The following is a 72,089-nucleotide window of genomic DNA, read 5'->3' on the forward strand; positions in this document are numbered from 1 at the left end:
TGGGGCTGCGCGCTGCGGCTCTGGAAGTGAAACTGAACTTCAATAAAGACTTTTATACTTAACAACGAAGCAGCGTTGGTCCTTTGTGAGCTGGGACCTAGGGCAGCCCTGACAGGCACGATCGGGGAAGGTGTAAACAGGAAGTCCGCCTCCCCTCCTTGTAAATAACTTAAAGCAAGGACCTGCTAACTAAGGTCGAGAGAACCCTTCTTTTTTTTCTTCTTTGGTAAAAGACTTTAATTTCACGGTTTGGCAGTATAAGAAATTTTACTGGAGGATAAAGAGCTAATTTTGGGAGCTGAAGTGCCACCCTCCCGGACCCGGGAGTGCTCCACGAGAGAGCCTGTTGATGAGGTACGGAAGAGTTTGACAGCTGACAAATTAGCTGTCAAGACGGAAAAAGAGAACTTTGTTTCTGTTGTTTCTGCTGGTTATATTTGCTACAACTTTGTTACAATTTGTTGAAAACAAGGAAGAGCTGATACAAACTAACTTGATTTTTGGATTTGAACTGGAATGAATACCAAGGAACCAAAATCCCTCTAGAGGGGGTTTGGGGACATTACAAGAATGGCTGGAGGAGGGAAAATTCAGGCTGAATTGGACAGAGCATTTGTTCTCTTGGGAAAGTTACAAGGCCAAATTGATGTTTTGGCAACAAATGTTACAACTCTGGACTCAACTGTAAACAATATCATTGAAGTTGATAAAGACTTGAATCAGGAAGTCTATTCAACTGTACAAAAAGAGAAACTTGAGAGTTTGGAGATTTTGGAGAAGCAGATATATGTTGGCACTGAAGAAAAGGAAGGAGGAGCTGTAATTTTGCAGATGACAAAGGAGAGCTTGAGGCCTGACATGATGGCAACAAAGGAAAATAAAAATTTGATGTGGAAAATCTGGCCTGAATTGGAGATTGAAAAATGGAGAGATCCCCTTATGTGGAGATCTGAAGACCTAAGGATTACAAATTTGCTTAAGGTGGAAGTTGGAGCTTTGGGGACATTTGGACTTGAAAGGAGTAAGAAACAAGATTCGGGCTCCACTTTTAAGTATGGAGGTCTGGCTGGATGAAACATGGATCCTGTAGGGCCAGAGCTTCTCCGAGATTTGGTGTTCAATATCAAGGACTATCAAAAAACCCGGCAGAGAGGAATTGAGAGAGAATTAAGAGCCTCGGATGTGAGATCTCCAGGCCAATAGTAGATTAAGACTGATGGACACTGGTCGGGGACTGAAACCGGGAAAGGGGGGGTGGAGTTTGGGAATCCAAAGGGTACATAATTATAATTTGTTCTGTTTTTATTTTGTTTTTGTTATGTGTATGAAAATTGGGAAATTCGTGGAAGGCAACCTGGGTCGACTTTAGAAAAAATGTTTTAAGAATGAGTATTGATGTATAAGTATTGATGTCTAAGTTTGGATAAGGTAAAATTGGTTTTTTAAAATGAACTAAATTAAATGAAAACAAGGTTAGCAAAAATAAATTGAGGAAATGGATGAAAGAGAAAAAGTAAAATAATAATATGTTAAATTAAGTATAGAAATAGGTTAAAAATTACGGATAAGGATTTGCTGAATTAACAATTTGAATTGGAATACAAGAAGGGGAGGTATGAGGAGGTCGGGGAAATATGTTATTGAAAAATAAGTATTGTGAACTTTATGTGTTTTTAACCTTTTTCTTTTTTCTTTTTGATTCATTTTTCTATTTGTATTAAATTTGAAAACTTTAATAAATATATATTTTTTTTTAAAAAAAAGAGAGCAGTACATGTGAAAAGGATCTAGGAGTCTTGGTTGACCACAAACTTGACATGAGCCAACAGTGTGACGCGGCAGCTGAAAAAGCCAATGTAATTCTGGGCTGCATCAATAGGAGTATAGCATCTAGATCAAGGGAAGTAATAGTGCCACTGTATTCTGCTCTGGTCAGACCTCACCTGGAGTACTGTGTCCAGTTCTGGGCACCACAGTTCAAGAAGGACACTGACAAACTGCAACGTGTCCAGAGGAGGGCAACCAAAATGGTCAAAGGCCTGGAAACGATGCCTTATGAGGAACGGTTAAGGGAGCTGGGCATGTTTAGCCCGGAGAAGAGGAGGTTAAGGGGTGATATGATAGCCATGTTCAAATATATAAAAGGATGTCATATAGAGGAGGGAGAAAGGTTGTTTTTTGCTGCTCCAGAGAAGCGGACACGGAGCAATGGATCCAAACTACAAGAAAGAAGATTCCACCTAAACATTAGGAAGAACTTCCTGACAGTAAGAGCTGTTCGACAGTGGAATTTGCTGCCAAGGAGTGTGGTGGAGTCTCCTTCTTTGGAGGTCTTTAAGCAGAGGCTTGACAACCATATGTCAGGAGTGCTCTGATGGTGTTTTCTGCTTGGCAGGGGGTTGGACTCGATGGCCCTTGTGGTCTATTCCAACTCTATGATTCTATGATTCTAGCTCAGTACTGTTCACACTAGCTGGCAGCAGCTCATCAGGGGTATGCTCCCCGGCCCTACCTGTAGACACCAGGGACTTAGACCTTTCACATGCAAGGCATGAGATCTATCCCTGAGCTGTGACTAAAATTCCTAGGATTCTTTGGGAGAAGCCATAATAGAACGGTGTAAAAGAGGGATCAGCAACCTTTTTCAGCCGTGGGCCAGTCCACCGTCTCTCAGTCCTTGTGGAGGCCCGGACTTTATTTTGGGGGGGGAATGAATGAATTCCTATGCCCCACAAATAACCCAGAGATGCATTTTAAATAAAAGGACACATTCTACTCATGTAAAAACACACTGATTCCTGGACCATTCGAGGGCAGGACTGAGAAGGTGATTGGGCCGCATCCAGCCCACGGGCCTTAGTTTGCGTAGGTGTAAAATGTATGATTTGGTGTGGTTCTGTCCTTATAGTCACTCCTTTCTTGTTACTCTTAGCGAGCAACATTTTGGGAAAAACTTTAGGGATATGTTTTTAAAATAATGTTACATTATGTTGACCATGCTTCAGGTTTTAGTTATTTCTCCTTTGTCTCTAAAAATGGGACTGCATTCAGAAAATTAGCATGTTTTTAAAAAAAGTAAATTGTAAATGTGAGGCATGGATCCATAGTGGATCCCTGATATGTGGATCGGGGATGGAAGGCTTTAACTTTTTAGCTCCACTGTAGTCCCAGTCTGGATCAGCATGCCCATGTAAGCTTTCCCCCCGCAATGTGGAGAGGAAGTCTGGATCAGGACCCCTTAAAGCCCCCCCCCCCGCCTCCACAGCAATTTGCTTTTTAAAAAATGCTGTTTACAAAATTGCAGAAATGGCATCTAGTTTGCCCATAAAAGTTAAATCTCTGAGTGGATAGTAGATGCGCTCTTCATTTTAACGCACCTGCATTAATGGTAACGTGCCAAATAAAGTGCACAGCTTGCGATTTCCAAGCAGGCAGCGATCTTCGGTGTGATAATAGGGGAGTGACAAAGTACACAACAGCGCACACCTATTTTCATCTGCCAAGCGTCAGGAAGGTTGGCAGGTTCCACAGAAACAAACAAAGCTTAGGACTTTGTGCAATTCTGCGAATCATTCCATCATAAAAGTGATAATTCTCGGATAAAGCTTCCTTCCTTTGCCTGTTGTTTCAAAACATACATTACCACATTTTGAACAGTTGGGCCATACCGTGAAATGCCCTTTTTTCTATTAAGATACAAAGGCACTTTAGGGAGGCGTTTTTATTTTTAGTCCTCTCTCTTTATCTGCGTGGCTTGTTCTGCATGAAACCACATTGCTTAGAATCAAGTATCTCATTTCTATACAAAGATAGCACTTTAATCTGTCCCTTTCATAATGTACCAGACTCAAGAAGCCCCTCTAGTCCAGCATTAAGAAGCCATTCAATTCATTTGGAATCTTAATGACAAAAAAAGAAGAAGGGAAAAAAATGAAAATGATGATTGCTTGTTTGTTAACAAAGGGATGCTGTGGTTAGCCACTGGAAAGACTATTAAGCATCATAAAATTGCCCTTGAAATTTGACACTTCAAATAGCTCATTTGATATGCTATGTATCCATTTGCAAGGAAGGAAAGGGGGGCGGGAAAGGAAAAAAAACAAACCCATGAAGCTATTGCCAATTACAGCATAGTGATTCATTAGATAGTTCGCTAAAATGATTTAAGAAAGAGATGAAATGGCTAGGCAAATCAAATCAATTAAAGATACAAGAGGACTGAAGTGAAAAGTGACCTCAGTCCAGTTGCAGCTAGCAACAATTAGTCTCTCCTAGGTAAATAGAACATTTCTAACCAAATAACAACCTGACTGATAAAGACCATATACCTCTGAAGAGGAGCGAGGATAGCAGTCTGATGCAGCCCTGAGAGTTGTAAAGAGTGACACCTTATCTCCTGTGACAGGCCAGCTATATTTTCAGCACTGGCTGATTGCAAAGAAGGAAGAGGGATAGCTAGCCAAAGTCTTGAATTCTAACTGGCCAATCATGGCCTTTGTGGGTAGCGGGGCACTTTGAGTCAGAGCTCAGTCGGCCATTGTGTTTGTTTGTTTGTTTGTTTTATTGTGTATTTTGTGTTCTCATTTTGTATTTATATGTGGTGAACCGCCTTGTGGTTGTTCAGATGAAGGGTGGTATATAAATGCAATTAATAAATAATAAACAAATAATTGCACACATCCATAAATTGCCATCAAGTTCCAGGACTTGGTTTTTAAGGAAAGTCATGCTGAATGGATCAACTTAGAGCACAGAAGCAGTGAGAAATAGAATGGGTCCTTAATGCTTTCTCCGTGTCTCCATTCCAAATCAGTCCCAACTTTCCCACTGGCAATGTTCAAAGCATATTTTGAGACTGAAATAAATACCGTAACCAGAGGTGTATTGGAAACACTGGAAGACATAAAGTATCTCAAGGAGGTATATTGGCCTGGCAATAATTGGTCTTCCATGTCACTATTATATGTGGCCTGTCAGAGAAGAAGGGCTTCACTGTTCTCCTAAGTCTGACAGTAGTTTAATGCTAAATCACGCTGACTTGACTGCCTTCCAAGCCAAAATTCCTAATTCACGGGAGTGTTCCCTGTTTTGAGATAACACAGCTGCAGTACATTGGAAGGCTCCCAAAATTAATTACGTTGCTTACCTGCTGGCCCAGATCATGAGACCCCCCCTGGTGTCAGGTATAGGTAATTTAGCAAACGCACCTCATAGAGATAAGCTTTAGCATTTGATCTGAGCTGAGCTTTGGCACAGAGTTGAAAGTTGGCAAGGGTGCTTTGGGGTCCATTGACCAGATTGAGGTCCTCTCTGCTGCTGTAGCTTTGGGGCTCCCAGGAGCTGTGTGAAGGTGTTGTATTACCTGCTTGCATGTTGGTATGTTATTACTATTCTTGTGAATAATTTGCATGCTATTTAAAACATTTTAAGACTTTTTCAACACTTGAAGTTTGCTTCCAAATCCCTGAAAAAGAACTCCTTTGCCCAGGGGTGTACGAAGGGCGGGGTGGAGGGGGAAGGCCACCCTGGGTATCACTCCGGGGTGTGTGACAAGATGGCCTGCTGCCTCCCCACAGCTGTAGAGCGCCCAAGGGCATGCACACAGTCAGTATGGGCGCCACTCGCATGGCATCCGTACAGGCTGCCACTCACACGCACCATCCATATAGGCGTCCATATGGAATGCCACACACGCACAGACGTCATGCGTGCATCGCCAGGCAGTTTGTCCCACCCCTCGACGTCCCGGCCCAGGTGTCGGAGAGGGTTTCTCCGCCACTGCCTTTGCCTTCTGGCTTTTAAGTTAATTTTCCAAACGTATCTGCCACATGTCTAGAATATTATCAATTCATCTGAGATGATACAAACTAAATTTGTCTTCAGGTGCTGCGCACTTGTTCTACTTGTACAGGGAAATATGTCACTTTCTAAACAGATTCAAACATGGAGCCACATTGATATCTCTGATCCTGTCACCGAAAGTGACAAAAGTTGGAGGATATATGAAATGTGTCTGTAATTAGCTGTTTCCTTCTTTGAGGGATCATCTCTCTGTTGCTAATTTTCTGCTTCTGAACAGATAAATAGGCATGCCCTTGTGGGGGTTTTTTTGGGGGGGAGGGGGGAATGAAAGTTGTTTTTCTAAGCAACTGTTAGGATACTGTTTTCACACCCTCATCATGCAAATTCAAAGAAAAAAAGATTCCAAAACAGTGAAAGGTGAAAAAACTGTAATATTTGATTTGAATTAGCTATTGTTTTGTTTCCCCAAGAGCTTGTGTGGTTGAAATGTTGGACTAAGGCCTGCAGACCAGAGTTATAATTCTCACTTCACCATAAGACTCACCACTTCTCAGTCAAACCTATCCCAATTGCTATAGGTTGCTTTAAATTTCATCATATTTAAGTTGCTTTATTTTCAGTCCCACCCCCTCCCCCAAAACATTTCATCTTATGTAACTATTTCAGCATGGATTCAGTTGCTGGAATAGCCAGGTTAGCATGCTAATGGCCTGCTAAATATGAACAAAGGAGAGAGGCTGTCCTTTGGGAACAAAGGGAGTGGCTCTGTGACAAAGAACAAATAGGTGGGTCCCCCTCCCTGGTTAGTTAGAAGAAAAAAAGGCCAGAGTTGGGAGCTGAGTGATGTGAGCTAAAAGCAGGATGCAAAAGTGCTGGGTTGAAAAGGCAGAGAGATTTCTGCTGGAAACCAAGGCTGTGGTTATGGGAGAAACAAGACCCCCTTGGGATCTTAATGCTGTGAAACCCTTCAACATAGGTTTGGGTTGTACAGTGTATATGTTTAAATAAACCATACACGACAAAGACACTACAGTCTCCTCTGTGCCTTATTCCAAAAGGAAACACGAACCCTAGGTAAGCACCTGGAAACCCTGAAATCTTGCACCTCTCAGAGATTGGAGTGGCGTGAAACCATATTAAGAAAAAAACCAAGCAATGGAAGGCAAATGGGACATCATTGCTTCTTTCCCTTTCACAGACTCCAATAAAACTTCCACAATTCTTTGATTAAAATTTATTAGCGATGCTGAGAAGCTGAACGAACCTGCTTTGTGCTGGAGCATGCATTGACCATTTTTGTGCCGCAGCACTCTAGTTGAAATGATGCTATATTAAATACTTTTGTATCTGTAGTGCTACAGAGAGATGGTGGCATGTTAAATATTTGCCTTTCAGTTCTCACAAAGTGAGGCATACAATTAGGTAATATGCATCTCTTAATAGACCAGCAGTGGGTGCTCAAGGTGACCTGGTGGCCCTGGGTAAATCATTATTGCTCAGGGGAGCAAGGTTATGCAGCTTGTTCAAGTGTGTATGTGTTTGTGCATGTAACTAGACATTAATCTTAAAAGGTATCCCCATTTTGCATCTTAGAATAAAATCAAACAAACAAGTTCAATTGACCCGAGACAAGAATTAGCAATTGAAATTTGAGTCCACTCAAGAAGCTGGTTGGAGGGTGGGAGGGTCAAGCCCTTGATGGAAGATCATAGGACTTGGATGAGGCCATGACATGGGAAGTGAAGCACAGAAGAGGTGCTGCTCGTAATTGAGTTCAACAAGCATGAAAAACACTGCTCAGCTGCCTCCGAGAAGAAGAAATCTGGAGATAAATAAGTGACAACTATTTTAATGGAAAAACAAATATGAAGGGAGAGGTCTGGCAGAGAAATCTGGAAGAGAAAGCATTAAGAGAAACACCCTGGTGATTATTGAAATTGGGATGTAACCATACTTTAGTAACAAGTTGTTGAATAGAGTTCATCATGTTAGGTCAAGCCACAAGGTCTCTTGGGATGGTTGGTGAGGAATTTCAAGGCTCAGATGCTCTTGGAATGGGCAATACAGTGGTACCTCGGGTTACATACGCTTCAGGTTACAGACTACGCTAACCCAGAAATATTACCTCGGGTTAAGAACTTTGCTTCAGGATGAGAACAGAAATCGTGCTCCAGTGGCATGGCAGCAGCAGGAGGCCCCATTAGCTAAAGTGGTGCTTCAGGTTAAGAACAGTTTCAAGTTAAGAACTGACCTCTGGAACGAATTAAGTACTTAACCCGAGGTACCAATGTACATAACTTTTGCTCTAATCTTTGGCATGATATTACACCTCTGCTGAGGGAACTGCACTGCTGCCAAAATGCTACCAGATACAGTTCAACGTTCTGCTCTTAGCATTTGAAGACCTAAACATCTTAGAACCAGGTTGCTACCCTGCCTAGCAACTGCATTCCTCAAACTGCTGAGAGGTCCTTGTGCCCTAGAGGTGCACATAGCTGGCACTGGAAACTGGGCTTTTGGTGTTTCAGCTTCAGCTGTCTAGAATTAAGTATCAGCCAAAATTAGACGAGCACAATGTTTATGCACCTACTGAAGACATTGTTTTATTATTATTCAAGAAGGCTTTACATGATGGATGACCCCATCACTTATGGAATATTGATTGCATATTTGCAGTTATGATTTTATTGTTTTTAGTTTTCTAAAAACGATTCTATTGTTTTTAGAAATCGGGTTCCATATTTTATCCTATTTTTATATTGTAGATGGCTTTGGTGGCCTCTGGCTGGGAAGCAGTTTAGAAATCTGTTAAATGAAATGAATCAATCACTCATAAGAGTGATCCAAATGTTGAAGACCAATCCCAGATTTAAAAATAATCCCCAAGGTGGCCATGCATTTTCACTTCAGCATACTGGAGAAGCAGAAGAAGAAGAAGAAGAAGAAGAAGAAGAAGAAGAAGAAGAAGAAGAAGAAGAAGAAGAAGAAGACTGGGAATGCAACATTATGAAACCCAGACTTTGTTGCTGTTTTTTTAATACAAAAAAAAAATATAAATACAAAGACTATATTAAAACAATAACTCATAATAAGCACAACAAATTAGTAATAGCAATTGAAAATATAAAACAGCAGGAGACAAGGAATTATGCATGAATAATGTTATGTAAATCAGTGCATCTTGATTTCATGTGTAGTTGTTAGTAGTTATGTACAGTGGAGATGGGCTAAATGTCATTATGAGGACATTTTTTTGCCTTATATACTCTAAACCCTGGGCCATCACTAATGTAGTAAGTGAAGATTTACACTGGACTTTCCATGTTTCATTAACTACAATGAGTATGAAAAGCACACTGTTCATACACTGTATTGTTAACATTATAATACACTGTATTATAAATACAGCAATGAAATGTTAAAGAAGCCATCTTTGCTGTGCTGCTACCAAGTCCTGAATTCCCACTCCATGTTTTAGGGTGTGTTTTCTAAGAGGAAGTATGCTGTTGGTTGTTCTTGTAGGAGGTAAATCTCTAAAACTGTAATTAGGGAAAGAGTTATGAATTATCAATGGCCCAAAAGCCCCTGTTGAAAATCCAGGCTGGTTTAATTATCCAGCCCATTGCATTCCAGCTCACAGCACCAAAGCTTTTAAATCTAAGACTATAAACCCTAGATAGGGAGTAAATATTTTTCCAGAGAACCACATTTATACAAATTGCTGTAAAATGTTTGATTACACGTTATAAATATATAGATATATAGATGCATAGATAGATCTAGGCCCTAAAAAATTAAGGATGTCAGTGGCACAACCATGTCTAATGGCTGTCCAGAGAAAATGTTCAAATTGCTTTTCCACCTGTGAATGCGCGTTCCAGCTGTTTTGGATCATATATAGCCCATATGAACACTCAGCACTGGGACTGCAGAAATGTATTTTGTGTTCTCATTTTGTATTTTTCATCTTACAAACCATCTTGGGATCTTCATACAAAGAGCGATATACAATTTATTTTATTTTATAATTTATATATTATATTATATTAAATTATAATTTATTATTAATTTATTATATTAAATTATAATTTTATAATTAAATTAAATTAAATGCTTTAAATTAAATTAAATTAAATGCTTTAATTAAATTAAATGCTTTTGAATTATGGTGCTGGATGAGACTCTTGAGAGTCCCATGGACTGCAAGAAGATCAAACCTATCCATTCTTAAGGAAATTAGCCCTGAGTGCTCACTGGAAGGACATATCCTGAAGCTGAGGCTCCAATACTTTGGCCACATCATGAGAAGAGAAGACTCCCTTGAAAAGACCCTGATGTTGGGTAAGATGGAGGGCACAAGGAGAAAGGGGCGACAGAGGACAAGATGTTTGGACAGTGTTCTCGAAGCTACAAACATGAGTCTGTCCAAACTGCGGGAGGCAGTGGAAGACAGGAGTGCCTGGCGTGCTCTGGTCCATGGGGTCACGAAGAGTCGGACACAACTAAATGACTAAACAACAATTAAATTAAATTAAATTAAATTAAATTAATTAAATTAATTAACTGATAAGTAAAGGACCAAAGAAAGCTAAATCTTGGCCTAGTAAAGTCAAGCAAGCAAAGTAAGCAGAAGTTGTTTCAACTCACATGTTCATCTTTGGCTAAAAATGGGAACTAGTCAAATGCATATGACTATTTGAATTCGCTTTGTTGTTGTTTTGAAGACTGGTGATAATATGTAATTCATGGCTCTATTGTAGCATTTTGACGCATATGACTATTTGCATTCGCATTGTTGTTGTTTAGAAGTCTGGTAATAATATGTAATTCATGGCTCTTTTATAGCGTTTTGACACATACATCTTACATTGGAATGAAGTTACATAACTAAAGGTAGGCGTTCGTTTTGTATTACAGTGGTACCTCAGGTTAAGTACTTAATTCGTTCCAGAGGTCCATACTTAACCTGAAACTGTTCTTAACCTGAAGCACCACTTTAGCTAATGGGGCCTCCTGCTGCCACCGCGCTGCTAGAGCACGATTTCTGTTCTCATCCTGAAGCAAAGTTCTTAACCTGAAGCACTATTTCTGGGTTAGCGGAGTCTGTAACCTGAAGCGTATGTAACCTGAGGTACCACCGTATTTCCAAACCTAAGGCAGAGACCTCTTCATCCACCCAGAAAAGCTTGCTGGGACAAAAGCTTGTTGAGACCAAAATGTCTTCGGTTGTTCTGGAAAAGTTGAGATAGTGGGTTACTGTTGTATCTCACCAGTGATGCTGTTTCACAAAACAAGGGAAGCTACACTACAAGTCCTCCTCCACCTTACTGGAAAGTGGGCTTCTGTCATTCTGCGGATTTTAGAGAGAAACTCTCCTTCAGAACACAGTGGCTTAGTGGGACTATAATGGATAAGGTGGCCTCTCAAGTAGCCTGGTCCTGAGCTGGATAGGGTCTTATATGTTGTACAAATAATCCCTCTAGCTTGCGAAACATCACATCCATTTTGCCTCTTTCATCCTCCTACATTTGGACAAAGCAAATAAAACACAAGGCATTAAAAACCACCCCTTTGACAATAAATGTTGGAAATGTAAGGAAAAGGAAGGTACATTTTTTCACCTCTGGTGGACGTGCCCGAAGATTAAGGCATTCTGGGAAATGATTTATAATGAACTGAAAAGGGTATTTAAATATACCTTTCCCAAGAAACCAGAGGCCTTTCTCTTGGGCATTGTCGGCCAAGGGGTGTTAAAGACAGATATAACTTTTTTTATGTATGCTACAACAGCAGCTAGAATACTCATTGCAAAGTACTGGAAGACACAGGATCTACCCACGCTGGAAGAATGGCAGATGAAGGACTACATGGGCTTGGCAGAAATGACGAGCAGAATCCGAAACCAGGGAAAAGAAGCGGCGGAAGAAGAATGGAAAAAGTTTAAGGACTATTTAAAGAAATATTACAAAATTAATGACAGTTAGAATGATGTTGGACTGAAGTAAAAGGTTACTATTAGTAATGGTTAAGACAAGGAGAATAAGGATGATTAGCTTAAATTTATAGCAAAATAAGGGAAGATTTGCTGAACAATTGATTAGAATTTGGAATACAGAAACGGGAGGCATGAGGAAGTCGAAGAAGAAAGGTTTAAGAAATTAGGACATGAAATGGTATTTGTTTCTTGTTTTGTTTCTGTCTTTTGTTTGTTTATGTATGTTTTGTTTGTATGAATATAAAAATTGTTTAATAAAAATATTATAAAAAAAAAACCACCCCTTTGGCATACAAATTAGTGTTCTAGCTTCATTTTGTGGAAGGGTAAAAGTGAAGGCAATATATAATTCCATTACATACATACATACATACATACATACGCACACACACACACACACTTGATGCAAGCTGTTTTCCTGACTGGTGACTTGGACGCTTTCGGCAAGATTTCTCACTTTCCATATTAAATAAAACAATAGATTCCTGTTCACAGACTTCTGATTTCCTGTTGCTAATTAGGCTTTAAAAACACCCTTTTTACAAGTGCAAATGGACTAAATCTATAACAAAAATGTCCTGGAGGTACAAATAGATTTTGTTCATTTCCTGTGAATAATCTCTTTCCGTCTTTGACATCCTGTAGTAGAGCTTAACTCCCTGCCCCCCACCAAAGCCATTCTCCCCTCACAAACGTTTTATCCTTACTCAGGTGCCATTTGAGACAGTAATGCACAGTTCAATCCCCTACAGTTTTCACTTTTTTTCTTTTCTTTTTGAAGTTGTAAATATCAATCAACTAGGTTTTGTATGCTCTGAAGCCCAGTGGAAAACCACTCACTTAGAGGCATCTATGTACCCAAAGAGTGGTAAAACTTCAAAACATCTATTGTGCTGTCTCCCTTGTGACATGCAAAACATGTTTTTTGTCTTGTCTTTACCTCATGCACACACATGTATGCACGCACACAAACACACACAAAATCTTTGTAATAAAGTATCATAAACAAGAGGAGCCCAAATGGCACTTGAGAACTGAACTATAGAATCAGCACCATTGTGGTCCATGCTTATTGTTAATATTAAGTATTATATATTGAATTTTTAGTGCTGTCATTTTTCTTAGAGAATATTTGTTGATAGGTGGCTATTTGCATTAATCAATCTTTTTTCCCCCTTGGCAGCTGCTGTTCATTTTTGTTTGACAATAAACCATAAGCAGGGGGTTGCCACCTTCCCGCACTTAGAAATATAGCCTATTAAGAAGGCTTGATAACTTCTCATTGAGATGATATTTTTCTGTCTACCGGGGGGGGGGGGGACACACAGTTTGTAGAGTTCAGCAAAATATGTGCCATTTGATTCTGCTGATTGTGTGACTAAACTTTGAGACCCGAAGGCTGGGTGATCCACCTGAAACACAGCTTAAAGCTCTCAAGACCACACAGTTCACCAGTTGAACAGCTGAGCTGTTTCAGATGCAATGAACAAAGGAAAAAGGGAATTATCAAAGTGTAGCCATGCCAGATTATATCAATAACAAAAGGCCATGATCCAAGCACCTCTAGAATTGGTGTGCATCAAAATTCCCAGCATCCTCCACCCCAGATCCCAATTCAACATGGCAGTATGTACACGAGAATAACAATTTATGCATAGAGCACCACTCTCAGCGCATGAACAGAGCCCATTGTCAAGTCTACTGTAATATGTTCATGCACACACACACACACCATTTGAGGCCTGTCCAACTTGTGACACACTAAGTCAAATGCATCTCACCAGCACTATGAACTGCCATATCTTGGTGGTGTGGGGTAGAAGAAGAAGAAGAAGAGATTGGATTTGATATCCCGCCTTTCACTCCCTTTAAGGAGTCTCAAAGCGGTTAACATTCTCCTTTCCCTTCCTCCCCCACAACAAACACTCTGTGAGGTGAGTGAGGCTGAGAGACTTCAAAGAAGTGTGACTGGCCCAAGGTCACCCAGCAGCTGCATGTGGAGGAGCGGAGACACAAACCCGGTTCCCCAGATTACGAGACTACCGCTCTTAACCACTACACCACACTGGCACTGGGGTGTTCAGCTTGCTGAATTGCAAGCTTTCCAGCACTTCGCCACATGCTTTGGCAGTAATTGCGTACTGCAGAGTCCAGATGCCAGGACTTCTAGAGATTTTTGGCTCAGTGAGGAGAAATCCTCCATTCATTTATGAAGGCTTATGAGTGTACTGAGGAACAATTGGATATTTGGCCTATGCACACATACAATTCTCCTTCCTTTGTACAAATGACTTAAAATGCTAAGTTTGGGGGCAATAACTGGTTTCTTCTCTCCAAAACCAAGTCAGTTATTACTAGGGATGGGGGAGAAATTCAATTCAGTTCACATTTAAAAGCAAATGTACCTATTCTGAACTTTTTGAAACAAGTGGCAAACCGAAACACAGGCATCCTCTGAAATTTGCGCTTCTCTGAATATTGCAGTACAATTCCCCAGCCAAGTAATGAATACAAAGTGAAACAAAACAACCCCCCCCCAAAAAAAAAGAACGCTGGAGTAAAATGTGCATAAAAATTGATACATTCATGAAAATAAATTATCAAAAATGATTTTATATTGGGGAATACTCTCCATATAAAAATGTTTATATTGGGAGAAATTTGCACTAAAATGCTGATGAATTTTCATGGGGATTCTTTAAAAAATAAAAAGTGCTTCACAAACTGATGTGGAAATGTGGAGAGTTAAATTTAAGATTGGAAAAATGAAAAACTGAGAAAAGTCGAAATTGACAGATCTGCCCATCCCTAGTTATAACCTAGAATGGGTCTTAAGGATTAATTTGAAAGAAAAGAGAGAGAGAGAGTTAGCACCAAGGAAGTCTTCTGGAAGCACATGGATTTGGTGGCAGAGGAGTGGTGTCATATTTGTAATATTTAAGAAATTTATAGATGAAAGAAGTAATGTATGAGCCTTAAATGTCAGCTATATGCACAACTAGAAGAGAATAAATGGCCAATGCAGGTGTGATTTATCGATTAACTTTGCACAGTTTGAAACAAGCGATTGACTATTTGCATTTCCAGTTTGTGGTAATAAAACTCTAACTTTTTCAATCTAAACATTCTTCTGGCATTAGTGTATGCCTGCTTCATCTACCATCCTACTGGAAATTAACTTGGGGAGGAGATGCAGGGGGAATCTTAAATAAACAATTTTGTTGCCTGTCAAAAATGTTCAGTCTTTCCAAACTACATATATTTCAAAGCTAACTATTTATATAAAGAGCTCAGCCCCACTGAATTTTTTTAAGGCTGCAGTCTTAATGCAAAACCAGATTTGCCTCACACTAAGTGGGGAATGGAAGTGAGGTGAGGCACTTGTCAATTGACAATAGCTCTTCTCAGTAGGGAAGAGGAGATAATAAAAAAACACCCCTATATAGACCCTGATCTAATTCCAAATATAGACTTGGTCAGCATAACACACATGCAACCTGGGACTATGTCTGGAGATCTCCATTCCACGAAACATTGCAGTCCAAAAGCAGACACATCCTATCAACATCTTAACAGTGCCAACTGGAGCCATATTGAATGAGTCATATTTAAATGTGTAGAGCAGGACTGGGGAACCTTTGGCATGTTAGAAGTTGCTAAACCCTGGCTATTTTCCATGCTAGGTAGGGATGGGAGGAGTTGCACCCCGAGGCCCCCAAACCCTTCCCCAAGTAAATACAGTGGTACCTCGGGATGCGAACAGTATCCGTTCCGGAGCCCCGTTCACATCCTGAATGGAATGTAAGGCATGACGGTGCATCTGTGTGTGCACAGGTCGTGTTTTGCCGCTGCCGTGCATGTGTGTGTCATCATTTTGAGCGTCTGTGCATGCGAGAGCAGCGAAACCCGGAAGTAACACGCTCCGTTACTTCCGGGTTGCCGTGGAGCACAACCCGAAAGTGCTCAACCTGAAGCACATTCAACCCGAGGTATGACTGTAACTTCACATTGACACATAATTTTGGTTTAAGTTAACGGGCAAAATTTAGGCCACTACTTTATTGATTACAGCAAAGTGAGTGGTATTGGCTTAGGCATTGGTAGCAGACTATAACTGACTCCTGCCTCTCTGGGTGGTAGTCTGAAAGGGTAAACACCAAACGAGGGAGCAACATTGATGAAGATCAACTGAAGCTCACCCCAGGATTCCTGTGGTCCTGGCATGGCCCTAGCCCCTCAAGTGGACTTCAGACGAGATCCAGGACTCCCAGATTCCTTTACTGGAATACCCTATTTTGTAGGGATCAGATGGGATTACCATGAGGAATTATAAAATATACATCAAGCCATCGTGTCCACAATGAAGACATTGTGTTGACTGGGTTTGATATATAGATGATAATTTCTGATTAAATCCCATAAGATTCTACATTCATGTCCTTTTCATGCCCTTTTGACTCTACTGCCCATTTCTCTCCCCTCACATGTCATGTACACAGCAGCTCAGCAGTTGCTTCGCCAGGCAGGCATCCTGGGCCATAAAGATTCTGGGCAAGCTTATTTGAAGTAGCTCTCTAATGTATATTAATCTTAGGATGTTAATCTTGGAGCCAGGAAACAGATCTCACATGAAGGGGATAGTGATCTGGTCTTTCTGGCCATCCTTCTTATCATGTTTATTTCTCACCTCTGGGGTTGCCAGATGCACCCCTTGTAGTTCTCAACATATTTACCCCAAAATATATGCATGCTAATTAGTGTTGTAGTGTAACTTTTCCCCCACGTGGGGTTTGATGAAATGCTCAGAGGAAATATGATTGGTTCTTACGAGCACTGTGTAAAAGATTCTTTTGCTAATAAAATGGCCTGGTGAGGGGTGTGGTTTACGCACTTTCTCCGAGAGCCTTGCTGGTCAAAGCCTCGTGTCTGATTTTTAATCAGGGTCCAATCCTTCCTTTACTTTGCGAACGCAACATATTTCTGGAGGGGCACTTCATTAAGCCAATGCCTAACTGCCAAACCTTACAAAGTTGTGATTGATTGCTAAGAGGGTATGCGAAAACCAAGTGGCTACTGCCAATTTGCCAAGTGGAAAAATTCCTACCCGGCCCCTGTTCCAAAACAGGTCACCAACCAATATCCGAAGCAAGGCCAAAGCAGCAAAACCTACAAATAGGGACGGGAGGGTGGGTATTCGGCAGCGCTAAGCAAGTGCCTCAGCCACATCGCACTGCCGCTTTTATAGGCCCCCACCAATCACGCCACCTGCACTGATTGGCTCAATTGGCCTGGTGTGATTGTGGGGCCATATAGACAAGGCCTGGGCCATGCCCAGCGCCTTCAACCTGGCTGAGGTTGTCTCAAGGGCTCGTGTACAACCAGGACCCTCGTTAAAGAGGATCCCATTTGTAGTTCGGCAACCTCTGGAGAGCCAGAGGACATCACCATCACCCTTTCTTAACAGCAAACTCAGTAGGTGACTGCTGAGAGGATTGTGGCTGTAATATGGCCACCGGGAAAGAAGAGGGAGGTATCAGCATGTTCTGGAGAAAGCCATGGTTTAGAGGAGTAAAAAATATTTAGAGGGGGGGACTCTAAGGGGAGAACCCCTCCTCCCAGGCCTATAAGTATTGAGCATGCTGAGTGGCAACAAAACACTGGGAGATATGGAAAAGCAGGAGAGGAGGAAGAATGGAACTCTAAACTGGAACATTCCATACGGCAACATTTTGTTGCAGCTACAAGTTGTTCAGCCTCTGCATGTGGTTCCTGAAGCAACAAAGGTGTGCACTGCTTTAGTTTCCATGCACATGTCATCCTAGCTGACTTGGCATTCAGGGGTACAATATCACAGACAGCAAACGGGCATGTTCAGTTTCGTGTGTTGCTAGGTCTGTAGCTTTCATAAGCAGCAGCCTATGTGCAATATGATATGGCCTCCAGAGTTTTGCTTAAGACATGGATGTGCAGAGAATGGCAATGGAGAGATAATTCCCTCCCATCCTGTATGTGTGTTTCGCTAGTGTGCCCTGATAACAACACCATTTATGATACAAGTTTGAACACTAAGGGCTCATTTAGAAAGGCACTACTGATGGCTGCATACAGCTATGATTGCCTTCAGACATTGTTCAGACATTATTAAAGCAGCAGTACCAGCTGAGTGAGCAGACAGAATTGCATTTGTCTAGTAGGACTTCCTGTGATGTTTACCTCTGACTGGGATACATAAACAAGTCCTCCTTTGAATGTCAACTGAATGCAGACGCGACTGCACACTTCGTAGACTGGTGCATCTCTGATAAGGCCCATGGCATGATCTCATCATGAAAACTTAATCAAGTCCAAGCCTTGGCATCTTTAAGAAACACCAGCAGCCTGATGTTTGGGAAAGTTGGAATGCTGCTCTGTGGCTCTCTCTGTATGTGCATTATTATATAGCCCCCTTTTCTGCCCCACAGAAAACAGTTGTCTGGGAAATGAAGGGTGGGCTGGTAAACAACATCTCTGAAAGAAGCTTCTTCTGAGATTTGATATCCTACTGGCAAGTCTCAATAGAACCTTTGTAGAAGCTTCCAGCACTGAAACCCACAATACTGCTGAAGACCGTCAGCAGCACATAATACACAATATTACGTGTATTGCAGCTCAAAGAGCAGTTCGAATCCTGTAAAAGGGAACTAACTGAAGACAGGAGGATCAAAAAGATTAAGGTAAAATGTATAAACAAGGTGGCAGTGGTTGTGGGATATTTAAAATGCAGTCAAACCAACAATTCATGTTTTGATAGATAGGCACATGATAGGCGCTGAAGCTCACAGAGTTTTCCTGTAAGTTTGCTAGAGAGGACTCTGTGAGAGAATCTCCCACTGTGCCCTACCAGGGGGGGATGGTGTAGCTATATATATTATATTACCTGCCTGGGCACATCTTTTTCATCACTTCCCACTGAGCCAGAGATGTGAATGCATCTCCAGTGCTCAGACTCCATTTTAAGCTGGACTAAAGTATGTCTTTGTAACTGAATTGCCATTTTAAGCCTGCCTGAACAAAGCTGATGTATCTGTTACTCTTCAACTAGTATTCTGAGTAAATTTATTTTTTTACCTTTTACAAGACTGTTTGTGTGATTGAAGGGGGAGGAAGGGGGGGAAATACCAGGAGAATCCAGTTTGCCTTAAAGCATCTTGGATTACTTAAACTGAAAGGCTAAAACTAGCCTATCTAGGCTTCCATTTTAATCTGCAAAGGGATGCACTCTGCTGAACCCACAAACGTGAGGGGGAAAGTGTAATATCTAATAAATATATTCTCTCCTAGCATCCAATCACATCCCTCCAAGTAGCAGAGGGTGGGAAGGAATCCAGCACTATTTGGTGTACAGTGGTATCTCCGGTTGCGCACGGGATCTGTTCTGGAGCTCCGGATGGATCCTGAAGAATTCACAACCGGAGGCGCCACTTCTGTGCATGCGCGCATGGCAAAACCCAGAAAAATACTTCCGTGTTTGTCACGTTCGCATCCTGAAGGATACGCAACCAGAGGTGTGTGTATCCAGAGGTACCACTGTATTTTATTTCCCAAAGCTTGCCCGTGTAAGATGTTAATCATCCTTCTAAACTGTGCAACGGAGCAGGTTGTTCCATGGGGAGGGAATTCAAAACTACAGGCACCACTGCTGAGAAGGCCCCCTCTCTTCTGCCTGCCAGTCTAACCTTGAACATGGTCAGCATTCAGATTCAAACCTTACCTTGCCATACGGAGAAGGTCATAAGAGGAAAGGCATTTGGGAAGGCCGAAGAGGGAAAACTCTGACCCACAACCTTAATTAGGCTTGACGGAGATACTAAGTTGGCTTCTGAGGCCATTCCCCGTGAAACATGCCCATGTGCCTCACACCTCATCTTAAGACTACAGGGGAGAGGAGGGAAGGGGCAAGTTTAATTGCACCTCTTAATGAGGGTGAAATAGGAGAGTGCAAAATATGGTCTGAAGCTCAACATAAAACCCCCCGAAGATCATGGCCACTGGGCCCATCACCTCCTGGCAAATAGAAGGGGAAGAAATGGAGGCAGTGAGAGATTTTACTTTCTTGGGCGCCATGATCACTGCAGATGGTGACAGCAGTCACAAAATTAAAAGACACCTGCAATGACAAACCTAGACAGCATCTTAAAAAGCAGAGACATCACCTTGCCGAGAAAGGTCCATATAGTTAAAGCTATGGTTTTCCCTGTAGAGATGTATGGAAGTGAGAGCTGGACCATGAAGAAGGCTGATCACTGAAGAATTGATGTTTTTGAATTATGGTGCTGGAGGAGACTCAGCACAAGGCACAAGGAGAAGGGGACGACAGAGGACTAGATGGTTGGACAGTGTTCTTGAAGCTACTAACATGAGTTTGACCAAACTGCTGGAGGCAGTGGAAGACAGGAGTGCCTGGTGTTCTCTGGTCCATGGGGTCACGAAGAGTCGGACATGACTAATTGACTAAACAACAACAGAAGAAGTCTGCTGACCATACCCACACTGTTTAGGAGTTTATACAGTTCATAACAGAGATGATTCAGTCATAAAGTAATAGATTATTTTTTACTTTTATGGATCATTGACAGGTAACACAGCTCTGTGTTTGCATGCCTGCATGTTTACTGTTCTCTCCTAATCTTTATCTTCATGACCAATGCTCTTGAATGTAAACACTTGTTTTTCTCTGCTCCATGCACTTCTGTTCCAGGACTTTGGAATCACATGGCGTGAGTCTCTGCAAAATAAAATGTTTTGCACAGATAAAGGTACCACTGCGGTCCTGCAATAATGAGTAGCAGGCTTCCAGGGAGCTTTGCCCAAACCTCTCCAAACTTGTAGAAATGGTCCAAATGAAAATTCTCACGGGGTGAGCCAAGGTTAAAATCTGGCAGAGATCAGAAGCGAAGAGAATTCCATTAACTCAGTCTGCGGGTCCGTTATCGCAAGCTGCCATTTGATCAGGCCTTGTCTCAGCTCTGGGAGGTTGGCAGTGGTACGAAAGGTTTTCACAAGTTGGAATGAGTTGTGAGTGCAACTACAAATTAATTTTTCCTTATGCAGAATTAGTCTGTCAATCACTTTCACAGAAGGTTAGGAAAATGCTCACAGTCCTCAACGCAAGAGTACTTCCTGGATTTCACTAGCTGCTAATGCAATACTTTGCCACTTTTATGATCTCGATAGGAGCAGTCTGATGCCCCTGAATATATATGATCATGTGGATTCAACTTTCTGGTAATGGTCATATAACAATTTACTTTTGATCATGTGCTTCCCAGGCCCCATCCAAAGACCGAGCAACTTCATTGAGTTTTCTTTCCCTCTCCCTGGTAGGAATCATATATCATAGAAATACAGTGGTACCTCGGGTTAAGTACTTAATTCATTCCGGAGGTCCGTTCTTAACCTGAAACTGTTCTTAACCTGAAGCACCACTTTAGCTAATGGGGCCTCCCACTGCTGCATGATTTCTGTTCTCATCCTCAAGCAAAGTTCTTAACCCGAGATACTATTTCTGGGTTAGCGGAGTCTGTAACCCGAAGCGTATGTAACCTGAAGCGTCTGTAACCTGAAGTGTATGTAACCCAAGGTACCACTGCATAGACTTAGAAGGGACCACGAGGGTCATCTAATCCAACCCCCTGCAATGCAGGAATCTTTCACCCAACATGGGGCTTGAACTCACCACCCTGAGATTAAGAGTCTCATGTTCTACCAACCTTGCAAATGAAGAAGTAGTGACTGAGTTTGCTTTTTTCCTTGCTCATCCCAGTCCTCATTCCTTTTGTGCCACATGTCTTTGAGTCTGTCAGCCAGAGGCAATGGATTACTTGAACTTACTGGTTGTTGCAAATCATCCTGGGAGACTTTTTCAGATGAATATTGGGATAAAAGCACACTATGCGAACAGACACGGTTAGCAGCAGCAATCACCACAATCCCACTTCGCTTAAATTTGTTTCCTTTCAGTTAAGAACACTAGAACAGCGCTGCTGGGTGAGACCAAAGGTTCACCTATTCCAGCATCCTGCTTCTCACAGCAGCTCGCCAGATGCTACTGGGAAGCCCCCAACCATCATGCCAGACATGGATGAAGGCAAAAGCTCTCTCCTGCTGCTTATTTACCTCCTAGAAACCGGTCTTCAGATCCATTAAGTGTTAGGCATTTTATGATGGAACACTGAGCATTAACGTAAATCCTAGCAAATTGACAGAAAGAAGAGCGTCTAATCAAAGTCCACCTTGAGTCTCCTGAGCCGCTGTGTACAGATGGAGTAATTGGAGACTGACGTTAGTTTGCTAAGGCCTGGCGGGGCCCCTTTCCTTTTTACCTGACTGCTTCATCCGCTGAGCGTGAATAATTTGTCATATGCATAAAGCTAATTGTCTTTTGTGTTTATTTTAGGAGCTCATTATGAAAACTACATAAATGACACTGAATGAGGTGTTGACTCAGCATGAACTATTACGGGAAAAATACACAACGCTGTGCGGAATTGCCTTTTGCATGGCAGACAGTGATGAGTAATGAGCGCCACTAATGAAGTATAGCAAAGAATCATTAAGAGAAAAAGAGGAAGGGGGAAGCGAAAGAATGCCTCCTAATTGTTTTATTTATTTGTTTTTGAGCATCTAAGGCATTTATCACTTTTGTATCTGGGTGCCATGTCGTACAAATAAATCCAACATGAAGGAAGCATTCACCATAATCCATGAGCCTGTCAGAGCAGAACAACTACATATTAAGTTAAATCTGTAATTTATCATTCCATGGTTTCTTCCCACTTTAAATAGCTGATGTGGGTGGGTTGGTAGGGCAGCGTAACATTTACTCTCACCCTGCAAGCCTGAGGAAAACCGCACACTCACACCTGGTATTTCTGTTAGGCGAGAAGCTGCCATTTGTGCCAGTGTCAGATTCCTTACCTATGGCATACCACCCATCATTTCTCTGATAAAAATAAGGACATCCTAATTATATTATTATTATTATTATTATTATTATTATTATTATTATTATTATTCCCTGTCCATCTGACTGGGTTGCCCCAGCCACTCTGGGCAGCTTCCAACAAATATTTTAAAAAAATTACTGTAACAACTTCATGGTGAGTACCGTCACCTGTTTTTCTAGAAAAAAAGCACTGGACAGAACAATTACTGAAGTAATGTATCCACAGTGTTTGGAACACTTGAAAACAGCATGTCAATAAATAATAATAATAATAATAATAATAATAATAATAATAATAATAATTGTTCTTTTTGGTACAATCAAGAAAGGTCTCTGCCCCTAGAACCCAACCTTAGAACCTCCGCAACCTAGAATCCAAAAATTAATAAATGAGGTGAGAACAGTGCTTTTCGTATAACTCTCTTACATCACTACCCAAAGTGTCTACTCAAGTCATCTTCTTCATCAAAGTATAACACTTCTTTAAAACCCGAAATCCCTTCTAGAGATGGCATTGTAAACAATATATAATAACCAAAAGCTGCAAAAAGAATTTGGCTAGCCCATTCCATCACAAAACACACACACTGAGGCTGGAATGCAGGCAAGAAAACAATTAATATTGCCATCACTTGCTTTGCAGGGATTAATTAGTAGCAGGAGGAAGAAATAACAGCAGGTATGGGGAACACAATCATTTCCTGTGTCTTAAGTCAGAGGAATCCGAGCTGACAACGAAAAATCAGCTTCCCGCAAGGTTTTCCTATAGGTTTGCTATTGTTGCCTGGTTAACTTTAATGATAGCCAGCCAATAGGAAAATGAACCAGCAGGAGGTGGCATTCCTGTGAGTCAAGCCAATCTTCAATGAGGCCTTCAGCCACCACCCGCCAGCTTCTTCCTGGCACCGGAGGAGTGAGGGACTGAAAATAAGACACAAACCATGCTAAAGAACACGCCAGACGGCAGGAGGTTTCCAAAAGGTTGGTCACATCTGAGAAGTCATCTTTTCTGACTCTGTTATCAAAGTCACTTTCACAAACACATGAATTTTGATTAGACGGTTTCTTGTCCTTTTTGTTCTTTTTTTATTCAATGTTTTTAAAAGGACACACACACACGGTCAGGAAAGCACGGACACTTCTCTCAAAGTAATTGAAGCATCCTTTGCAAATTCCTTCCTGGAGACAAGGGGCTCCAGAATGCCCTTTGCAACTTAATCAGCCTGCTTAAAGTTCTCTAGTAGAACAAAAGCCTTTCCGTGATTGCTTTCTCTTTGATATTGAAAACAATAGAGGGGAGAAATCACGATAAGAATCCCAGACTGATTATGGCAGTGCAGAGTGAAGTGTGTATTAAGAAGTCAAACTTTTTAGAATCATGCCTGATAGCAGCGATTGCGGATTCTCTTGCAACTGCTTGATTAAAAAGAACAGGCCTCGATGATCCTCAAAAAGGAGTGTATGAGCTCAACAGTATTACAGTAGTTGAGAACACTTCGGATTTATCTTGCGCTTTAGGGAACTCAAAGCACTTCGCAGGCATAGCGTCAGAGTGGAGTTTGATGTAGCAATAAAAGAATATGTGCAGAGAACAAGTGTCGGCTCATAAAATGGGACTTCCACCTCTTTCTGTGAGCTCCCTATACCTGTTCTGGGGTTCCCCCTATCCCCCAGAGCATATTTAGAAGGCATGGGGTGCACAGAGGGGGGAAAGTTCTGTTGTGGAAGTGGACCTCATGCCACATACAACAACAACACAGTCCAAAAACTTCTCTCTGAGAAGCTCCTTTTCCCAACACACTTAGCTGGCAATTTCTCTGCTGGCTTCCCACAAAGATAATGAGTTTCTCAGGCTTCAGTTTGCTGCTCATGAGAGATTTGCTCAGGATTCCAGTGATGAATCATCAGGTAGCCTAAACCCTCTGAAATAGAAAAACACCAGTCTTCCGCATTCACCTAGAGTGGAACCTCTCACTTAATGAAATCTTTTCTCTTTGCAAATGTATGCTTTTACATTTTTTTAAAAACACACACAAGCTATTTTTGATGTCTCCATTATAGACAACAGGGAGATATCCAAAGTCTCAAGTTTTCAGAATCTGAAATGCAATGGATGTTTAAATGGTCCAAAATGAATCAGGCTCCTGTCTGTAGCACTGAAGTGGAATCTGAAGTGACACGACCCTATTGCATAGTTATGGCCTAAGTTTTGTTTATTGGTCACATGAGAGTCTAGCACATAATATATATCAAATAATATCTACTTAAGGAAACTCCATGGAATTTCAGGCATCGTGTGGCTGATATTTGTTTACAGACTGAGCTGTTTCTTTTGCTGGAGGGGCGGACAGGCAAGAAGCATTGAGACACACATAAATGTATTTCCTCCCTTTCATTTTAAGTAAACATACCCACCCCCAAAGAGATGAATTACTTGTTGTGTGATAGCCTTAAAATATATTAAACACAATAAATCTTTGCCTGCAGGGATCGTGTGCAGCAGAGACTGTGGGTTTTAAATGAGGGTGGGTTCTGCCTGTGAAGAAATTTAGTCCAGTCATGATTTAAATAAACAAAACACTTGTTATCAGCATCACAGAGATGAGATATTTTAGTTGGGGCAAAAATATATATATACTGCTCAGTGATCCAATTCACAGCGAGATATAGCCAAAGGGAAGGAACGACAAGAGATTAAGGGAAAACATAATATCTAAAGCATACATTAAGCATAATTAATAACTGAAAACAAAAACTGAGAGAAAACCTCACCCCCCCCAAAGGACAGTGCACTGAAATAAATAAATACATCAAAGTCTCATGGTGTTACATATTCATTAAGTTAAGGGTGGGATTCTGTACCCCAGCTGGCCATTTATGAGGACTTTTCCGTATGTTGTTCTAGACAGATAAATCAGTAGAAAGATGATAACTTCACCCATAAGGACTAGTGCTTTGTTCAGGTGCTGACAGAGGAAATTTAGGGACTCAGCTACATCAGTAATAAAATAAAATAAAATAAAATAAATGTGTTATAACACTGTGATACTAGATGGCACTGTAGAGTTTGAACCTTTGCCAATGTGATTTCTCATTATTTGCTTTACAATACATTTTCCTGAAATGTTTTTTTTTTTTTTAATGTGTCTAGATCCAGCCTTGGAGGGAAGCCTGGGGAGGGGGGAATCAAAACATAAGGAAAAATATGTTCAAGAACGAGTGGAGATTAAGGAAATTACTGGCATGGAGACCTAAGCTTACGGCATTGCTATGATTGCGGTGCAGGCGTGACTAGTCAAACTTGGCTCCCCACCAGCATATCCGTTACTGGAACTGAGATAACCCCATATGCTATGAACTTGTACAAAAGGAGGCATCATACTTACAAGCATGTCTGAAACGATGAATGTGATATGCAGTGCTGTACAAAGGAAGTCTTGCATTAAAATGAGGGTGGGGTGGGGGAGATTGTGCGATACATATAAGGCTCTGACCTCCTCTGCAGGCAAAGTATTTTGAGCTGCTGGAAGATGAAGATCTCACATCTCTCAGCAGGATCCGAAGCAGAGCTGGTTTTGCCATACAACAGGATGAAATGACCTTCTTTAGACAACACCACAGCAGGGTAGGTAATTTCTGAATGGTGCAGCAAGACCCTTTAGTGTTGTCCCTAGCAGAGATTTTAGGTGGGTCTGCAACCATTTGGACTTCTCACCCAACAGGCACATTGGAAGCTGTTATATACTGAGCCAGAACATTGTTCTGTCTAGTTTAGTATTGTCCACACTGATTGGCAGTGGGGTTCCAGATGTTCTAGGCGTCTTTCCCCAGCAGATCTGGGCTGACACTATAGATCAGATGGGAGATAGAAAAAGTGTTCCATCAGACGCACCATTAAGGTGGAGCTAAGACTGCTCCATGCCCCTAGTGATCCTGACTCTTAAGAATCAAGCCTATTCCTCTCTGCAGAGGCTCATTCTGCCCACTAAGCCCTGTGACTTCTTCAGCTTCTGACACCTCCTCTTCCCAGTCTTCTCACTCTTCTCCCTTTGACCAGTCATCATTGACCCACCACCAATCCCCAGGCTCTGAGCCTTATTCCCTTGGGGGTTCCCCAGCTAGTTCCTCCTGCGATTCCTTTGCATCCAACTAGACAATGTGTCAGGGTGCTGTCAGCAGCTCCCGGCTGGTTGCCCAGGAAATTATAAAGACAAGGAAAAGTTTCTTACAGTCCTTTTTTATTCCAGTGTTTTCAGAGAGAGGCTATAGAATCCAACCTCTTGGATGATAGCTTTGTCCTGGGTGAATCTCCACCCCCCCATCTCTCCCACTTCCACATTCGTCATCATCATATCTCCTCTATGGGTGCTGCTAAGTGCCCTCTGTCTTTGAGCTCTTTGCTCTCCTACTTTTAAGGCTTGTCAGGTTCGAGGAGATGGAGGGTGTGGAATGCTTTCTAATGACAATGTGTCAGCTACGAGTTGTTTTGGCTCTTCCATGATTTCCCCCTCATCTACCTATGAGCTGCTACCTCCCTCAAACCCTTGTTGTAAATCTATATTGTCTTCCACTTCCTCCTCCCTGGAAGGGTCAGGATAGGGAGACAGTCTCCACCATTCCTCCTCTGCCCAGTCCCTGACAATTAGTTTTCTTTAACAGTGGAAGCAGGTTTTCAGATTATACACAGCCCTTCTTCAGGCTTTGATTATGAGAGCGGGGAAAAAACACACCATCCAATAGTCTAGATAGAAACAACTGGGTAGTCAGGCTGATGGTTACTTGGTTGTAGAAGTTTACTGGCCACTGCCATTGGCATGGAGATAGTCTAGGTTGAATGCAAACATGCCATTCTGATGTCGGGTGTGATGTCACAAAGGGGATATGCTTTAAGTCTTGGTAAAGTCCAAAACAGTTAACAGTCAGACTGCATCTCAGCACTGTCAAGATGGATCTGCATAATAGGTGAATATTTTTTTTGGGGGGGGGGGGGATATACTAACTTTTACTATTGGGGAAAAGTTTTAGATTGGTTTGTCAGTTTGTAACCTATCAAGTTGAGGCCAATATATGTATACATTCACAACCCTGCACCCATCAATTATTGACTTTATGTGTGACTTTGGGACTCGACTGATTCATACAACCACATTTCCTTTCTCTATAGCTTTTCTCTGTATTTGAAAAAATAACCAAGAAGGAGAACATAAGGAACCAGGAATATGAGCCCTCTGTCTTTGAGCTCTTTGCTCTCCTACTTTTAAGGCTCACTGGTTCTGGGAGATGGAGGGTCTGGAATGCTTTCTAATGACAACATGTCAGCTGGGTGTTGTTCTGACTCTCCCATGATTTCTCAACTTTCCCCCTCATCTGCATCTGAGCTGTGACCTCCCCCAAACCACAGTTGTAAATCTGTACTTTCTTCCTCTTCCTCCTCCCTGGAAGGGTCAGGATGGGAAGGTGATCTCCACCACTCCTCCTCCTCTGCCCAGCCCCTGACACCACGATACTTACAGGTGAATTCAATGTTGCTGGGAAATGTGCTAGTTAGTGATGTGAAATGTAGCCAATGCCAGGCATGTATTCATCTCAGCAGCACCGTCACTATGTGCTTAGAATTTACCAGGCGGCTTTCCTGCCAGACTGTGTAGCATCAACCATGTAGCTATTTGAGATTACCTAAATAATCCAATTTGTGGGAAAGCAGCTAAAGGGGGAACAGTACAAATCCTGTCTTCGTCTCAAGAATGGAGTGTCAGTAGAAAGAAAATCTATTAATTCTCCTGCAAAGGTGAAACAGCACAGATAAGAAAGACTGGAGCCACAAAAGCTTTGGTTCTGGACTATAGCTATGAACAACTCATTGCCTCAGGCTAGTCCATATCTGAGCAAACATGTCCTGAGGTAACAATACGTTTCCTCAAAGGACATGTTTCATCTTGGCTACTTGTACTTTTTTTCCTTCTCCTCTCCCCCTCACACATTCATGTTTGGACATGGCCAAACGGTAATTTGAGTTTGCATTACCTCTACCTGGAAGCAGAGATTTTTGCCGGGGAAGGTCTTCCATCTTCCTGACAAGCTCTTCTCAGACGCAAGAAGTGTCGAGCCATCTCAAGCTGCCAAGTGCCAGCCCCTAAGGCAATATTGACATTGAAAGGGAATGGCAAAGAGTTGTGATTTGTTTTCCTGTGACACACCACTGAGGAACGAGGGTCACTTTCAAAAATGTGTAGGCATGCCGCCGAAAAATACAGTCAGAGGAATTTCAGCTAATATATTGGGGGAACTGAAAATGTCTCAAATCTCTACCAATAGGTCAGTGATATTTAATTAAATGGTCCTTTCCCGCAGCATGTCCTGGATGTCTTTCAGTGCATTGTCGAAGAACTGTACTTGCTTCCAGGCCTATGAAACAACATGAGGCAATGAGATTCAAGCATCTCCTCACTTGGTATTCATTTATCATTTGCTTCCCAGTAGTAAGACAAGAGGAGAGTTCTCCAAATAAGAATATTAGGAAAAACAAAACACAGACATGCATTGGAATAGATGCAGAGTGCGGTGAGTACTGGATAAATTAATAGAACACCAGACCTAACACATTTTGAGCCAATTGGCATAAAAAACATGTTTATTCACATACATCATGAATTGCTACAGCACACACTGCTGGAAGGGAGCAAACCAGCGAACCAAATCTCCTCTCTGGTCCTCACTGCTGTCCCCAAGTGGTTTATATATATTTCCTGGCTTTCATTAAACAGCCCTTTAATTTCTGGAACTGACTGACTTTGCCCACTCACTGTACGGTGCTGTGTAACACAATTAGGCACAGGGTAAAACACAAGGCATCATACCAAAGTTAACCCAGAAGAAAATTAACTTTTACTGAAGGTTTTTTAAAGGCAGCAATTTGAGCAGGGGCAGATTTCATAATAGCTTTAACAATTAAACATCAGAGCAGTAAAGACACATCAATATATACCTAAATCTAGACTTTCTCTCTACTTAAAGCAATTTCAGCTCATCCTAATCCCTTGGCCAGCTGAGCATCTTTTGTCTCTGGCACATGAGTCCTCTGCAGCTTTCTAGACTGATGTCATTTTCCTGGTTTTTAGCTCTTTCTCCATCATTATTCCAACTCTCCTCCTAGTCACTAATTAGATTTACCTATGCAGGTAATTTCACTCCCCTCCCACCTCTTGGCCAATCAGAAATGAAGCTGAGTTTTGTTTTCCATAATATTATGTAAGCAAATATCTTCCTTGGCTTTCCCCCCTGTTTACCACAATATTTTAAGGTTTCAGTTAGCACTATTTTAGCATAGATCTGGTAGGTCACCTTCAACCGGGGGTGGGGTGGGAATCCCACGGGCAAGCAGAAACCACTGAGGAAACTCTGTGTCTAATAAGAGCAATTATTATCTCAGAAACTGGTGGAAACCAAGGAAGGACATCATCTTCTGATTGCAGTTCCTGTTGGAAAATTCCATTCCACCTTTAGTTGCAGACATGGAACTGTTGCATGTCACATGTCTGTTTACATACCAGCACAGCTTGCTGGGAACTTCCGTTGTGTGTATAGCTTTTGCTTCTCTCTGTCTCTCTGAGATGACAAAGAAAGAGACGACATGTTTCTTTGTCCTGATTTATGATTAATAAATCTGTAGTTGTAGTATGCTTCCACAAGCCTCAAGCCTATTCTGTGTGTGCAGTTCGCTCGGCTGATATAGTGTGCCCTGGCTTTGAAGCCTGGGTCACTGATTTACGTTGGAGCAGAGGCTGATGGGTCTTTGCAGCGGGACGGCTGAAAGGAGACGACCCAGCTGGGACTAGCCAGCTGGCCTTGCAACCCTCTGCATGCCGACAGTTCTTTGGGAGCTCATGTGAGAGAAAAATCACCCACAAAAATCCTGGTTCCAAGCGACATGCAGCTTTAAAATTAAGATGAGCACTTTAATTCCAGCCCATAAACTGTTTATAGTGGCCTGAGGTACAAACAAATGATGTTATTCATGCAATTAGCAAGTGCATGTTTATTCTATTTTTATTTTTAAAAGTAAATGCTGAGGTGATCCCCTTCCCTTCATGCCTGACTCCAATCCAGATTCCTGCCCTACCCTATGCCTGTGGTGACTTAAAGAACACCAACACAAATGTCAAATAATAATAATAATAATAATAATAATTGCTTGACAAACATCATGTAGCCTTGAAATGATACCCTCGCAGGTGAGCTGCCCATTCAGGAAACATCCGCTGCATTTAAGGAGCATGAATGTTTTGGAGGTAGCTATGTTCTGGGGGCAGATCCCAGCCTCCAAGCTGGCAACACTTAGGTAAAGTCACATTCTTAATAAGCCTCTTCGCAGTAATCTTGATAGACCTCTTCACAGTCAAATGCACAACAGGGTTTTGTATACATCGGTCTTTGTCTTTCCAAGATGTAAGTAAAAACTATATCCTATGTACTCCTAACAGGAGATAGCTCAAACAAGCGAGCCATCCTAAATAAGAATGATACCTAGAACAGAAAGCAATGCAGTTCATGTGCGTATTTTCAATGAGCATTTCTTTTAATTCTACAGAAAATGAATCAAATTCATCGCTTCACAGGCAAGAGGGTTTTTTAAATTTAAAATGATATATTCTCCACAAGAACTGAAGTAGCCATCCTCTTAATTGCGTCTCCAACTTCACAGTAACTGAAAACAAAAGTGTGAAAAAAACTTTTCAGGATAAAAGTTCAAAGTGAAAGTATATGAAAGAAAGAGGAAAAAATATTATCCTTATATAGAACAACTGTGACTAAGATTTTATAGGGGGGTGAGCAGTTACTGTATTTTTCGCTCTATAAGACGCACCAGACCACAAGACTCACCTAGTTTTTGGAGGAGGAAAACAAGAACAAAAAATATTCTGAATCTCAGAAGCCAGAACGGCAAGAGGGATCGCTGCGCAGTGAAAGCAGCAATCCCTCTTGCTGTTCTGGCTTCTGGGATAGCTGCGCAGCCTGCGTTTGCTCCATAAGACACACACACATTTCCCCTTACTTTTTAGGAGGGAAAAAGTGAGTCTTATAGAGCAAAAAATACAGTAAATGTGATTTCTTTCTTGCGTCTTCAAGGCTGAAGAAAATAAGAAAGTCCATCTAGGCCAAGATTCTAATCCAGCATTTTAATTCATTTTTAGATCCGTTGTACCGAGCCTCCTGTAGATATGACTGTAATTAAGTGGTATGCCAAATTGTTAAAATAAAAACAAATCCAGTAGCCTGCTAGAAGCTTCTGGAAATCTAAAGAAGCCATACCCCTCTCTGTTGTTTGCCACCACTTAAATAATAGATATTTGGAGGCATTTGTCCTGAACCTGGAGGCAACGGATATAAAACATAAAAGGTTTAATGCTACTTGTGTTTGGGTTAGGAAAGATATTGCTATACCGATGCACTAATCCAGTAGATATGTCTCTTCGTTTGACTTTCTAATTAGATAGCTCTTTGGCTGCATCACTAAGGCTAACATCATGATGCTGTTTAGTAGAGGAATTTCAGCAAGGCTAATCACAGCCCATGGGATGAAGATTTTAGTAACTCTGTTTTTCACACATCTAAAGCTATCGCATGGAGCAATTTAATGCACCAGAATAACATAGGACCCTGTCATCGCCTAATGCTTCAGTTCTTTTATGTTGGCAACATTATGAAACGGCTACTTTTCTTCCACTTCTGTTAATTGGTTTTAAAGGCAAAAAAATATACAAATAAAATCCTCTTCAAAATGCAGAGAAATATGCCAGCCCTCTAGGTTTGATAAAGTATGTGAGCAGTGCGGGGAAAGTAGCAGAAAGCTATATAAACAAGAGGCGAAGCTTTGATAATTATTGGATGAAGTAAAGATTACAGTGTCACTAATAACTCAAGATGCCAGGAAAGCTCAATGAGCTTGGACTTGAATGTCAGCTTTGGGGACTCTTAAAGCTCACCTCAAAGAAAAGACTATTTTAAAATCTGAACTGGATAAGGATTCCTAGCTTCTTCCACCACTTGCTCCTAACACATGCCTTGGGGAGTATAATTTTGTGCGGATAAAGTTTGCAGGTCCCTGGATTCGAAGCAGAGAATTATGGTCCATTAGCATATGTCATGATGTATGGAAGTGAGAGCTGGACCATAAAGAAGGTTGATTGCCAAAGAATTGATGCTTTTGAATTATGGTGCTGGAGGAGACTCTTGAGAGTCCCATGGACTGCAAGAAGATCAAACCTATCCATTCTTAACGAAATCAGCCCTGAGTGCTCACTGGAAGGACAGATCGTGAAGCTGAGGCTCCAATACTTTGGCCACCTCATGAGAAGAGAAGACTCCCTGGAAAAGACCCTGATGTTGGGAAAGATGGAGGGCACAAGGAGAAGGGGACAGAGCACGAGATGGTTGGATAGTGTTCTTGAAGCTACCACCATGAGTTTGACCAAACTCTGGGAGGCAGTGGAAGACAGGAGTGCCTGGTGTGCTCTGGTCCATGGGGTCACGAAGAGTTGGGCACGACTAAACGACTAAACAACAACAGCATATGTCATTGCTAGCAAAAGAGAGGTCTTATGGCATCATTCCGGTGTAGAAGTGAGTGTTCTCCCCTTCTCCAAGGCTTTTGGGGAGTTAGGGCGACTGGTATGCAGGGCGCACAATGTATTTTGACTCAGGACCAGCCTGAAGGGACAGAACTTGATGTTAAAATGTGGCCAAACCACCCACAGGGGAACGAACATTTTGAGCTTTCTTCCCTTGACATCACACAGAGAAGTATCCACAAGGCTACTTGCAGGGAGAAATTCTGAATATTTGTAGTGATAGACAATGTCCTCCTGATATACAAAGCATTCTCAGAAGCCATTGCTGAAATACTGGGGAAGATGGAAGGGAATTTAGTTAGCACTTCCTTGTTTTTCTAGGCAGCTGTGGCTCTTTCCTCAAGTGATTTGACAAATTACTTATGCTACCAGTAAGTTTATGGCAGTGTGAGGTGGCGGTGGTGGAACATGTAGAAATGTTTTTCTATTAAAAGATGGTTCCAGAACATTCCCACAGGAAACAAAACCATTGTGGCTTTCATTCATCGAAGTGCTCCTCTGCCATTTGTCCATTCAGAAGGAACATTCTTCCAAAGTCTAGTTTCACTGGGTGTCTAACAAGGCAAAGCTAAATGGAAGTTTTCACCTGAGCAAATCCCTCCAAAGACAACAGGAAATTAGGGGAGCTAATGAAGCCTTCAAGTAATAATTGGAAAACATTTGCTTTGAATTAGGCATCCCTCTAAGTATAAAAAGTGCCAAATCATTAGCATCAACTATGAAATGAGAGTTGAATTTTATTAACTCCCAAGGAAGAGAGACTTTTAACGTTTTGGTTTTGGGATATGATTCTTCAGCTCTGAAAGGCTGCTTTGAATCATAAAGCCTGAGCAGTTTAACACAATGCAATTGCTACATATCACAGTTACAAGACACATTGTAAGAGCTTTCCCGAATGCTAGTGCTCTCCAGATGTTGCATGTGGAGGTCCCCAAGCCACCCCTCAAAATAATTCACAATTCACATGATTTTTGTTTAAGGTTTTTGGCATAATTTTGGCCACAACTTTATTAAAATACATAATCTGTGAGTGGTTGCTTAGGCATTGGTTATGACTATCTGTCCCCCCACCTGGGACAGAACTGACTTTCCGAACTCCCTCGGAAGCCAGTGAAGGAAAAACAATATTGGGGATCAGTTGAGCTGAGTGACAGTCCCTCACCGCTCACCCAACCTGCTCCCCAAGCTTGCCAGCCCTGGTCCCATTTCAGGGAGTGGACGAAATCGTGGCAAGCCCCAGGATTCCTTTAACGGAATTCCCTTCCACACCACCATTGGAGGGGCAGGCCCAGCCTATCCTTACCCCTCCTCCAGCAATTTTTATAACCAATGCCTAACCACAACCTTACAAGTTGTGATGAATTGCTAAGTAGTAGGCAAAAACCAAATGGCACCAGCCAATCAGCCAAATGGACAAAATTCCTACTAGGCCCCTGCCCCAATGGCAGGCGGCCCCATGACAGGCATAGCAAGGTTAACCGGAACTCAGGGCGGGCGGGTGATCTGATGCACTCAGCGAAAGAAAAAGAAAAAGTGGAGTGACCCAATATTTAAAGCTTTTGGTCCCACCCACCCAATTGCAACATGCAATTTGCCCCAGCAACCCGGCCATCCAATCTTTGTTCCAGGCAATACCCTTTAACCTGCCTGGCAACAAGAGGGTTGGCCTGGCAGACCCCACCATAACACGTGCTCTCATTTCAGGGAGAACACGCTTTGTTCATATAATCAACACTGGTTGGTGCTGATGGGGGTTGGAGTCCGACAACATATGGAAGGCACCAGGTTCATGAAGGCTGCATTATAGCTAGTATAGAAAAGGTAAGTTATGCAGCTGGGCTATTGGAGCATACGGACCAGTGTTACGTACTCTGCCTGACAATGCCTCTCTAGAAACTCAGGCCAGGTTCTATCACAACTCTGCTAACCCAAGATGCTAAGGATTGAACATGCTGCATTCTGCTTATATACACCTGTTCGATCACTGAGCTATAGGCCCTACCTACAAAAGATGGTTTGGGATGCTGTAAGGTCACCTTTACAACCCAGCTCACCACACCATTGCTAACTAGGTGTCCTGTGCCTTGTTTTCCTTTTCAAAACTTCCCATAAATCTCCCTTGCAACTGCTTCAGCTTCATCAAAATGGCTACAAAAGAGACATTGCACATTCTTTGGTAATTCAAGACAACCTTTAATAAATATTTAAAAAAACCTGCTACATCCACTTTTCTTATGATGGGCTCAATCAAGGTTTCTCCAATGGGTCTCCAGTTGATTTTTTTGGACTACAACTCCCATCACCCTTAGCTAGCAGGACCAGTGGTCAGGAATGATGGGAACTGTAGTCCAAAAACAGCTGGAGACCCAAGTTGGGGAAACCCTGAGCTGAATGAACATTAATGGGAGTGAGTCCCAACCAAATATAAATGCTTACCATGGAACTTGCACTCGACAATTGCCACACAATGTCCATTCTGCATTTGAAATGAAACATTCCTTTAGAGTGGCAGCACCTGTACTGTGGAACTCCCTGCCTATGGATAGGCTTTCGAGGTCTGCTGAAAATGTTTCGGTTTCGGCAGGCTTATCCTGACACATGATTTGGTGGCATCTGTTCTCAAATTTGTTTCAGGTATTTTACTGCTTTTAGATGTTTTTAATATTTCTTAAATGTTTTAAATACTTTTTTATTTTATTTGTCTTTGTATTGCAGATGTGTTTGGAGCATTGAGCGCCTTTGGGAGGAAGAATGGAATTTAAATGTAATAAACAGAGCAAACAAACAACCAATCATAAAAAATATTTTAAAAATGGGAGAGGGAATTAGTATTACAACATCATGCTTTTTCCCCAACCCAATGCATGGTCATTAGAATATGCCTTCCTTTGTCCTAGGCCTCCAGAGCCACACCAGGTTCCTCTTCCCATTCGACTCTACAGGAGGTTCCCTCTTCAAATGTTTCCACTTGACTCAGGAGCTAGCTATACATACAGATCAGGAAGTGGTGTAAACATGAAATTAGCCACAATCCATATGCACCCTGCATCTTGCGTTTTCATGCATTCTCCTGTTTCTCACCCCCCTCAGCTTTGGTCCAAATTGAGTGAAAAAGGAGAATTACCTGGCTCTGTTTCAAGCTGGTAATATGTATGTACACAGGCAAAGTGTAGGAAAATCCTCCTCAGGCTTCTTTAAATATAGTCATCTTGTTAAGAAAAGGGTCGTTTATATATGTTTTCATATTTTTTTTAAAATGTAGGCACTTCCTGCCTTTATTATAACCTCTAAAGTAAGCAGCCATCCTCCAACAGCAATCTTCCCCCTTTAACGTTCTTGTTACACCTAAGCACACTTTTATTTCCTTCCCCCTCATCTTTCCATGTTAAATCCATTCATTACTCAATCATTTATGTGCTGCGAATGGCTTCCACTCATTACACACAAAGGAAGAATCGTTTATGAATAGATTGCCTCTTACTGTCAGAGGGCTTACCACAGCACTGGTCTCTTCAGCAAAAGTACAACAATTGCCAGCATTATTATTATTATTATTAGGATTAAGACTTGTTTGTTGTAGGGCAGTTATTTTGCAAGGCAAGTGTGGCAACGGACTGTAATTTTTTGAAGAAGTGGGATTTTAATTTTATCCACCCCCCCTTTAGTTCTAAGAATTTATTTTCTGTTATTACTTTAAAATAAAGTAAGAACACCATAAACACTTTTTACTTAAACCCAATTGAAAGAATAGATAGTGCTAAACCTTGGAATCTGTGTGTATGTGTGTGTGTGTGTTGTAAATGAACTCCCTTCACTTTGGAGCAGCTAAAATGTTTGTGAGTCGAGGCCCCGCTCCCCGCTTTGTGATGAAATAAGACACATGGACACAAGTATTTTAGGTTAATGGGCTGAAAAAGGCCACAACTTTATTGGTTACAGAATGTGAGAGGTACTGGCTTAGGCACTGGATGAGAACAGACTATACTTGACTCCTGCCCACTCTGCAGGGAGTCGTACAAGGGTTAACCACCTGTAGGGGAAGAAGAAGTAGAAGAAGAGGATTTAGATTTGATATCCTGCTTTATCACTACCCGAAGGAGTCTCAAAGCAGCTAACATTCTCCTTTCCCTTCCTCCCCCACAACAAACACTCTGTGAGGTGAGTGGGGCTGAGAGACTTCAAAGAAGTGTGACTGGCCTAAGGTCACCCAGCAGCTGCATGTGGAGGAGCGGAGATGCGAACCTGGTTCCCCAGATTACGAGTCTACCACTCTTAATCACTACACCACACAGGCCCCCAACAGGGGGGAGCTTGTTGATGCGAATCAACTGGAAGCTTTCCCCTAGAGTCCCCAGCGGGTCAGGACATGGCCCTAGCCACCACCTGGGCATCGGACAGGAACCACAACCGCCGGATTCCTTTAATGGAATACCCTTAAAGGGGAGGGGTAGGCAATGGCCACAACCTCCTCTCCAACACACAATACATTTCCAGTGCCTAACCGCCAAACCTTACAAAGTTGTGACGATCTGCTATCTGCCAAGTGGAATAAATTCCTACCAGGCCCCTTGGACAACCAAGGCGACCAACTGAGGTCCATGGCAAGGTCAGGTGCAGAAGCAAAACCTAGAGGGAGGGAGAGAGTGTGATGGTTTGTGTATGCTCTTCACAATAAGCACCCTCTGCTTACTCAGAGATATTTACATTATTTTACATATGTACAAGGAGCACAGTACAATCATACCTCCAAATTGTCCGGTTCAGATTCGGGGAGTGGTCTTCTCCTGCTTCTCCTCCGACAGAAGAGGCAGGGGAGCTTCATGGGACATCTCTGATCCCTGTGCTTTAACCCTCTCCTTTCCTGTGCCAAAGGCACAGGCATAGGCTCTCCACCTGTTCCTGAGCTCCCTGTGCAGTGCTGGGGCTCTGCTTCAGCATCAGAGAGCCTTTCAACCTCCTGGCTCTCTCCCTCTTCCCCTCCCGTCACTTCCACTCCGTCTCCTTCTCACTGTTCCCGCTCTGATTCTTCTCCTCCCCTTGACTCAAATGTGTTCCTTGGCAGTCCTGTGACAGGGAGGGAGGGTGATCTGAGGAAGCCTGGAAACAAGGAAGGACTCATGGGCCCGCGGCCATTTTAAAACGGCCAAGCCACGCCCACCAGCCAACCGGATTGGCTGGCTGGGGTGCATGACACGGGACCAGGACTCCATTGGCGCAGGGGGCCCAGCCGTACACACCCTGCAAGCGCGGGAAGTGATTCCCGCTCACAGCCCCTCCCCTCCGGGAAGAGGAGAGGCTTTGCCAAAATTTGGTTTAGCTTAAAACTAGCTTCTCTTAGTGAGAAACATCCCCAATATTCCACATTACCTCTCTCCTTATCCACTTTTGTATTTTGCAAGGGAATAGGGGGGCGGGGTGCACAAACTGTGTCAATGAGTTCATACACACATTTAAAGCACCCCCCCCCCAAAAAAAATGCTGGGGACTGTACCTCTCAAAGAGGTACAGTTCCTAGCACCAGTAACAAACCACAGTTCCCAGGATGCTTTTTTTTGGGGGGGGGGGAAGATTTTGGATTCCTAAATCCAAAAAGGGATTGCAATTTCATAATTAATTACCTGCTGTAGCTATTAATGTGTTATGTTTTTCTGTATATTTTATTTATATAACTTCTTTTTTGTGGGGGGGGGAGGGAGAGACGTAAGCATTTCACTGCTTCCTAATCATGATTTATGATGTCAAACAGTAGTCTGAACTCTTCAGCAGCAAAGCTGTTTGCTAAATAAAAATTAATCTTAATTATGGTTAAACTAGAATGGCATCGTCAACCAATTCAACTGTTTCTAAATTTTGCTAACGCTTCTGAAAGGAAACAAAAAGAGAGAGGAAGGGAGAGGAGGAAACACACAAAAGGAAAGCAAACCCTCATTTGGAAGCAGGGAGATTAACAGCTTTTGGCTATTACTAAAAAAATACGTCACTTTGTTAGGAGCAGCCTATCTAAAAACAAAAAGCCAACAGTTTTCAACACATTCACAAATTCACAAATACTTCATGTGAGTGTGGAAAGAAAATCTTGACTGAAAGTAGAGAAGAATAGGCTTGCAGGCCAAAGATGATGGACCTCTGACCTGTTTTAACAGAAGGGTTTGTATGTTAACATGCTACTTCTGAATATTGAAATGAGCCAAGGTATGTGGAAGAAAATACATTGTGCAGGTTTGTGTATGTGTTCTTCATGCTATCTCTCTGCTTTTCCCATAACCATTTTGTTGGTAAGGTGAAGAAGGTAGCATCTGACAGCTGGTGATGGTGGTGGTAAGAGCAGGGCTGCCCCCAAAATGAGGTCAATTGATGGCAGCCATCTTGGGCAGCAGAATGCCAAGGTGGTTAAATGGAACAGGCCACCCCGAGTCGGGGATATTACAGGCCTTATTCACTATTCAAATATTTCTTTCCTGAAGAAGGGAAGAACACCTACACCAGGGGTAGGCAAACGAAGGCCTGTGGGCCAGATGTGGCCCAATCGCCTTCTCAATCCGGCCCACGAACGGTCGGGGAATCAGCATGGTTTTTACATGAGTAGAATGTGTCCTTTTATTTAAAATGCATCTCTGGGTTATTTGTGGGGCATAGGAATACGTTCATCCCTCCCCAATATAGTCCGGCCCACCACATGGTCTGAGGGACGGTGGACCACGGCTGAAAAAGGTTGCTGACCCCTGACCTATACTTTCTATGGTAGCATCTAATGTTTATCTCTTTTGAATTGGGTGTGTGTCTGAAACTAGCAGCCAAGAAGGGCAAGGATCAAGAGAGCATGGAGTCAGCTGGGCTCCTTCAAGTGTCTCATCCTCATCCTCTAGCTACAGAAACTGAAACATTGTTGGCATCAATCAGTTCCAGTCAGCATAGGCAGTGGACGAGCACAATGGGAGCTGGAGACTGACAACATCTGGAGGGCCCTGGTTGGTGAAGCAGTTGCTTTCATCAAGTTTAATAGAATTGTAGAATTGGAAGGGACCCTAAGGGTCATCTAGTTTAAGCCCTTGCAATGCAGGAATCTCAACTGAAATATCCATGGCAGATGGCCATACAACTTCTGCTTAAAAACCACCAAGGAAGGAGAGTCCACTCACACCTGAGGGAGTCCATTCCACTATAGAACAGCTCTTACTGTCAGAAAGTTCTTCCTGATGTTTAGCTGGAATCTCCTTTCTTGTAACTCGAAGCCATTGGTTCGAGTCCTACCCTCTAATGGTTTGAAGTTTCCATGCTGTTTGCCCATAGTTGGCTATGTCCAGGCGTAGTAATAATAAAAATAATTTATTACTTATACCCTGCCCATATGGCTGGGTTTCCCCCCCTCCTTTTGGATAAAATGGAGTAGCAAGAACTATGTACACCACCACGAGCTCCTTGGAGGAAAGGTGAGATTAGATAGATAGATGATAGATAAATAGATGAGAGAGAGAGAGAGAGAGAGAGAGAGAGAGAGAGAGAGAATGCATTGCAAAATTCAAATAAGTGCAAATTTCAAAGGAAGGCTGTTCTTTGTTCACATTTAGTTTCAGAAGATGTTGTTAGGCAGGTTCACCTTTAATTGAATTGAATTTATCCCCTAACCCTACACCCAATTAAGGATAATATTCAAGAAATATTCCAGAGTTTTGCAAGCAAAACAGAGGTGCCCCAAAGAGTTTATAATCTGTGACATTACGGAAGAAAAAGGAAGAACTTTTTTTTTTTTTGACATGCCCATCTCCTTTCTTTCAGCAGTGGGCTATGGTTCTTGAACTCGTAACCTCATAGGCTAGCAAGAGCTCTCCACATGACACCTGCAACTCAGCAGGGAATATGTCGATAATTGCGAGTGTGACTGCAGCGTCCCTCATCTTACACATCTGCCACAAAAATATTTCTGCAGCCTTTAAATATTCCCACTAATGATTCATCTTGCATGACCCTAAGCCACGCATTCATAAAAATGACTCCCTGCATCTTTTACCTGCACTGAATATCAGCATGGCAGCTCAGGGAGAAACAAATATAGGCCTTTGTTGAAAGCAACTGTGGATAATTAATGATATATGTTCATACCATCTATTCGAAAGAGGTCCAAGTTTAAAATTACATCCAAAAGCCGCTTTCGGATTGAGGCATACTGGCAGATGATTACACACATTTTGCACAGTGTGTGATCAGTACGTTACCCATTATATTTGTGTACATAAGCAAACAAACAGCAGGAATTTCTTCCCCATTGGAAAGGGAATGAAACAGGTAGATTAAAGGCCCCCGCTTCATTTGTCAAGACATCTGAGTGCCTTATGAAGTTATGCACTATAACTACCAGTAAGCAAAACACCAGAAAAAAGTATTAGAGAATGCTAGGTTATACATTTTATTGGGTCCATATCTGTGTGTGCCATTTAGAAGTTTGAACATCTTGAAGCAAAAGAACAGGATTTTTAATAGAGGGCAAGAAAAAGTTTTAAATGATAGAAAACATAGATCTTTCTCACATTGCTTCATGCAAACAGATAATGCTTATTTCTTCAGATGGTATCCTCTGTATGCACACTAAAGAGTGGAGGGGAACCAGGATCATGCTTGCTGGACCAGGCCCTGATGTCATGTGTGTCCCCCACCCCCACCCCCTGACTTCCATGCATTCAGTGTAACATATGCAGATATAATAATAATAATAATAAATAAATTTTAATTTATACCCCACCCTTCCCAGTTCAGAAAACTGGGCTCAGGGTGGTTAACAACAAATTTAAAACACTTAATTGATACAACAAAAAACAGCATAAAATACAGTATAAAACGTGAATAACAATAAATTCAGAATTCAAAAATCAATTTAGGGGGAAAATCCATCCAATAAAAATTAGATGATCATCAGGACTAGCTGGCTAAATTAGTCTTATTTGGGCCAGCGAGGAGACCAGGGGAGAATTAGCTGTGGGATCCCAGAGCGGGTAATCTTCATAAAAAGGGGAGGGGGAGGGAAGGAAGGAAGGGGAATAAAAGATCAGGCTAAGTTCAAATTGAAAGCCAGGCGGAATAGCTCTGTCTTACAGGCCCTGCGGAAGGAAGTCAAATCCTGCAGGGCCCTGGTCTCATGGGACAGATCATTCCACCAGGTTGGGGCCATCACTGAGAAAGCCCTGGCCCTGGTGGAGGATAATCTGACTTCCTTAGGGCCCGGGACCTCTAAACTATGATTATTCATGGACCTTAAGGTCCTCTGCGGGGCATACCAGGAGAGGCGGTCCTGTAAATACGAGGGCCCTAAGCCACAAAGGGCTTTAAAGGTCAAAACCATCACCTTAAACCTGACCCGATACTCCACCAGGAGCCAATGCAGATATAGCCCTTTACCCTCAGGCCTGGCCCTCAGGTTCTGTGCCAAAGTACTCTCGCTGTCCACTTGGTCTGAGGTTGGACCAGCCTGAGCTCGATGGAGCCGCTCTTCAGAACTAATGAGCACAGGGGAGGAACAACAACAGACAGACAAACAACAAAACACTACCCAGATGTTGCAGAATGGTTGTGGGGTGCACTTCAAAGAAGCTGTCGTTTCTCAAAGAAAGTGTTAAGGAAAATGACTACTCTCTCGTTTCAGTTTCAGTGCAGTGGACATCAGAGTGAAAAGATGGCACAAAGAAGGTGGACAAGGCAGTGCTTGGATTTAAGCTCTTGAGGTGTTGTTACTCTGCCTCCTCCTCCTCCTCCGCTAAATTAGTGAAGCAAATATAATCTAGCTTTAAAGATTTAAGTATCTGCTTTCCTTTATAAAGTTCCTTGCTAGTGTGTAGTCTAGGGGAATCAGGATGCTTGGTGTTATCGTGGATTCATTAGGGTAATCTTAAAAAAAAAAAGGAGTGAAAGAGATAAGGAGAAGGAACAATTATTTTCTTATAGGAAGTTGAGCGCGTTTATGAGACTAATTACTGCATTATTTATACTGAATGAGTAATTTAAAGGGCTTGCCCCTTCATAGAGCTGGGCAGATAATGAGAATCAAAGTCTGAAAACACTCTAATGAGAAAAATCAGAACGCTCATCTCCCGCACGCCTTGCAAGAGGGACCTGATTCGAGGTCCTCTGGAAATATTTGTCAGAAATGAAATACACGCTCTGAGGGGAATTCAGATTTCACCTCTCTGCGAAATATGAGTCTGTAGGGAAATGCACATCTCAGAACTGATGAAAATGTAAACATTGAGCTATGGAATCATAGCTGGAAGATATATCCAGAGTCATCAAGATAACACCTACCCACCCTCTAAGGACCCAGCAGACTTAAATAATCTCACCCACATTTCTAACATATTATTTCCTGCTTACTCAATTGGGGTCTTTTCCAGATGATTGCATATGATTGTATGTAACAGCAATCATAAACATGTCTACTCTTGAAGTAAGTTCTGTTACTTCCACAGAGGGATAGGATAGAATTTCATTTGATTCCCCATTTTAATACACGCATGCTCCACTCACATAATTCATATTTCCCAAACTAATATGTGGCTCTAAATGCAGCTAATCCTCAAAATGTGCCTTTCTATGAATTTTGCAATCCGGTTCATTACAAAATTCGTCCTCAAAAGTGTATTTTAGTGGGGAAAGTGCACAGAATTACATAAAGTAGGGGGAATTGTTTGCAAGAAATTTGTATATATTAAAATTGCATTCAAAAAAGTGTCTATGAGGAGAAATGTGCATGAAGATACTGACAAATGTTTCTGGTTTGTTGTTGTTTTTTTTTAAAAATGCTGACAGATGCAGAAATGGGGCAAATTGAAGCAAGGACTGGAAAAATGAGAAATGGAACGAACCTGAAATTTTCAGATTTGTCCATCCCTGCTTCCAGGTATTATAGGCTTGTGGCAAAGTTGTTTAGTTGGTTATCTGTTGTGATGCATTGTCTTTGATGTGCATCCCCGACATAGTAATAGTGCAGGCCAGAGATTGGCAGTTAAGGGAGCAATCCAAGCCCAAAATTGGCAAGGATGAACGAATTAGGACCCAGTGAATCTCTGGTTTATTTGATCGATTGCCAGTTTCTGGGCTATGCTGTTGTAAGTCTGACATACTGGTGTAGCTGGGTCTTAGCCAGCTGAGCTGATTTGGGTGGTTCTTATGTCAGTGTAAATTCTGAAAAAGTGGGTGTTCCAAGGGACTGTTTGGGGCGGGGGACTTACACTATATCCTAAATGATGTAGCTACTCAGCAGAACACTAAAACCATCTGTGGACAGGAGTCCAAGAACATCTGTGGCCCTGCTTCTGTATCCTAAAGTTACTTGAATGGTTTTTTAATATCTATTTCACGAGGAAGAGGGGAGATTACCTGCATTTTGAGTGAAGCCATTTGCATGAAACCACCAGCAGCCATCAGTGGCCCATCAACTAGTGACACCATGTAGTATCAGCAGATGACCACATGCATTCTGGCTATATGCACTGCATTACAAATGGCCACAGCATAGAGGGAGAATAGGAAAGAACATTGAATTGGGGTAGGGATTAGTGGTGCATCTCAGGGAGCCGTGGAAGGAACAAATTGCTGCAGCCTCTAACCCACTGATTATAAATTGCATTCCCAGAATGTGCTGAAATGGCTGGGAGTGGGAAGGGGAAGACTTGTGTAAAGTTCTATGCCATTATTAAATCTTATTCACCAGTACACATGGAACTTCCCTCCAGTGGCCTGCAAAGTGGGCAACTTGTTATTATGCTAGAGTGCCATCTAGCTGATTCACACAGTAACTGACATCCCTACATTTCTCCCCTACCCACAGTATGGCAACTGAAGAGGGATATCTTCTAATGAGCAAACTTGTGATCCTAATCACAAGAGAATCAATGTCTCTGAAAGCAATGGGGGTAGCTGCTGTAGGGTGTTGAACATCCAAGCATAGGTATGCAAAATTTGAGTAATTTGTCTATTTTTAGGGTTAATGCAATATAGGAAAAGCACAGTAAACCCTAAGTCTGTCAAAGGGCAAGCAAAGAATTCATTGTGGAAGATCCAGTTTTAATGTGTGAACTGCATGTTGCACACATCCTTAGCGGTAATTGCTCAGTTTCACATTTGATGGTTAGCTATTCTCATGGATTTTTGCACTAGCTATTCCTGCTCCTACTTTCCTTGACAGCAGCAACAAGTGAATTAGTTGCCATAATGTGTCCAAATATAGGGTGGAAGTAAGGTGTGGATGTGGTTGGAGCTGTGGTCTAAACCACTGAGGCTAGGGCTTGCCGATCAGAAGGTCGGTGGTTCAAATCCCTGCGATGGGGTGAGCTCCCGTTGCTCGGTCCCTGCTCCTGCCAACCTAGCCGTTCGAAAGCACATCAAAGTGCAAGTAAATAAATAGGTACCGCTCCGGTGGGAAGGTAAACAGTGTTTCCATGAGCTGCTCTGATTTCGCTGGAAGTGGCTTAGTCATGCTGGCCACATGACCCGGAAAAAGCTGTCTGCAGACAAACGTCGGCTCCCTTGGCCAGTAAAGCGAGATGAGCGCTGCAACCCCAGAGTCGTTCGCGACTGGACTTAACTGTCAAGGGTCCTTTACCGTTACCTTTTAAAGGTATTCTTACTCCTGTTCCAGTCACTACTACACAGAATCATATAATTGCTGGGAGGGACCCCAATGGTCATCTAGTCCAACCCCCTGTAATGCAGAGATATTTTGCCAAACATGGGGCTCAAACCCACAACCCTGAGATGAAGAGTCTCATGCTTAACCGGCTGAACTATCCTGCTCCATTTCTTACTTATTTAAAACAAAGGCTATTGAAACAGTTGTGAATCTTCAGAACCCAAAAGCAAGGATAGTGATACCAGCTAATCAGGAATTGGAAAGTAGCTTCATGGCTACATAGCCAATGCAATTCGACTACATTTAAGGCAAATTGTGCCCTTTCAGAGCAAGGGTGATCCATCCTGAATCTGTTTCTTTAAATGCAGTCATTCAAAATTGCCAAACCAAAAATAGTTGTAACCAGAAGAGTTTCCACTGAGTTTTATGATTTTGTGTTTTTATATGGTTGTAAACCGCTGTGATATTTTTTTATGATGCAGCAGTATATAAATATTTTTAAAATAAATAAATACATAAAATTAAATTCTTCTCAGCACAGCATATATATATATATATATTGAGCATATGTTGAATCAGATCTTTGAGTGCCAGTTGGAGCACCAACACTTTCAGAACCAGGCTGGCACAGCAAACAGACCTGGATTGGGCCTAATGCTGGCTGGCACTGACTGTGCATGGCTCAGGCTTCAGTGAATTTCAGCTCAGCTCAGCCTTATCCTCCTAACTCCTCATTTGCGTGTCAAGACCCCGCAACCACCCCCCCATGGAGAATAAGACACCAGGACACAGATATTATGTTAATGTTATTGGGCAAATTTTGGCCACAACTTTATTGATTACAGACTGTGAGTGGTATTGGGTTAGGCATTGAATGGACCCGACTATGACTCCTGCCCTTTGCGCAGGAAGTAGGGTAAGGGTAAACCACCAGACAGGGGAGCCCCGTCGATGCAGACCAACTCGAGATCCCCGAGATGTTCCCGTCAGGGTCGTGTCATGGCCCTAGCCCTGCCCTGGGCTTCGGACACATCCCCAGATTCCTTTAACGGAATACCCTTAAGCTTGGAGAGGCAGGTGATGGCCCCATCATAAGGTCAAACAATGCCTAACTGCAAAACCTTACAAAGTTGTGACGTTTGCTACAAGGTAGGCGAAAACCAAATGGCCCCATACCAATTTTGCCAAGTGGAAAAATTCCTACCAGGCCCCTCAATGGTGGCCAACCGAGGTCATAGCAAGGCAAAAGAAACCTGTAAAAGAGGGAGGGAGGGTGGGAGTTTGAAGACATGAGCCAAGAGGAAGCCCTCCGGCTCATGCCACAGCTTAAACGGTCCCGGCCACACACCCCAGCCCCAGGATTGGCCAGCTGGCGATGATGTGGCCGGGATCCCCTGGGCAACGCGGGACTTCGTCCCCCGCCCCCGGAGGAGAGGAGGTGGCCATGTGGTCCACCGCAACTCCTCCCCAGGGGGAAGTGGAGTGGACTTGGTGGCTTTCTGCTGGGTTCCACTGATAAGGATACTGCCTGTGAACCTTCAGCCCACACATTTGGTGAGCTCAGCTCAGCCAACAAAAGCAAGTAGAGGGATGTCTTTGTCCAGCCCACAACCAGACATAAGGGGTTTCTCTGGAGTTTTTGGGGTTGCAACCTAAATAGCAAAAAGTGCATGGCATTCGTTTGTAACATTCATAACTGGGATTTCAAATGCTTCTGAATGATAGCGCAGTCAACATTTTCCAGGATAAAAATGTTTCTGTCACATGACTCCATTGTACCCTTTTTGGCACCCATTTGGTGACTAAACTGGAAGTTTGACAGAGAAATTAAGGTTGTGATGCACCACAGTGGATAGTGAGTTAGAGGCAAGTTGCATGGGTATCAGTATTGTTCTAACTAGCAATTGACATGGTAGAAAACACTTAAGAAACTAAAAACTTCAATCTTTTTTTTAATTAAAAAGAAGACAGAAAGTACACATTAGCATTCTCGTTTGCTAACAGGTGCAAAAGCTAGTAAGCAAATGTCTGGTAATCCAAGCTATTAGGTGAAAGAGGAGTATATGTCTTCTGGAACTGGCATTCTGTTTCAGTGTTGTTGCTTTTCTAATAACAATTTTCATGAGTTCATCTCATAATTACAAGATCTGCTTCATACTAGAATTGCCGTCTGTCCCTTTTTTGCCATCAGTGGGACCAAACATTGCTGCTATGAAAGAGCACTTCCCAAATTTCAGGTCCTGCAGAACACTTATTTTCTGAACTAAAGACACACTCCACAACACCTAAAAAGTTTTGCTAATGAAGTGCAGAAGGTTGCTGCTATTGCAGCATCAAAAATGGCCAGGGAAATGAGTGAATTTAGTGGCTTTGCATTGGGGAGGGGGGAGAGTCGGTATTTAGCTACAGGTGTGCTCATCCCCAATGAGGCTACTGTTGTTGTTGTTTTGTCTTTTGCAGTGGGTACCACTGGACAAAAGCAGCCAATGATGCCCTGCTTTCCCCTATATGTGCACACTATAGTTCTTTGGATTTGGAGCCTGGTGTGGCATCAAGGCTTATGTCTTCATCACACACTGTCTCGTGTGTTCACTTTTGCCCTCTGTGTTCTGGATGCCCTTTCTTGAAGAAGATCCCCTCCACTGAATCCTGTATATATCTAGATTTCCATCAGTTTTTTTAAAGGATAAAGCCTCTCATATATTACCCATTTTTACAACACTCTTTATAGTCTTTTTTACAGCCAGGATGGCTACTTCACTGTATGTAAAATCTTGTGGGGTATGTAATGATAGAATAAACAGAGACATGATATAAGGATGGAGAAAAAATGGTCTGAACAGTACTACCAAAGGGTGGAAAAGGAGCTCAATCCATTGGAAGCAGGAAAGCTGTGGGGCGTAGCCAACTAAGTTTGAGTAAACCTATTGAAGATATTTCCATACTATATTTTGCCTAAGGAAAGTGCAGAGTTTCGATGCATAACAACAAAAACATTTCTGCATCAAAGCAGGAGGAAGGGATGGGTAGAGGCACACACAAAGGAATATTCCTTTTTTCATAAGCCTGCACATATTTTCCCCAAACGCAGACAATCTTTCTGAACAGCACAAATGCTTCACTAAACACTGCCAGTGTTTGATGTCTCCGTTAGCAATCTTCTCAACAGGAGAGGCCAAGTCATAAACCGGCAGCGGTTAAAAGAAAAAATAATGTTTATGGCATCAACAGCATGAAAATATGAGCTACTAATTTCCTGAGCACCTTCTGGCAACAGGTGCCCATTCTGACAATCAGCAGCAACCAGGCACCAAGTGCTAGAAATTGACTGAGTTTGATATATATATTTTTTTAAGTTAAAAAAAACAACTGAGCTCACTAAAACATTTGAGAATTCTCACTAATTCTTGAATCATCGTTGAATTGAACTAATTCTAAGCTACTCTGTCCCAAGAAGTGACGTCAGCCAAACAGGACAGGATTCTAGCCAAAGTGAATTAAGTGTGTGCAGATCCCAGGGACGTTCAGAACCCAATAAGTCAAGCAGAAATGAGGTTTTAACCACCAGTTAAATTCAAGCAAAGCAGGTTAGAGACCAACAAGCAAAGCCAGACAAAGCAGAGAACAAAGTCCAGAAGGCAAATGGGAAAAGAAGGTAGCACATTGGAGACCTCCAAATGGAGCCTAGGCTTGAAGTCAGAAGAAGCAGGTTTGAAAGTGCTGTAATAACTGAAGTCTGAGCCTTAAGTAGAATTGTAGCTTAATCTACAAAGCAGATAGGTTAAGCTTCTCCTCTTAAAGGGTCCCAGTCTGTTTTAGAAGATATTGTCTCCAGCAGCATACGGGATACTGGGGTTCTACTATTGCTTCTGAGACAGAATACCTTTTAGTCCAAGGAAAGCAATGCATCATCTTCAGGCTACTATCCTCTGGTGGTGCAATTCCCTAAGAGGCAGTGGTGTCAAAGATGGGTGCAGATTTTCTGAGATTCACATGTGTGGGTTTTTATGCAGTAGTGAAGCTTGCATCTAACATACCTACCACGGAAACATTAGCAAAACACTGCCAAGGAGAGAGACAAAATTAAGACTATGACATTAGGCAGTGAGGACCAACCACCTCATTGCACAATGATCTGTTCACTACACCCTGGATCTACCTAATCTACTCTCCATGGTTGACACAAATCAGCATATAATAGACTGTACAGCTGCAAGCATCTTGTCCACATTTTCAGGCACCAGTAACTGACACTGATCCCACAAAATAAGGCAGAATGGTTTATCGGACACCTTGACAGACACTGTATCAATGGTGGAACTCAAGTCTGCATGGAGGTGGCAAATTTTGTCCTCATAGTGTATTTTGGCAACTAAAACTGGTTTCGGTTATATTCATACTAGATAACTAAAGCTGCATATGCATCTAATGTCTTATGAGATCACCCTTATTTCGTGAGCCAAAACAACATGGCTCAAGTGCCATTAACCTCCATGCGAGCAGTTATAAAATCACAAAATAATATGCATGGCCTTCAAGAGTCCTGTTGCATTTTGAAGGTCTTTCTTTACAGGTTCCTAAAGGGGCTTCACATCCAAAGAATTTCCATATATGTGAAGGCCATTGCTGTGGGAAAGATTTTACTGAATGACCCAATCTCACTGCTAATATGGAAGAACTTTTATTTTTCCCTCAGAATTGTAGATATTAACATGACAGTCCCTTGAAGTGATGATGAAGTTATGAAAACTTGGTCCCATAATAAAAAAGTAAAATGCTTTGCAGAATGATTGAAATAAAAATTAACTTCACAGTCGAACAGGAGACATTTTCTGCCCTCCAGATATTGAATCCCATACTTCTAAAAGAGCACATGCAATTTTCATATTTTATAATGTCTAATGAGTAATATATGAAAAAATTATGAAGACTCTTAAATATTGATATATTTGCTAAATTAAATCTGTGTCCAGTGAGTCAGAGGGAACATGACTGAATATGGAAGAAATTCTGATGTAAAAATGGACCCCCATCTTGCTGGTTCCTAGAATTTTAATATGGATCTATTTTAATCCAGCATTCTTCATAAACACAAGGCTGTATCCTCATAAGTCTATGAGGATACGATCTCAAATTTAGAGAGGTGCATAAACCAATATTTTAAGATATTGTAAATCACTTACTTTGGATTATCAACTCCCTTTTCTCTGAGCGACTTCTTCCATCTCATCTTGGGAAGAGTGGCTCAGTGGTCTAGTTTAAGCCAAGGATAGGGAATTTGTGGTCCTCTAGATTTTGTAGGATTCCAACTTTTCTCAGTCCCATCCAGCATGTCTGATAGTTAGGGATGATGGGAGCTGTAGTCCAACATCTGGAGGGCTACAGATTCCCTATCTCTGCTGTTAGTGGTAGAAGGCATAGGGCTCGCCAGATGTTGGGCTCCAACTGCCATCAGTAACAGTTCAGCATGGCCAGTGGTCAGGGATGATACGAGCTGTAGTCCAGAAACATCTGGAGTATAATTGGTTCTCCACCCCTGGTTTAGGCCACACATTCTTATTTTTTTCCTCATTGATAACCCTGAGCTTGTGATTTTGAATCTCAAAGTCCCTCTTACTGAGATAAAATGAGATTTGTACCTTGTTTTAGTTACTGCTTTATTTTTTTTTAATGGAGAGAGGGCAAATATGTGTGTGTGTGCGTCTGTGCACACACATGCATGCCATATTGACTGCCTTGAATGTCAGACAGGACAAAAAAGTATATAGTTTACAGAAGAACAAGTCTTGCTGAAGCAGAACCAGCTTGGCTTCTGCAAGGATATATCTTGCCTCTCTAGCTTATTAGAGTTCTTTGAGAGTGTCAACATATAGCATATAGTTAGAGGTGATCGAGTTGACCTAGACCAGACATAGACAAACTTGGCCCTCCAGATGTTTTGGGACTACAACTCCCATCATCCCTAGCCAACAGCACCAGTGGTCAGGGGTGATGGGAGTTGTAGTCCTAAAACATCTGGAGGGCTGAGTTTGCCCATGCCTGACCTTGACTTACAAGAAGCTTTTGGTAAAGTCCTTACCAAAGACACCCGAGCAAGAATAGCAGCCATGGAATAAGAGGAGATGTCCCGTTAAGAGGGAAAGAGGGAGAATGCAGCCCTCCTCACTCTGCTGTCAGTGGTATTGAGATGCTACAGCTGGGGCTCCCCTCTTGCTTGTAGGATGGGCTGCATAGTGGCAGATGAGCTGTTGGGACCTGGTTGTGGCATCTATATAGAGGCAGGTGATTGTATAAACGGATGGGCCACAGGGCTGTGTCCACTCCACCTCAGTCTACTCTCATTCAGTGAGAAGGTTTGAAGGGAGTGTGTAAGCATGTTTTTACACTCCTCCCCTTAGTTGAGAGGGATGCAGGTGGCGCTGTGGGCTAAACCACAGAGCCTAGGACTTGCTGATCAGAAGGTCGGTGGTTCAAATCTTCGCGACGAGGTGAGCTCCCATTGCTCAGTCCCTGCTCCTGCCAACCTAGCAGTTCGAAAGCACATCAAAGTGCAAGTAGATAAATAGGTACCACTCCGGCAGGAAGGTAAACAGCGTTTCCGAACGCTGCTCTGGTTTGCCAGAAGTGGCTTAGTCATGCTGGCCACATGACCCAGAAGCTGTATGCTGGCTCCCTTGGCCAATAACACAACTCCAGAGTCGGTCACAACTGGACCTAATGGTCAGGGGTCCCTTTACCTTTTACCTTAGTTGAGAACCCCACTTCAGACCTTCCCAGTGACTGTAGGAAGGAAAAGGATGGAGCCACAGGGATTGGTATTCCCAGACCTATGGCCCATCCACAGATACAATTAATGAACATCTAAGCAGGACTAATATCTACCTTTTCTGATATAGTGACACTACAATAATATTATATGTATACAGTTGTTATGTCAATGCAATGGAGTGAGCATTAAACCACCCACGCACAACTAGTTAAAAGTGACTGCTTTGATAATTTGCACAGGGTGGAGAGTAATAACAATTACAGGAGTCTTTTATATGCATTATCTCATCCAATGAATCTTACCTGGTAATTTTCATTTTTTATTGAAACGCAATAATGGTCTGAAATAGCAGTCTTTCCATTCCAGGCTGTGATCTTTAAGACTTAACAATGCATTACCAAATAAGACTTTCACATGTTTGATTCCTCATACTCTCAAGGAACATGAATCTTCCACAATTTGATAGTTTTAAATAGAGGTAGACAAATTTCCAATGAAATATGTAAGTCTCACGTCCCAAATTAATTTAAATTCAACATCAGTCAACAAAACTGAGCATAAGCCTAATGACTAATGGCCCAACCCCAAGGCCACAATCCTGTGCACATGTAATTTGGAGGTAAATTCATTGAATTAATGGTATTTCCATTTGAGTATGATCTGAAAAGAAACCAGAGTATACATCTGAGTAAATAAGAAAAGGATTTCAGGCTTCATGAGTTACTGGCACATTATGCTGATGTGCAAATCGTATTCTCTCATGTTGACATCTCAGGCTAGTGCGATAGAACTAATCCATAGGAGTAGATTATTAGTCTTTATTGTTGCCTTTTGAGCTCTGCAGAAATATAGAAACATAAATTAGTGGTTACCTGTGTATCAGAGAAAGAGATTAGATAGCAATTAATAGTGTTTAAACAGTATGGACATGTTCCTGAAACTGCCACCTGGGGAACCAGTTTCCATGGGTTGTTTTCAATGGAGTTTTACTCAGAGTAGACCCATTGAAATTAATGAGGGTGACTAACTCCCTCAGCCCCCATATGACCAATGGTTAGTTTCAGGGATTGCACTGAAGAGGAGAAGGAATGGTGGAGGTCTCGCCCCCCTTTCCTGTAGCTTACAGCGAGGAGGAAGGCAGTTTTGAATTACAGTAGGGCTTTGAGGGAGATAGCAGCTCAGAGACAGGCAAACAGTCGAGTTATGTTGTGTTAGGGGAAGAAGAAGGGGAGACAGAGCAGCTAGCTGGCATGCCAATGGTCAGCATACCCAAACCCACCTTCTCCCAAAACACGCCATTCATTAAGGGTGCTAAAACAAAGAGCACAGAGACAATTGCCCATTGCAGAACGTCATAGAGGTGTTGTTGCTAGAGAGGGAAGGGGGAGGAGTTCAGTGCGAGCAACTCCATTATGGAGGATTGACCGGGATTCTGTGTCTTTTACCCTGATGACTGAATAAATCATACATAAGAACTTTCTTGTTTCCTCCCTGCCTATTGGTGCCAACAGGGGGAAGGAAAGGATTCCTCAAGCCTGATAGCTAGGAACGATGAGAGTTGCAGTCCAAAATATATGGAGGGTACCAAGTTGATGCGAAGTGCTTAGATGGGCTGGTGTTCCAAAGTAGACTATAAACGTATACTAGAAACTAATCTTTAAGTCAGTAAGAAAACAGACAGGTGTTGTCTTTTAAGAACAGACCCATTTTATTTAGGCCACATACTTAGTGAATCTGTGCACCATATCACCAGTTGTACTTTCAGAGTTCTCATCATTTTGGAGGCTGGGAGGCAGCCTGCGGTTACAGCTCTGCACTTCTTCTAGAACAGCCTGTACCCAATTGGGGTTCACAGATTTCTGGACTGTAGTTCTCATCACCCATTATCATTGGACACACAGCCTGGGTTTGATAGAGGTTGTAGTTCAATATCTAGGCTTGGGGACATGCTCTAGGGTGTGGAACTAGCTGCCGACTAGAATAAGGTTACCAGATTTTTTTCAATGAATCCGGGGACATTTTTCAACTTCAATGGATTTTGTATGGTGACTGATTTGTAAATCTGGGGACTGTCCCTGGGAAACATGGACATCTGGTAACCTTAGACTAGAAGACTCAGCTATACAGCTGAAAATAAAATGCTTTGAATGTGTTGTAAAGTGCAATATACAATAGCGACACTAGATGGGTGACAGTGAGCTATGCAAAATTCAATGTGTTTTTCAAAATGTTTTTTAAAAGCATTTTCACAGTGTTTTTTATATGTGTGTGGATTCCATGTCAAAGTTAGAATGCTGTTATCCTTGTCCTAGGTCAGTGTTGGCCAAACTTGGATCTCCAGCTGTTTTTGGACTACAACTCCCATCATCCCTAGCTAGCAGGACCAGTGGTCAGGGGTGATGGGGTTGCTAGTCCAAAAACAGCTTTAGACCCAAGTTTGGCCAACACTGTCCTAGGTATAAATGCCACTGGAGAGATTTTACACAGGGACCTATTACCAGTTCCATTCTATAATTGTACAGGCAAATCATGGCTCCCAAGTGCAGTTGATCAATGAGGTATGATCCAGACATTAAGCACTTTTGATGCCCATTGATTACAATGGAAGTATGCAGAACATGCATTGTTTTCCCACTGAAGTAGTCAAACTTAAATGTGCTCAATTTTGGCTGGATTGTACCCATTGCTAGAGAGCAATGGTGAGCTATAGCAAATTCAGTGCATTTTCCAAAACGATTTAAAAACAACAACACATTTTTACAATGTTTTTAACATGTGTGTAGATTCCACCTAGGGTAGGCAAGCTTACTGCCCTGGACAGAAATCACTGGAATTCTTTGATTCCAATGGCATGGCAGCACATCTTGTGGGAGTTGCATGGGTGGGAGCTGGGCAATAGCTCAGCCCCAGGTGATGCAGACTCTGGGGCTTCCAGCTAGGAGGCAAACTATTTGAAGAACCCCTGTGCATCCTTTTCCCACAATGAAACATCAATTCCCTTAACAGAAATATACAAGAAAACAACCGGCGCTACTGAGCTACAGTCATATCTGTGCATGTTTAATACCAAACCCTAGAATTTGAAATGGCTAATTAAAGACATTAGCAAATGTCAATACAGCAATATTTTAATGACTTCAAGATAATCCCACAGCAATCAATTTAAATCAAAATGAGTTTATTGTAAAGTGCCAAAGGTGGAGAAAATGCTTCCTTTGCACTACAAAGTACAGATTTCTGAAATGAATAATGCCTGTTCAGAATTTAACTAGATAATTACTTCATTTGCATTTGGTAAAGCGATAAGAGGAATGGAAAACGACAGCTCAGTGGGAAACGATGTTAAGCGTTAATAGATGACATGCACAAGACAGCAGTATTCAAACTTTTGTCATTTTTAACAGGGCTCAATTTGAAAGAAATACATTTATTAACCTCAGTGCCCCAATAGGGGAGAAACAATGAAGAATAAAGGTATAACAGATGAAGGAGTAGCTCATGCCATGCCTGGATTCAGCATACTATTCAGATCCTGAGGAAATATGACATGTAAGCCTCGTCAGACTTTACCACAAATTTTCTGGTTCAGTTCACACAAAAAATATTATGTCGTAGACTGTGACAGCATGGGCTATAGCCTACACCAAGAGAGGGAAGGGAACAAGCAAACAGGCAAACGAACACCACCATTTTGTTAAATTGATATCTTCCCCCCACCTTTGGCCAACACTAACCACCTCTTTAAATTTTGTTACTGTAACTGTCCCAACCTCCTCCTTGTACTAAAAGTATACTAACAGGTAGACTAGGTAGAGTGGGATAGAAATTAAGCAAGGGGTGAATAACAAGGGCCCATTTTCCCCCAAACCAAACTGTCAGTTCAGTTAAGGTTTTGTTTTAGTTAAACAGTCTTTGATAAAATAATTTTGGAGGGGGGAAAAATCACACTACGGTTTGAGTAAAAGGTAAAGGGACCCCTGACCATTAGGTCCAGTCATGGCCGACTCTGGGGTTGCTGCACTTATCTCGCTTTATTGGCCGAGGGAGCCGGCGTACAGCTTCCGGGTCATGTGGCCAGCATGACTAAGCTGCTTCTGGCAAACCAGAGCAGCACACGGAAATGCTGTTTACCTTCCCCCCATTTATCTACTTGCACTTTGACATGCTTTCAAACTGCTAGGTTGGCAGGAGCAGGGACCGAGCAATGGGAGCTCACCCCATCGCAGGGATTCGAACTGCCGACCTTCTGATCGGCAAGTCCTAGGCTCTGTGGTTTAACCCACAGCACCACCCGCGTCCCCTCACAGTTTGAGTAGTTACCCATAATAACCAATAGCAACAATAGAACCCCTGCGATAAACACATCCAGCTAAATCTATTCTAAACTGTTTACCTAACCAAGCTAATACTTGTCAACTTGCATCCCTTGGTTCAGCTTCTGAGTCTTCTCCTAGTTTTGGGTGTAGTGCCCAACAGTACTGTCTTAACCCTTTCCAGTATCCCAGCCCTCTTAAAATGTTCCAGCCCTTTTTCTCGCTAGTAGTGCTTTGCCTCAAAAAAAATCTGGCCCCTTATTTTCTACCTTGGCATATATAATTCACTGCCCTCTCACAACTTTTTAGCCTTCCAGTTATTGCTGAATTGCAAGGCTCGTCAGTCCCAGCAAACATGCCCAAGGGCCAGGGATTATGGAAGTTGTAGTTCAGCGACCTCTGGAGGGCCAACAGTTCCCCATGCCCGTGTTAGCCAATCAGAAAGAGAGTGGAGTTTTGATTAGATATCTGTTTCCCTTGAATTGCTAGGATCCTAGGCTGAACTTTTGACTTTCCTTTGCACAGCCACCCCCTGACGGCAAACACAGTCTCTCTCCCCACGCTATAAGGAAAGATACTGACACCTGCCAACTGAAGACAATACTATTCAGATGAGCCCTGGTAGTGCTCTCCTTCTGTTAGATTATGTCTCCCACCTTTTTATTCTAAAACTGAATCTTGAATATATCCAGGGTGTGTTTTTTCAAGGGGAACTCATAGGAACTCAGTTCTGGCACCTCTCAGGTGGGCACCGTGGCCATTCTGAGAGAACAACGATGGTGTCTGTGGTGAGTTCTGGAACCTCATTTTTTCTAGAAAAATAGCACTGAATATATCCTTTTGAACTGTGCTGAGAATGCTGCTTTCCTACTAAAAATTGTAACCAGTCTCTGAACCTCAAATGGCATCTCACTTCTCTCATTCTCTCTCTCTCTCTCTCTCTCTCTCTCTCTCTCTCTCTCTCTCAATGCTGGGTAAAGGAAGCAATTTCTATACTTCTTTTTATTGGGTTTTCCAATTGGCTATATATTGGGAGTGGTATATGGCACAAATCCCAACTTTAAAGGGGCAGTTCCATGGCTCTAGAAAAAATTATGAACTAATTTAAATAACATAATCCTAGAAAAGGGAGAGGAGAACCAGGATGAAAAGGTAAAGGAAGTGAAGAAAGGGGGGATTTGCTTAGTTTATTTCTTTCACACTCTTTACAGAAAGGCAGTCCTGTTTCACCTCTCGATTTATTAATTTTTTTAAGAGGGGTGGGTGGGAGGGAAACAAATTAGAAATGTCTACCACCAAGTTGAGGCTAACTTCCTGATAAGGCTTTTGTAAAGGAAATTTGATTCTCAGAACTCCACTGGAATTCTTTCAATGCGTCAGCAAAATAAGAGAACTGCTGAGACAATTTACTTTGCTGGAACTCTCCCCCCCCCCCACCCGCCAAGTCAGAGTTCCAAATATAAGAAATGACTAAGGGAATTATATACCCTCAGCGAGAGATTAAAATAAATGGTACCATGAAACGGAAGGTGATGGATAAGGGTACCACTCATGGGCACTGCAATCTGTAGGCAATTTGAGGCCACTCGGATAGAACTCTGCCTTAAAATCTTGGACAGTCAGTACCATTCTGAGCCAGTGTAGTGGTACCATGGTTTGTGAGACAAAGACTAAAGAGAAGCAACCAGCCATTTCAAATCACTGGGTGCCCACAGGCTGCTCACAAACTCTTACTCTGACGGACTCACAGGGTTGTGGTGAGGTTGAAATCATGGGAGAGGGAACAACCGTACATGCTGTTTCCTCCTCATGGGAGGAATGGCAAGATATACAGTATAGGACGCACTTTTCCCCCTCCAAAAATGAAGGGGAAATGTGTGTGCATCCTATGGGGCGAATGCAGGCTCCTTGGCTTCAGCGATAGCAACGCGAAGCCTCCGAAGCTTGCGCTCCGGAGGCGTCACATTGCTTTTGCTGAAGCCAGGAGAGTCTGCTCTTTGAGGATGGCGGTGGGGGAAAGCAGCGCTTCCCCCCATCGCCAGCCCCAGAGGATCGGGGGGCAGCAGGAAGGCGTGCGACGCCTTCACGCTACTCTCCGACCTGGTTTGGAGGCTGGCGGTGGGGGAAAGCAGCGCTCCCCCCCCATTGCCAGCCCCACAAGCTGGGTTGAAAAGCCTGCAGGAGCCATGCAGCCTTTAAAGAGCACGCCGCTCTTGGGGGCTTTTCCCCAAGTAGGGAGAAGGGACTGACTGGCTGAGTCAGTCCCTTCTCCCTCCTGTGGGCTTTTGCGGGAGATGGGGGAATTCCCCCACCTCCCGCAAAAGCACGCAGAAGCCACGCGCTCTTTAAAGGCTGTGCGGCTTCTGCAGGCTTTTCTATGAGGTGGGGGAATTCCCCCACCTCGTAGAAAAGCCCGCAGGAGCCGCACACCCTTTAAAGAGCGCGCTGCTCTTGGGGGCTTTTCCCCGAGGAAGGACAAGGGACTGACTGGTCGTTTCAGTCCCTTCTCCCTCCTGGTCGAAAAGCCCGCAGGAGTTGCGCGAGGCTCCTGTGGGCTTTCGTGGGAGGTGGGGGAATTCCGCCACCTCCCGCAAAAGCAGGGAGAAGGTCTTGGAGTAGCTCCCAGAGCTGTGGGGGGGGGGGAATAATATTTTTTTTCTTGATCCCCCCCCCTGAAAACTAGGTGTGCCCTATGGGCTGGTGCGCCCTATAGGGCGAAAAATACGGTAATTCAAGCAAAAAAAAAAAAACCCAAATAAATAGCAACGGCGCATGAAGATATTTAGGATGGTTTGGAGGTCATCCTCTGAGTGTGCACACAAAACGTTGTCATCAGCATACTGATGCTCTATGGTGGAAGTTATGGTAACCTTACTCTTTGCTTTCAGCCTACTCAGATTAAAGAGCTTTTCATCTGTTCAATATACGATTTCTACTCCGGTGGGGAGTTTCCCTTTGACAAAGTGTAGGATCATGGCAAAAAAAATAATAAATATGAGTTGGGACGATGACGCAACCCTGTTTAATATCTGATCCCACTATGAATGGTTCACTTTGAGAGCCATTGTTATCTGCGATTGTTGCTGTCATATTATCATGGAGGAGTCGAAAGATGTTCAAATATTTATCTGGGCAGTCAATTTTCAGAAGGACAGTCCGCAAGGCATTACTATTTACAGTGTCAAAGGCCTTGGTCAGGTTGAACAGCCAGAAGTTCTTGCACCAATGGAATGAATGTGTTGAATATCATCCAGTACTTTTCTTAAGGTGCCTCTGCCTGATTTGGGGGCTGCTCCCATGCTACATCCCACCTTCTGGGTCCAACCCAATGCATCTTTCTAGTGATGAAGCTACAGGTGAGTCATTGCCATTATCTAAGATACAAGTGGTTATGGAACAGTTTCTTAGACTGCTATTGATATGCTACTGATTAGATTTTTTTTTTTAAGGGGGCTGGCCCAGTATGTTTATGAAACCATAAAATTGGTTTGATTGGGAGGTATACATAATAAATGAGGATGAAGCTGATGCCAGCAAAATTGTCCACAGTTGACTGATACATAATTAGAGAAAGTGTCAGAGCAGAGTATGACTGACCCTCATCATGCATTTTAATTATGGTCTTTAATTGCCTTTTTGAATCCTGTAAAAACCAGTGGCCCACGTCTCTTTACCAGCCGCACCGATTGAGCCAGCGTTTATCACCTGTAAAAGAGTAGAGGTCGCTTTGTCTTTTAGCAGAGGTTCCCAGAATATATTCATCCCTTCCTATTAGACAACTAAAACTACAAAGCCTACAATGTGTTGTTTTTGAAAGGAGCTCATTTGGATGACAGCATTCTTGGGGAATTTTCACCTGCTTAACAGAACAGCGTGAAGAGAAAGTACAAAGGAAATATTTTTAATTCTTTGTTTTTGGAGATCTTGTGCTGAAAACTTAATAGCTGGTAAAGGCCATAATTAAAAGAGGACTCCAGTTGTTTTCTAGGCCCCTTCAAAGCCACAATTTTAATGGCTCCTGCACCCCCTTCCAGAGATCTGTTGTTGCAGATACTCAAGGGAGTTAATTCTGTGATGCTAAAGATGCAAGTTAAATTGTGACAATTCAAAGGGCCCCCTAGAGTACTATACATCCACGACAGAGGTAATCTAACATTCATTAGGCAAGAGGAAGGCAATAATTATTTCCTTTTTAAAAGAGGGGGGATCAATGTATCCATATGGGTTAGATTACCTGCATCCAAAGGAAATGGAAGCTGTTTTTATTTCCTAGCAATTAAAATATTTGATGTCAATCTCCAATAATGGAGCTAGTCTAAGATCAGAGAGCTGGCCAGACTACCTTTGCAAAGTCTGCCATTGGTGAAGATTTAGAATTCTGATTTTGATACACTTCCATTTCCTCTGAAGGTATCAAATTTGAATGCAGCTCTATAGGAGTGTTCAGGCATTTCCTTGAACATGCAAACTATATCCATGGATGAGGGGTGGGGGCAGAGATGTGCACACAAGCCTTGCCCCCAAACCACTGTCTGCTTCAGTCACTGATAACGCAAGGTCACTGATTGTGTAAGGTGTTATACTTGCATTCACATGAACACAAGCAAAAGCTCCCTGTAAACTTTCTCCACTGAACACAGGGAAGGGCGGGGATTTAGAAAAGGGAGTTATGTGCATGAAGATATTAGGGGTGGACTTTCTGGCAAATCCCTGCTTCCTGTTCACAGGTTGAGACAAATGCCAAGCAACATATTATGAACAACTGTCTCACCAGAGTGGTACATGCTCTGGTTATCTCTTGCTTGGACTACTGTAATGCGCTCTACGTGGGGCTACCTTTGAAGGTGACCTGGAAACTACTACTAATCCAGAATGCGGCAGCAAGATTGGTGACTGGGAGTGGCCACCAAGACAATATAACATCAGTCCTGAAAGACCTACATTGGCTCCCAGTATGTTTCCTACTACAATTCAAAGTGTTGGTGCTGGCCTTTAAAGCCCTGAATGGCTTCGGCCCAGTATACCTGAAGGAGCATCTCCACCTCCATCGTTCAGCGCAGACACTGAGGTCCAGCTCCGAGGACCTTCTGGAGGTTCCCTCAGTGAGAGAAGTGAGGTTACAGGGAAACAGGCAGAGGGCCTATTGGTAGTGAAACCCATCCTGTGGAATGCCCTCACATCAGAAATGATATTTGTAAAAGTTGTGGGTGAAGCTCCCCCCCCCCCCCCCCCGTTAATGATTTGGTCTGAAATTTGTTTTGCTGTTCGAAAACAGGCGATAACGGTGAGCATTTAATTTATATAAAGTACTGATTCTAACAAAACAGAACAAATAAAGTGACATATGGAGCTGTATTCAACTAATTTTTACTCAGATCCACTGAAATTAATGGACTTATGTTAATTTCAGTGGATGGTATTCAATGATAGTCCTACTCAGAGTACAACCACTGGAGATAATGGACATGATGAAAGGAGCGATGGGAAGTTGACATAAAATACAGGACTGGAACTACTGAAGGCTGAGTTGGCCTAAGCCTGTAATAATAATAATAATAATAATAATAATAATAATAATAATAATATATATATATATATATATATATATATATATATATATATATATATAAATATTTGCATCATGCCCATCTGGCTGGGGTGCCCCAGCCAATCTGGGTGGCCTCCAGCATATATAAAAAAGCGTAGAGAGAAACAAGCCTTTACAATAGAGTTTTTCTTACACTACACTTTTTGATGGTGTAAGTTTCAATAGGTTGCCAGATCACATGACTGAAGGTTGAATGGAGTTAGGATCCAGTGTTAGTCTCTCCTGACCAGTCCGGCCTCCACCACTTCTCAGGGCATTCAAAATAACCCAGCTAAACTCAGAACTTGCTGACTGAGTCAGATATCCACCACATCCTATCATACTCATTCCAGTGGATGGTTAGGATTATGCCCTAAATTTGATTCATCAATTTCAATGGATCCACTCTGAGTCAGACTTAGCTGAACACAACCCAATGAATCTATTTTAAACAACAGTTAGTTGAAACACTACAAAAACACTGTGTGTTTAAAAGCTAAATCTATGGATGAGTTTACGCAGGCTGTATAAAAGTAGAGTATAATGGAAAATTAATTACGAAACACCTTGAACTAAATGCCTGAGCTATGAAGCTATAAATTAAAGTTGTAATAGTTCACAGTGAGTGGAGGCTACCAAAACCTGTAAAACAAACAAAATGTTTTATTCTTATAATTATGGAGTGAAAAAATAGCTGCAGATTGTTGTTCCTCAAACATGTGGTTTTAATTCCATGTTGTGTACCAATACAAAAAGCGGGTCAGGAAACAGAATAAGGAAGCAATCAAGCCCAAAATTAAGCAGCTTAAAGTCTCAGCGCTTTCAATGGAAGAGTGATGGTGAACATCACTTAATTTTCTGTTGAGATCAATGAATGATGGTTGCCAGATAGATTTGTGTGTGCGTATGTGGAAGATGAAGAAAATATTTAAGTTATTCTTTATCCTGTCTAGTCTGCTGTGTACTTTGTAATAACAGATAAATGGTTATTTCCTCCAAGATTATTTAAACATGATCATGATGATTGTGATCCCCTAATCTTCAACATCAACTTTGTTGGACTGGTCATGTTGTGTGGATGCCTGATGATGGTCTTCCAAAGCAACTACTCTATTCAGAACTTAAAAATGGAAAGCATAATGCTGGTGGTCAACAAAAGAGGTTTAAAGACTGCCTCAAGGCAAATCTAAAAAAATGTAGTATAAACACCAACAATTGGGAAACGCCTGCGAGCACTCCATTTGGAGAACAGCCTTTACCAAAGGTGTCGTGGGCTTTGAAGACACTCAAACTCAGGACACAAGGGAGAAACGTACTAGGAGGAAGGCATGCCTGGCAAATCCACACTGTAATCAGCTCCTGCCCGGAAACCAATGTCCCCATTGTGGAAGGATGTGTGGTTCCAGAATTGGCCTGCACCATCACTTACGGACTCATTGTTAAAACCGTGTTTATGGAAGGCAATCTTACTCAGCTACAAGTGATCACCAAAGAAGAAGAAAGAATCTCAGCAGAGTCTTCAGTGGGAAGAGTGGAATACGTCAGATAGGTATCACACAGGCCAGGATCTTCTTAGTGTTGATCCCAGTTTGAACTTTGTCACAAGTGATTTGCCCTAAGTGATGGCCTTATCAGTATAGGCTTTGAAACCAGCCTTTAAAAAACATTTATTTAGTTCTGGTCCCCCCCCCCCCACACTTAAAGGCTTTATCACACTCTTGGGCTGAAGCTGTTTTTAAGCTGTCAATTATAACTAGTTAATCAGCATGGTGTATTCTTGGGCTGCTAATCGTTTTTAGGCTGCCTTTTTAAATGAGCGCTTTCAATTAAACATGATATTATTTTATGTTTGTTTATGTAAGCTGCCTTTTGGAAATTTTACTCCAAAAGGCAGCCTAGATATACTTAGTTAAATAAAGTAAGTTGGAGCACTTCAATCTGAGTGATGTGTGGCGCAGTAGCAGAGATTATTCACCCCCCCCCAAAAAAACCACACACAGCACCCTCTCACTTCAGTGCCTCATGCAGGCAAACCACCTGCGCTCCCCTAAATCCACCTCTGCTATTCTGCAGATGAACATGGGTATCTGCCCTGCAACAAATACTCTTTTGTGAGAAATTGGTGTCCGTAACAGTTGAGAAAATTTCTATCTCATATGACAGATGTCCTTCTACTTGTTATACCCTAACAAGCCCTCCATCATTATAAACTTTAATAAGGGGGCCCAAACTTCAGAGCAGGTTGACAGAAATGAAGACGATCTTTTCTTTAGGACTTAAAGATTTTAATAATATTTGTAGACAAGGGCAGGGAAACTTCCAAGGTTCTCGAGATTGATGTGGGACAGCTTCAATACACCATTCTTCACTGTTGGAGGAGTCCAAGGGCAAATGTAAACTTTAAAGTCAATGAATTTCACCTACTGCAACTCATACCACTTTGAATTGTGTGGGCTTCAGAAGGCTATCAGCAGCGTACATTGCCACATCCAATTTGTCACTGAAAAACCAGGTGACTGTTTTTTGTCTGGTTGTGCAGGACACACTACAGAAACAGATTTTAGTGTTCCACACACTGTCTTGGCCATGGATTCCATTTTTATTATGAAGTTTGGTCAGGTATAATAATGTGTAAGCTGAGGACACCATGTATCCCACCACAAGAACTTAGGCCAAATTTGATATTTCCCACTCTCTTTCTTTCTTTTACATTTGATTAACAGATAATACCAGTAACAGAAGTAAATAAAAAAAGGGGGGGGGAATATGTTGAGGAAAGTACAGATTCCAATTTATACAGCAGGCTTCATGAAAATTCCCAGTTACATTACAACCCATAAGGAGATGAGAAATGACTGGAATAAACCTAAAGGCATAACCCATGGCTGTAATTCAGGTGAGAGGAAACGCTGGCCTGCCAGATGATGCAAAACTACAATCCCTTGCTGCAATGCCTGAAAAAGGCTGAAATCTTCTATTCATCAAATGAATCACATTATCGTGTGTGTGTGTGTGTGTGTGTTTGAATTTGTGGCCCCCAGTTTGGGTATTTGATCATGAGCCGACATGATCAGGATTTTTAGAGCAAACATCAAAAAGGGTAAAATCCCATAATCACTCTATTGACAAGTAACAGTCACTTTCCTGTGACACCTCCATTTCACAGGACAATTTGGAAGTTGTGGTGGCCAAACGCAACCACACATGACTTTCTGGGACTCAGCATTCACTTCAGCCAGCCGCCAAAAATCTTCCCTCAGCCAAACTGTTTCTCTCATAGAGAGGGAATTTCTCCAAACATCTCCCATCTTAAACCCTTCTCTCCCAGATTGTCAGACATTTTACATCTAGTAATTTCTCTATTTATGAAATAAATGTATAGGAATCATACATGCTGGTTTTCTTTTGTTTGATTCTCATCGGTATTAGCCCTAAGAATGATGGTATCTGAAATGAAAGATGGCTTCTCATATGTCTACCCCTAGATCTGCCTGTATCACTAGGCCATACTTGGCATACTTGAAAACACCTGCTCTAGCTGCAAACAAGCTAATATTTTAACAGCTGCTCTAGCCTGATTTGGTTAGTTCAGCATATCTGTACAGCTGGAAGAAGGCCACCCTTCTGCACTGGTAATCACAGTTTCTGGCTGCTCCGACTGAGGGTCACACAGCTATTAATTTGTCTCCTGTGATAAGGAGAAAAGAGGAAACTCAGTACTTTAATATTTTCTCTTTGCAAGTGAGTTCCCTTCCCCACCCTGAGATTGTAACAAGAATTTTATTTCCCTTTTACCAGCATTCCCATTCTGCCTGCAACTTTGCAAAGCAACGTTAGTGCCTTTTCATCTCTCTTTCTTTTGCAAACCTATTGGAAGAAAAGAGAAAAATAAAATATAAACCTTGGCAGCTGACATTAACAATAATAATGTTTCATCAGGTAAAAGGTAAAAAGGTAAAGGATCCCTGGAATGTTAAGTCCAGTCAAAGGCGACTACGGGGTTATAGCGCTCATCTTGCTTTCAGGCCGAGAGAGCTGCCATTTGTCCACAGACAGCTTTCTGGGTCATGTGGTCAGCCTGACTAAACTGCTTCTGGCGCAACAGGACACTGTGACGGAAACCAGAGTGCACGGAAACACCGTTTACCTTCCCGCCGCAGCGGTACCTATTTATCTACTTGGACTGGCTTGCTTTCAAACTGCTAGGTGGGCAGGAGCTGGGACAGAGCAACGGGAGCTCACTCTGTCACGGGGATTTGAACCACCAATCTTCTGATTGGCAAGCCCAAGAAGCTCAGTGGTTTAGACCACTGTGTAACCCATCCCAGATGGTTGGGATGACTGCAAGGTCAGGGCTGCATGGATGCATTAGTGGGAGTGCAGGTTTGGTACCGCTGGAGCAGCCACACCGTTCCAACTTCACCACCGCTCTGGCTTCCATTGTTGTGATAAGTGGCTGCAACATCACTGTCAGGAGGGGGAGGGGCAGCATGGCACCCCCTCAATATGCCTGCTAGGTTGGCAGGAGCTGGGACAGAGCAACGGGAGCTCACTCCATCATGGGGATTTGAACCGCCAACCTTCTGATCGGCAAGCCCAAGAGGCTCGGTGGTTTAGACCACAGTGCCACCCGTGTCCCAATAAGGTTCCATCAATCCCTATTTGAACATATAGATTGATATACCGTATTTTTTGCTCTATAAGACTCACTTTTTCCCTCCTAAAAAGTAAGGGGAAATGTGTGTGCGTCTTATGGAGCGAATGCAGGCTGCACAGCTATCCCAGAAGCCAAAACAGCAAGAGGGATTGCTGCTTTCACTGCACAGCAATCCTGCTTGCTGTTCTGGCTTCTGAGATTCAGAATATATATTTTTCTTGTTTTCCTCCTTCAAAAACTAGGTGCATCTTATGGTCTGGTGCGTCTTATAGAGCGAAAATACGGTACACAGTCCATATGACCAGTCAAACCATTTCAAGGGTCCTTCCTGCTTGAGTCATCCTGACCCACAGAGATTTCACTTCACTTCTAACAAGTCCCAAATCGCTTTAAGGTTTCAGATTGGGATTCGGGATGCTTCCAAATATGATGCACTTCATTAGAAAAATCCACCAGCGTATATTAAGGTAGCAATTTATACATTGCCAAAAAATGCCTAATTGAAAAAGAGGACAAAAAGGACAAATAAAGAATGATCTCCTGATATTCTTATCGGTTTGACAGTTACCTGAGATATCACTATAAATGTCAGATATAGTATATGGAATGGATGTACCCCGTTTGAAGGAGACTAACTAGTCAAAAAGTATTTTCTCAATTGACTGCCAAATACTTGCCACATGTTTCAAGTGTTGATTAAGCATTTATGGAACTACTTCTTCAAAGAAGACCGCCTGTTGCCAATATCGCTGTCTTTTCAGCAGCAATTTAAGACTTTGTAACTAAAAAGAAATCCAGATTTGTTGACGTGTTGCTGTTTTAACATACTGTGATACATTATATCTTAGCTTTATTTTTCTATTTCATTTCAAATAACCCTGAAAGTACAGCTAAAATATACATTTTTTAAAACAACAACAACAACTAGTAACTACAATTCAGGCCAACAGGATGGAAGAGAAGTTTGATTCAGTACACATTGAAGCAGAATCTATCAAATCCCCACTTTCAAAAGTGAAATAAAACAAAGCTACGCTTCGAAATTCTGACTTTTCCAAATGTTGAGATGCAGCTCTCCAATGAAGGAATATCCATGAATATGCATGCATTAGGGAAAGTGTGCATGAAAATGGAGATATTGGTGAAAATTGCATTAAAAAGGCATTATAGTAGGTAAAATAGGTTTCAAAAATGCAATTTTAAAATTTTAAACGGGGGAATGGAGAATCCTCTCAGTTTGATGGTGATGGGGAGAGTAAGCCCTGGCCAGGTGTTTTTTTCCCCTCTTTTCTTTTTTGCAAGGATTCTGAACAAGCGAGGGGTAGGGTTCCTTCCTGTGCTTCCCCCTTCCCTTCTCTCTCTTCCCTTTCCTCCCTTCCTTCCTCCAGTGGCTGGCAAATGTGAGCTTCTGGCTGTACTCTCTCTGCAGAAAGAGCTCTGTGGATCAGAACCACCGACCACCAGCGTGGGTAAAGGAAAAAGAGACAGCTTGCAGTGCTGCATCCCAACAACACTTCTTGCTGTAGAGGAAACATGCAAGGAGGGGCTGGATCTCCTGCTGCCTTTCCCTTCCTCCCCAAAGGGAGTGAGACCACCACCAGTCATCCAGCACTGGAGAGAGTGGCCATGGGGCGCAGGGGGCTCTGCTAATGTAAACAGCTTTGCAGAGCCCACGATCCTCCAGAGTCCTCTGCTGGCTCAGAGGGAGGTTAAGCCCAAAGAGTTAAGTTCCTTTCCTTTTTGCAAAGATCTGCTAGGTGAAATGGAAGAGTGTATGTTGCCAAACCACCAGTGGCGACAGAAAAACAACAACAACACCCAGACATTTTGATAGGGTTGCCAAAGTGAAAAGATGTTGAGTTTTTCTTGCAAAAAACCCTCCCCCCAAATTTGAAGTTTTTGGAGCTTTTTAAAAGGAAATTCACCAAAAATGAAACACTTCCGGGAACAGTTTCCATACATCTGGGTTTTCCGGACATTTTAGCCATTTCCAAAAATCCTGCCCGGACACTATTTGCAACAGATGAATCCCGGACATGTCTGGGGAAACCGGGACATATGACAGCCCTAACCATGCCACCTTGGGTGACCCTGCTTGGAGTATGGGACTTTTGACAACTTCACTCGCAAGGATCATAGGAATGTGCAAACCCACTCACCATGTCAAGGTGATGATCCCATGAGTGAGATTTGGGGCTGAACTACACAGCAGCAAACAAAACGTTTTAAATGTGTTGTAAAGTGTGATATACAAATGTGACACTAGATGGCGAGAGTGAGCTAGGCAACATTCAATGTATTGTTCAAAACATTTTTTAAAAAAGTATTTTCACAGTGTTTTTTATATGTCTATTGATTCCACCTTGGAGAGGACCCCTAACTTGGCTGAGAAAGAGAGAAGAGAAGGAGAGAGAGAGGGAGGGAGGGAGGGAGGGAGGGAGGGAGGGAGGGAGGGAGGGAGAGAGAAGACCTGAAATACAGAACAAAACTGCATCAATACAAGTCGTAACATTTTACATTGAAATACAGGGCAATCCTGTATTCTACAGGACAGGTGGCAACCCTAGGTGGAATACAAATTAATAGAATAGAATAGCAGAGAATATAATGTACTGCAACCTACAGTTTTCCTAGTCTGAGAGGGAGGTGAAAGTCTGGGCTGTATTTCAGGGCACAATTAAGTCACTGTGCCTGAATCCAGCACAAAACTACTATTAGTAGTACTACCACCATCAAAATCGTTTGGTGAATGCCAACAGCAACATGAACTTAATTTAATTTAATTTAATTGTATATATTAACATGCGATTGATGCTTTGCTCTGTTAACCTTTAGATTTCCAGCCCATTCAAAAGTGCCCCTTTCTAGAAAGATCACATCAACAGAGTTTTCACCATCTCAGGATGCGCCCCAAACTCCAAGGTAAATGCAGCCAATTAGCTCAAGCTGCCAAAAAACAGAGAATGAAATGCTCACACAGATATATCTCCCATCTAGATGCTTTAAAAATTACAGACTGTTCTGAAGAAACCCAAGTGCTTGCAAGTTCCCTGACCTCCATTATGTGCAGAGGTGAAAAAGTCCAGAGAAGAAAACAAATCTATAATCATAGCCAGAAACCTTATGTTTATTCATAAATGGCAGCACTTGGTGAATTCTCATTAACCGCACTCATTACTCATTAGGTGATGATCCCTGGGTCCTTAGGTTGAAGAGTGCTTTGAACTGTTTCTTCCCCTGTTTTTAATTAATCTTTGGGTGGGTAAATTCGGTAATTTCATTTAATGTGACTGGTTATGAAGCCAAGAAAGAAAGCAGGCTACTTTAGGCAGTGAAAGTTTGTGCAGGCAATAAGAGCTGTTTGGAGAACCTGCGACGTGGAATGAAGTCTATTCTCATGCACCAAGTTGATAGCCTCCACATCAATCTCCACATACCTGTGATGTGCCATGCTAAATGCAAACCAGCAGCCTGTCTTGAGACCTGTCTAGTACTTGATGAACCCCCTCTTTGTGTCAGGGACTGGCTGAATGACAACGAATAGTGGGAGGCTCCAGCCGAGGAACACCTAGGAAAGCCACTGAAGAAGAAGGCTCAGACCCATGTGAGAAGTTGTGGGACACCTCCTTTCTATCAATTAGTACTTGTGCCTCGGTTATGGGAGTAGTAGCCTTGTCCTCGTTTATTCCTAGGGATATCTCTTCAACTGTCTTTCCATGTAAAGAGTTGAGAGAGTTTTTGGGAGGAGATATGTGCTGTTTTTGAAGTAGCAGATACTTATCTAGATTACTCTGTTTGAAACCAGAGGGCTCTGCGTCAGTTTCTGTGTCAAGACACCTGAGTCTTTTGGCTCTTCTCATTGCAGATTCTTCTTAAATCAATGAGATCAGACTTCTAAATAGAGTGATAAAGTATTAAAGTTCTCAGGTCGCAATCTCGTTCAATTTTCATTCCCATGTAAATATCATAAATATCGTAAATAACATAAGGGGAACATGGGAGGAAAGAGAGAGAGTGGGAGGAGAAAAGAAGCCAGAGGTTTATGAGCAGGACATAAATCCTCCGTAGTAAATTCCAGAGTTCAAGGGGTCCTAGTGTTCTTCAGATTAAAGTTCAAATAAACAGTCGTAAAATAAGTCCCAGAAACGTCGATAAGTTCCCAAAGTTAGGGAAAGTTAGAAAAAGTTCTTTTTCCGAATATTTCTTTAATTTCTTTGGGTCGTATTTCCAACTTGGTATTCACTCAGTCAGGCAAAGAGATACATTCCTTCCTCCACCTTGCGACTTTGTAGCCTGCGCCATTTTAGTCCTCTACCGAGGTGAACTCCTAAATTAAATCGTCTAACATCCGATGTTCTCTTAGTGTATTTTTAAATTTTGTAGCATTAAATGAGTCTACTCACACTAAGGGTTCCGTTCTTATAGTTTTGGAGGTCCGTCGCATTCTTCAGTGGGAGTCAGAGGCATCGTAATACAGGGTCTTTACTTTCCCTTTTGTGCTGCGGTTTCGCTGCCTCGAGATCTTCCAGAAAAAAAACCCCCGAAAAAACAGCTGACCGCTTCCACACGGCTGGGTATCTCTCCCCCAAGGGTCTCCCCCTTGAGATTTATGGGGGGCGCAGTGCCTTTGCGACACCCCCAAGCCCCTGTATTACTCGGAAAACTCCTCCGGAGATTTTCCACACTCCCTGTCTGAGGTACCACTGTAGTTAAAAACCCCTAAAATTTAACAAAGGCA

The 72,089-nt window shown here is 42.4% G+C and overlaps 1 long non-coding RNA gene across 2 annotated transcripts; it reads left to right on the forward strand.

Annotated features, from left to right (window-relative positions):
* Positions 1-27,704: 27,704 nt before the first annotated feature.
* On the forward strand, positions 27,705-36,214 carry LOC128417877 (uncharacterized). 2 transcript variants are annotated; one of them, XR_008331580.1, is made up of 4 exons: positions 27,705-27,743; positions 29,133-29,232; positions 31,262-31,330; positions 36,125-36,214. It is a non-coding gene; the product is annotated as an uncharacterized LOC128417877 (long non-coding RNA). The 2 variants fall into 2 exon arrangements; XR_008331581.1 differs by lacking the exon at positions 31,262-31,330.
* Positions 36,215-72,089: the final 35,875 nt, after the last annotated feature.

The sequence above is a fragment of the Podarcis raffonei genome, chromosome 7 (genome assembly GCF_027172205.1).
Source record: "Podarcis raffonei isolate rPodRaf1 chromosome 7, rPodRaf1.pri, whole genome shotgun sequence".
Classification (NCBI taxonomy): Eukaryota; Metazoa; Chordata; class Lepidosauria; order Squamata; family Lacertidae; genus Podarcis; species Podarcis raffonei.